At 45.3% G+C, this 61,008-nt stretch overlaps 2 protein-coding genes across 2 annotated transcripts; one reads left to right on the top strand and one right to left on the bottom strand.

Annotated features, from left to right (window-relative positions):
* The first annotated feature begins 394 nt into the window (after nt 1-394).
* On the top strand, nt 395-20,661 carry LOC110516024 (caspase recruitment domain-containing protein 11). Its single transcript, XM_036974402.1, has 10 exons — nt 395-473; nt 1,139-1,266; nt 4,187-4,302; nt 4,858-4,942; nt 12,342-12,437; nt 12,604-12,721; nt 17,794-17,976; nt 18,063-18,187; nt 19,975-20,090; nt 20,235-20,661. Exons 1-10 carry the CDS (start codon nt 422-424, stop codon nt 20,437-20,439), a joined length of 1,224 nt encoding a protein of 407 aa, XP_036830297.1. The 5' UTR covers nt 395-421; the 3' UTR covers nt 20,440-20,661.
* A 4,777-nt stretch (nt 20,662-25,438) lies between these two features.
* LOC110518050 (carbohydrate sulfotransferase 12) lies at nt 25,439-42,026 on the bottom strand. The gene is made up of 6 exons (XM_036974401.1): nt 41,924-42,026; nt 34,763-35,113; nt 32,594-32,749; nt 29,221-29,400; nt 26,838-27,146; nt 25,439-25,692 (listed from the first exon to the last, which is right to left on the bottom strand). The coding sequence occupies exons 2-6, from the start codon at nt 35,102-35,104 to the stop codon at nt 25,456-25,458; spliced, it is 1,224 nt and encodes a 407-aa protein (XP_036830296.1). The 5' UTR covers nt 35,105-35,113; nt 41,924-42,026; the 3' UTR covers nt 25,439-25,455.
* Between the last annotated feature and the right edge of the window lie 18,982 nt (nt 42,027-61,008).

Genomic DNA, 61,008 nt, shown 5'->3' with positions numbered 1-61,008 from the left:
CCCTAAGGTACCCTAACCCTAAGGTACCCTAACCCTAAGGTGCCCTAGGTACCCTAACCCAAGGTACCCTAACCCTAAGGTACCCTAACCCTGAGGAACCCTAACCTTGAGGTACCCTAAGGTACCCTAACCCTAAGGTACCCTAACCCTAAGGTACCTGAGGTGCCCTAACCCTAAGGTATTATAAAACTGAAATTGTAATTTTTAAAAAGTACAACCATTGAAAATTCCATAATATTGGCATGTTGAATAAAATGACTGGGCTCCGTATAAGGAATTAGTGGACCTACAGCTGTCTTCTTAATGGCTCTGTTCCCCTTCCCTCTCTGTCATTGGCTGGTCCAGCTGGAGGGCTGTATCCGCGGGGAGAACCAGAGCATCTCGTTGGGACACCTGCACCCAGGAGGAAGCCCATTGGACGATGCAACGTTGCTCTGGACCAATCCAACTGCACTACCGTGCCAACTATGATGGTACGTTCTTACACTGTAAACGTACACACCACACACAGGCAAACACACCATCCCCTAACACCATTGTAAATCCCCTAACAGCATTGTAAATCCCCTAACACCATTGTAAATCCCCTAACAGCATTGTAAATCCCTAACAGCATTGTAAATCCCCTAACAGCATTGTAAATCCCCTAACACCATTGTAAATCCCTAACAGTATTGTAAATCCCCTAACAGCATTGTAAATCCCCTAACACCATTGTAAATCCCCTAACACCATTGTAAATCCCCTAACAGCATTGTAAATCCCCTAACAGCATTGTAGTGGAGGTTTTATCTGCATCTGTTCTGGACACCTGGACTAACCCTAAACCTGGACACCTGGACTAACCCTAACCCTGGACACCTGGACTAACCCTAACCCTGGACACCTGGACTAACCTGGACACCTAGACTAATCCTAACCCACTAACCCTAACCCACCTGGACTAACCCGAACCCTAACCCTGGACACCTGGACTAACCCTAACCTGGACACCTGGACTAACCCTGGACACCTAGACTAACCCTAACCCCCCTGGACTAACCCTAAACCTAACCCTGGACACCTCACTTACGCTCAGGCTTCAAACACAGATAAAAAACATTGTGCAATCTATTGTGTGTCTGTGTGTGTCTGTCAGGGTACCGGAGGCTGCAGAGGGATCTATCGGAGGGAACGGTGACGTCAGGAGACTCATTCTACATCAGAATCAACCTCAACATCTCTGGCCAATCAGACACCTGCTCCCTGAGCGTGCTTTGTGATGAGGTACCTCCTGACCCTAACCCTGTCATTTAGTAGACACTCTTATCCAGATCGACCTACAGTTAGTACATTCATCTGAAGATAGCTAAGTGAGACAACCACATATCTCAGTCATAGTAAGTACACTTTTCCTCAATAAGGTAACTATCAGCAAAGTAAGTGCAAGTGTTAGTTATTACCTCATATCAGTCTCATTCTGAAAGTCATTGACTTCATAAATCCTAGTCTAAATGATGATTCAGCGATACACAAATTGGCTTAATTATTTATCTACTAACTAACTAAACAATCACACAGAAATACATAAACACACACAGCTTAGGTTGAATTGATTACTAACATAATGCAATGAAAAGTCCCTAGTGGACTAACCCGATATGACGGCTGGTAAACAATGAAAAGTCCCTAGTGGATATACCCGATATGACGGCTGGTTACACAATGAAATGTCCCTAGTGGACTAACCTGATATGACGGCTGGTTACACAATGAAATGTTTTTATGAAAAAGGGTTAGGGTTAGGGCTAACCCTAACCCTAACCCTCTTGACCCAAGCAAGTATCTTCTTATTATGGTGTCCTTTAGTAGGGGTTTATTTGCAGCAATTCAACCATGAAGGCCTGATTCACACAGTCTCCTCTGAACAGTTAATGTTGAGGTGTGTCTGTTACTTGAACTCTGTGAACCATTTATTTGGGCTGCAATTTCTGAGGCTGGTAACTCGAATGAACTTGGAGGTAACTCTGGGTCTTCCATTCCTGTGGTTGTCCACATGAGAGTCAGTTTCTTCATTGTTCTTGATGGTTTTTGCGACTGCACTTGAAGAAACTTTAAAGTTTCCATCTCAAATATAAAATATATTTTGATTTTTTGGTTACTACTTGATTCCATATGTCATAGTCCTGTAGTCAATTCACTATTATTCTACAATGTAGAAAATAGTAAAAATAAAGAGAAACCCTTGAATGAGTAGGTGTTCTAAAACTGTTGACCGGTAGTGTACAATATACAATATATACATGACATAATCTACAATATGTGCTTTGTGACGAGGTACATCAATCTACAATATGTAACGAGGTACCTGTTATTATCGTGTTGTTGTTGTTAGGGTTAGGGTTGATTGATTGCTTGGTTGTTTGGTTAATTTATTGTTTGAGTATTGGTTGGATGATGTTTGATTATTTTATTGAATTAATGATTGATTGATTGGTTGATCGATTGATCGGTTGATAGGTTGATTGAGTGATTTATTGGTTGATTGATTGATTAACATATTTACAGTGCCTTGCGAAAGTATTCGGCCCCCTTGAACTTTGCGACCTTTTGCCACATTTCAGGCTTCAAACATAAAGATATAAAACTGTATTTTTTGTGAAGAATCAACAACAAGTGGGACACAATCATGAAGTGGAACGACATTTATTGGATATTTCAAACATTTTAACAAATCAAAAACTGAAAACTTGGGCGTGCAAAATTATTCAGCCCCTTTACTTTCAGTGCAGCAAACTCTCTCCAGAAGTTCAGTGAGGATCTCTGAATGATCCAATGTTGACCTAAATGACAAATGATGATAAATACAATCCACCTGTGTGTAATCAAGTCTCCGTATAAATGCACCTGCACTGTGATAGTCTCAGAGGTCCGTTAAAAGCGCAGAGAGCATCATGAAGAACAAGGAACACACCAGGCAGGTCCGAGATACTGTTGTGAAGAAGTTTAAAGCGGATTTGGATACAAAAAGACTTCCCAAGCTTTTAACATCCAAGGAGCACTGTGCAAGCGATAATATTGAAATGGAAGGAGTATCAGACCACTGCAAATCTACCAAGACCTGGCCGTCCCTCTAAACTTTCAGCTCATACAAGGAGAAGACTGATCAGAGATGCAGCCAAGAGGCCCATGATCACTCTGGATGAACTGCAGAGATCTACAGCTGAGGTGGGAGACTCTGTCCATAGGACAACAATCAGTCATATATTGCACAAATCTGACCTTTATGGAAGAGTGGCAAGAAGAAAGCCATTCTTAAAGATATCCATAAAAAGTGTCGTTTAAAGTTTGCCACAAGCCACCTGGGAGACACACCAAACATGTGGAAGAAGGTGCTCTGGTCAGATGAAACCAAAATTGAACTTTTTGGCAACAATGCAAAACGTTATGTTTGGCGTAAAAGCAACACAGCTGAACACACCATCCCCACTGTCAAACATGGTGGTGGCAGCATCATGGCTTGGGCCTGCTTTTCTTCAGCAGGGACAGGGAAGATGGTTAAAATTGATGGGAAGATGGATGGAGCCAAATACAGGACCATTCTGGAAGAAAACCTGATGGAGTCTGCAAAAGACCTGAGACTGGGACGGAGATTTGTCTTCCAACAAGACAATGATCCAAAACATAAAGCAAAATCTACAATGGAATGGTTCAAAAATAAACATATCCAGGTGTTAGAATGGCCAAGTCAAAGTCCAGACTTGAATCCAATCGAGAATCTGTGGAAAGAACTGAAAACTGCTGTTCACAAATGCTCTCCATCCAACCTCACTGAGCTCGAGCTGTTTTGCAAGGAGGAATGGGAAAACATTCAGTCTCTCGATGTGCAAAACTGATAGAGACATACCCCAAGCGACTTACAGCTGTAATCGCAGCAAAAGGTGGCGCTACAAAGTATTAACTTAAGGGGGCTGAATAATTTTGCACGCCCAATTTTTCAGTTTTGATTTGTTAAAAAAGTTTGAAATATCCAATAAATGTCGTTCCACTTCATGATTGTGTCCCACTTGTTGTTGATTCTTCACAAAAAAATACAGTTTTATATCTTTATGTTTGAAGCGTGAAATGTGGCAAAAGGTCACAAAGTTCAAGGGGGCCGAATACTTCCGCAAGGCACTGTATTTGATTGGTTGATTGATTGATTAAGGTGGTCCATGTCCTGGACACGATGCACCAGGGGAAGTGGGAGTGGCTTTGCTCCCGGGTCGAAGCCTACTCTGGAACCGACCTATCGGAAAAAGGCACCATCCCCTCTTACTCACGGTAAATACAGACTGCTATGGACTACTACACACTACTACAAACTACAGAGTACTACAGACTACTACACACTACTACATACTACTACAGATCACTACATACTACTACAGACTACTACAGAGTACTACAGAGTACTACATACTACTACATATTACTACAGAGTACTACAGACTACTACAGACTACTATGGACTACTACAGAGTACTGCAGAGTACTACACACTACTACAGACTACTACAGACTACTACAGATTGCTACAGACTACTACAGAGTACTACAGACTACTACAGACTATTACATACTACTACACAGTACTACAGAATACCAGATGAATACTTTCAAATACTGATCCAGAAGCTTGATGTAACATCAGACTACTACATTTCACCACAGACCTGTATGTGTGTGATCTACAGGGCCCAGCAGTTGCTCCTGGAAAAGATGCAGAAGCTCGATACAACATCAGATTAGCAACCACTATAGATCACCACTGACCTGTGTGTGTGTGTGTGTGTGTCTGTGTGTGTGTTCGCACACGCACGCGTGTATGATCTACAGGGCCCAGCAGCTTCTCCTGGTAAAGATGCAGAAGCTGGTGTGTCGAGGAGGAAGAGAGGAGAATGACAGCCTGCGCAACTTCAAGGTATTAACTAGACCCTAATTAACTAGCCAGCTACCCCCTAACTGACTAGCAGCCTGCATAACCTCATGGTACTAACTAGCCCTAACTAACTAGCCAACTTACCCCTAACTAACTAGCAGCCTACATAACCTCATGGTACTAACTAGCCCTAACTAACTAGCCAACTTACCCCTAACTAATTAGCAGCTTGCATAACCTTGGGGCACTAACAAGCCCCTAACTAACTAGCCAGCTAACCCCTAACTGACTAGCAGCCTGCATAACCTCGTGGTACTAACTAGCCCCTAACTAACTAGCCAACTTACCCTTAACTAATTAGCAGCCTGCATAACCTTAGGGCACTAACAAGCCCCTAACTAACTAGCCAGCTAACCCCTAACTGACTAGCAGCCTGCATAACCTCATGGTACTAACTAGCCCCTAACTAACTAGCCAACTTACTCCCAACTAACTAGCAGCCTACATAACCTCAGGGTAATAACTAGCTCGTAACTAACTAGCAGCCTGCATAACCTCAGGGTACTAACCAGCTCGTAACTAACTAGCAACCTGCATAACCTCAGGTACTAACTAGCCCCTAACTATCTAGCCTCTAACTATCTAGCCTCTAACTATATAGCCCCTAACTAACTAGCCACTAAGTAACTAGCAGCCTGCATAACATCAGGGTACTAACTAGCCCGTAACTAACTAGCCTCCAACTAACTAGCCCATAACCAACTAGCCCATAACCAACTAGCCCATAACTAACTAGCCCCTAACTAACTAGCAGCCTGCATAACCTCAGGGTACTAACTACCCCTAACTAATTAGCCTCTAACTAACTTTCATCTAACTAACTAGCCCCTTACTAACTGGCCTCCAACTAACTAGCCCCTAACCATTATCCCTAACAAACAAACTAACCAACTAACTAGTCCCCAACTAACTAACTAACTAACCAACTTACTAACCAACTAACTAGTCCCCAACTAACTAACCAACTAACTAACCTAGCTTCTATCTAACAAACTGGCTGAACAACTGCTTGACTAACGTAACTGACTGACTAACTAAGGCCTAGATTCAATACGGACCATTACAGATCCACGTTATAGTGTGTTTGACATTTAACCTTAAACGCATCAACATATTTCAACTGCTAAAAGCCCCAACAGGGGTAATTTTTGAGCCCTAAATCACCAACTGGGGCCATTTTTTTACCCCTAAAGCCCTAACAAGGGTTATTTTCGAGTCCAAATTGGAAATGTCAAAATGACACTTTCTGTCACATAGTTACACTTTTTATTTTATTAACCTTTGGTAACTGTAAAATGGTTTAAATTCCTCCAAAATAATCATATATTTAAAACATTTCACAGATTTATACTCACATTTGATATACAAAAATATATGTTTTTGCATATTTTTCATGCTTTGAACAGTTATTTTCATCTATTTCATCCATAGCAACTTGTTTCTGTTATTCATTCAAGGTGTTCTGTTTCTGTGATTCTGTGAGGCTGAGAAATTGGCGATTGAGCTAATATGACGTACGGTACAACCTAAACTAGATTTGAGAGGAACCAACATCTTCTCCAAAGAGGACTTCTCTGAAACTGTGCGCCAGAGGAGGAAATAACTTATTGGCCGAGTCAGTGGCTTCAGATCAACATCATATATTACCATTCGGCCGTCAGATTGGCCCCCAACGCTCCTTATAGGACACATCACTCTACAGTCCTCTGTAAACTGGTAATCTCTGTATACCCGTCGCAAGACCCACTGGTTGATGCTTATTTATAAAACCCTCTTAGGCCTTACTCCCCCATATCTGGTAGCCTAGTGGTTAGAGCGTTGGACTAGTAACCGGAAGGTTGCAAGTTCAAAACCCCGAGCTGACAAGGTACAAATCTGTCGTTCTGACCCTGAACAGGCAGTTAACCCACTGTTCCTAGGTCGTCAATGAAAATAAGAATTTGTTCTTAACTGACTTGCCTAGTTAAATAAAGGTACAATAAAAATACATTTAAAATACCTACTGCAGCCCTCATCCTCCACATACAACAGCCGTTCTGCCAGTCACATTCTGTTAAAGGTCCCCAAAGCACACACATCCCTGGGTCCCTCGTCTTTTCAGTTCGTTGCAATTAGAGACGAGAATGAGCTGCAACAAACACTCAAACTGGACAGTTTTATCTCAATCTCTTCATTCAAAGACTCAATCATGGACAATCTTTCTGACAGTTGTGGCTGCTTTGTGTGATGTATTGTTGTCTCTACCTTCTTGCCCTCTGTGCTGTTGACTGTGCCCAATAATGTTTGTACCATGTTTTGTGTTGCTACCATGTTGTTAACATGTTGTGTTGCTACCATGATGTGTTGTCATGTGATGCTGCCTTGCTATGTTGTTGTCTTAGGATTCTCTTTATGTAGTGTTGTGTCCTATATTTATATTGTATTTATTTTTAATTTTTAATCCCAGACCCCCGTCCCCGTAGGAGGCCTTTTGGTAGGCCATCATTGTAAATAAAATGTGTTCTTAACTAATGGGGATCCATAATAAACCCCAGGAAGAGTAGCTGCTGTCTTGGCAGGAACTAGTGGAGATCCATAATAAACCCCAGGAAGAGTAGCTGCTGCCTTGACAGGAACTAAAGGGGATCCATAATAAACCCCAGGAAGAGTAGCTGCTGCCTTGGCAGGAACTAATGGGGATCCATAATAAACCCCAGGAAGAGTAGCTGCTACCTTGACAGGAACTAATGGGGATCCATAATAACCCCAGGAAGAGTAGCTGCTGCCTTGACAGGAACTAAAGGGGATCCATAATAAACCCCAGGAAGAGTAGCTGCTGCCTTGGCAGGAACTAATGGGGATCCATAATAAACCCCAGGAAGAGTAGCTGCTGCCTTGGCAGGAACTAATGGAGATCCATAATAAAACCCAGGAAGAGTAGCTGCTGCCTTGGCAGGAACTAATGGGGATCCATAATAAACCCCAGGAAGAGTAGCTGCTGCCTTGGCAGGAACTAATGGAGATCCATAATAAACCCCAGGAAGAGTAGCTGCTGCCTTGGCAGGAACTAATGGGGATTTATAATAAACCAATGAACAAAGCCATCAGACATGTAGCTATGGGCTATCAACTCAGTTCCAAATTCTTCTGAAAGATGACCCGTTCAACTTGGCATAGAGACATTGACTGGAATCTAAATACTGGATGTATTTAAATTGTTATTATTTTTGTAAAAATTGTGGCTGTGTCATGCCCTGACCTTAGAGATCCTTATTATTCTCTATGTTTGGTTAGGTCAGGGTGTGACTCGGGTGGGAAAGTCTGTTTTCTATTTCTTTGTTTTTGGCCGTGTGTGGTTCCCAATCAGAGGCAGCTGTCTATCGTTGTCTCTGATTGGGGATCACATATAAGTTGTCATTTTCCTTTTGGGTTTTGTGGGATCTTGTTTTTTGTTTAGTGTCTGTTACCTGACAGAACTGTTCGCTTTGTTATTTTGTTTGAGTGTTTTTTGATAATAAAAATCATAAATACTTTCCACGCTGCGCTTTGGTCCACTCCTTTCGACGAGAGCCATTACAGAAGACCCCACCACCAAAGAACCAAGCAGCGTGGCCAGGAGGAGCAGGGATCCTGGGCTCGGGGAAAAAGGGAGTGGACATCCTGGACCTGGGAAGCAGACCCTGCCATGGAAGCAGGCGGAGGCAGGGAGTGAGGAACGGTGACGATACGAGGAGTTAAGACAATGACGGAAGCCCGAGAGACAGCTCCAACCATTTTTGGGCGGAGGCAGACGGGGAGATTGGCAGAGTCAGGGTTTAGACCTGAGCCAACTCCCTGTGCTTACTGTGGGGAGCGTGTGATACACATCCCGGTGCGCTCTGTTCCAGCTCAGAACGGTTTTTGATAATAAAAATCATGAACACTTTGGTCCACTCCTGTCGACGAGAGCCGTTACAGGCTGCCACGCCCCCCGAGGTGCCATATTTGGTCCACTCCTGTCGATGAGAGCCGTTACAGGCTGCTACGCCCCCCGAGGTGCCATATTTGGTCCACTCCTGTTGATGAGAGCCGTTACAGGCTGCCACGCCCCCCGAGGTGCCATATTTGGTCCACTCCTGTCGACGAGAGCCGTTACAGGCTGCCACGCCCCCCGAGGTGCCATATTTGGGATGTTCAGGGTACATACATCTACAGTGCCTTCGGAAAAATTCCAACCCTTGATGTTACAGCCTTATTCTAAAATTGATAAAATAAATAAAAATCCTCATCATTCTACACACAAGACCCCATAATGACAAAGCGAAAACAGGATCTTAGAAATGTTTGCAAAAATATAAGAAACATAAATACCTTACTTATATGAGTATTCAGACCCTTTGCTCTGAGACTCGAAATTGAGCTGGTGCATCCTGATTCCATTTGTATTTATTATGGATCCCTCCTGCCTTGGCAGCAGCTACTCATCCTGGGACCCAGCAAAATTAAGGCAGTTTATACGATTTTAAAAACATTACAATACATTCTCCGATTTCACAACACACTGTTTGCCCTCAGGCCCCTACTCCACCACTACCACATATGTACAGTACTAAATCCATGTTTACGTGCGTGTATAGTATGTATGCATGTGTCTGTGCCTATGTTTGTGTTGCTTCACAGTCCCCACTGTTCCATAAGGTGTTTTTATTCTGTTTTTTAAATCTAATTTTACTGCTTGTATCAGTTTCTTGATGTGGAATAGAGTTCCATGTAGTCATGACTCTATGTAATACCGTGTGCCTCCCATAGTCTGTTCTGGACTTGAGGACTGTGAGGAGACCTCTTGTGGCATGTCTTGTGGGGTATGCATGGGTGTTGCAGTCCTTTCAGTCGCTGTAGTAGCTGACATGTATAGAGTGAGATTCACATACATAATAGACACTCTGGCTTTATTCAAAGCCAGTGGCATGTCATTAGTAAAGTTTTTTTTAAGTAAATGGGCCTAGACAGCTGCCCTGGGGAATTCCTGAATCTACATAGATTATAAAATAATTATAATATTTAACCTTTATTTAACCAGGTAGGCCAGTTGAGAACAAGTTCTAATTTACAACTATGACCTGGCCAAGATAAAGCAAAGCAAAGCAGTGCAACAAAAAACAACAACACTGAGTTACACATGGGATAAACAAATGTACAGTCAATAACACAATAGAAAAAGTCTATATACAGTGTGTACAAATGTAGTAGGATTAGTGAGGTAAGGCAATAAATAGGCCATAGTGGCAAAATATTTACAATTTAGCATTAACACTGGAGTGATAGATGTGCAGAAGATGTGCAAGTAAAGATACTGGGGTGCAAAAGAGCAAAAAAAAGAATAACAATGTGGGGACGAGGTAGTTGGATGGGCTATTTACAGATGGCTGTGTACAGGTGCAGTGAGGTAAGCTGCTCTGACAGCTGTTGATTAAAGTGAGGGAGATAGATATAAGTCTCCAGCTTCAGTGATTTTTGCAATTCGTTCCAGTCATTGGCAGCAAAGAACTGGAAGGAAAGGCAGCCAAACGAGGAGTTGGCTTTGGGGATGACCAGTGAAATATACCTGCTGGAGCACGTGCTATGGGTGGGTGTTGCTATGGTGACTAGTGAGCTGAGATAAGGCGGAGCTTTACCTAGCAAAGACTTATAGATGGCCTGGAGCCAGTGGGTTTAGCGACGAATATGTAGCGAGGGCCAGCCAACGAGAGCATACAGGTCGCAGTTGAGGGTAGTATATGGGGCTTTGGTGACAAAACGGATGGCACTGTGATAGACTACATCCAATTTTCTGAGTAGAGTGTTGGAGACTGTTTTGTAAATGACATCGCCAAAGTCAAGAATCGGTAGGATAGTCAGTTTTACGAGGCTATGTTGGCAGCATGAGTGAAGGAGGCTTTGTTGTGAAATATGAAGCCTAGATTTATTTTGGATTGGAGATGCTTAATGTGAGTCTGGAAGGAGAGTTTACACTCTAACCAGACACCTAGGTATTTGTAGTTGTCCACATATTCTAAGTCAGAACCTTCAAAGTAGTGATGCTAGTCAGGCGGGCGGGTGAGGGCAGCAATCGGTTGAAGAGCATGCATTTAGTTTTACTAGCAGGCCACGGAAGAAGTGTTGTATGGCATTGAAGCTCGTTTGGAGGTTTGTTAACACAGTGTCCAAATAATGGCCAGATGTATACAGAATGGTGTTGTCTGGGTAGAAGTGGATCAGAGAATCACCAGCAGCAAGAGCGACAATGATATATACAGAGACAAGAGTTGGCCAGAGAATTGAACCCTGTGGCACCCCCATAGAGACTGCCAGAGGTCCAGACAACAGGCCCTCCAATTTGACACACTGAACTCTATCTGAGAAGTAGTTATTGAAGTAGTAATTTGAGTAACCAAGGCTATTGAGTCTTGCAGATAAGAATGCGGTGATTGACAGAGTTGAAAGCCTTGCCAGGTCGATGAAGACGGCTGCACAGTATTGTCTTTTATCGATGGTGGTTGTGATGTCGTTTAGGACCTTGAGCGTGGCTGAGGTGCACCATGACCAGCTCGGAAACCAGATTGCATAGTGGAGAAGGTATGGTGGGATTCGAAATGGTCGGTGATCTGTTTATTAACTTGGCTTTCGAAGATTTTAGAAAGGCAGGGTAGGATGGATATAGGTCTGTAACAGTTTGGGTCTATGGTGTCTCCCCCTTTGAAGAGGGGGATGACCGCGGCAGCTTTCCAATCTTTGGGGATCTCAGACGATACGAATTTTGAGGATAATTTTAGAAAGAGAGGGTCCAGATTGTCTAGCCCAGCTGATTTATAGGGATCCAGAATTTGCAGCTCTTTCAGAACATAAGCTGTTTGGAATTGAGTGAAGGAGAAGCGGGGGGCGGGGGAGCATGGCCAGCCGTAGAAAAATGCTTATTGAAATTCTCGTTTATGGTGGATTTGTTGCTAGTGACAGTGTTTCCTATCCTCAGTGCAGTGGGCAGCTTGGAGGAGGTTCTCTTATTCTCCATGCACTCTACAGTGTCCATCAACCCTTTAATAATGGGGCTAGTGACAGTGTTTCCTATCCTCAGTGCAGTGGGCAGCTTGGAGGAGGTTCTCTTATTCTCCATGCACTCTACAGTGTCCATCAACCCTTTAATAATGGGGCTAGTGACAGTGTTTCCTTTCCTCAGTGCAGTGGGCAGCTTGGAGGAGGTGCTCTTATTCTCCATGCACTCTACAGTGTTTCCTATCCTCAGTGCAGTGGGCAGCTTGGAGGAGGTGCTCTTATTCTCCATGCACTCTACAGTGTCCATCAACCCTTTAATAACCGTGAGCTAACTACATGTAAACACCTTGAACTGTCTTGATGTGTTGTTGTTATTGTTGTTTATGTTGTGTAGAACAGCTTACAGCCTGAAGAGTCCAGCCTGTCCTCAGACCCCAAATCCAGCCCTCGCATGTCCAGAGCTAGCGTCTTCATCACACAGATACTACAGGTAACACACACACACCTTCACACACCTTCACACACACACCCATCTCCTCAGTAAAGTGCAATGTGTGTGTGTGTGTGTGTGTGTGTGTGTGTGTGTGTGTGTGTGTGTGTGTGTGTGTGTGTGTGTGTGTGTGTGTGTGTGTGTGTGTGTGTGTGTGTGTGTGTAGTTTGTCAGCAGGGTGGATAATAAGTATAAGCGTATGAACAGCAGTGAGCGTGTTCGCATTGTGAGCTCAGGAAACCCGACGCTGCCCAGACCAGGCTTCGAAACCCTGAGACAGGATGGTAAGCCTTGCACCCTACACACTATACAATACAGGAAACCCAATGCTGCCCAGACCAGGCTTCGAAACCCTGAGACAGGATGGTAAGCCTTGCACCCTACACACTATACAATACAGGAAACCCAACGCTGCCCAGACCAGGCTTCGAAACCCTGAGACAGGATGGTATGCCCTGCACCCTACACACTACTGGAAACCCAATGCTGCCCAGACCAGGCTTCAAAACCCTGAGACAGGATTAAAAAACGACATCCTACCATAAACCTACATCCTACCATAAACCATGTACACTACTACCTATACGCCCTGTTTCTCTCTCTCTCTATACACACACACACCTATACACTACACCCTGTTTCTCTCTCTCTATACACACACACCTAAACACTACACCTGTTTCTCTCTCTCTCTATTGTCACGAACCGGCTCAAAGCCCGTAACAAAGGGAGACAACGTGGAGATAAGGAGTAACAAAAATATATTTATTAACTAAACCAACTAAGGAAAATATACAATGACGTGTGTAATCAGTAATCAGTAGTGTAAGTGAGTGTTTTGCATGCATGAATGTGATAATGCAGGGTGTTGAAAGGTGCCAAAGCAAACAAACAAAAGGCCACCAAGAACCACAACACAATCTACAAAGGTGTCTGCATGGAGAGTCTCCTCCATGAATGTGGAAGAGGTCTATTTATCCTGGGAGACACCTGGCCCAGGTGTTTCCCATGAAGCTGACGACCCTCCCAACTCCGCCCACCGGCATCCTAATAAGGAAACAAGAACAAAGACAGAATACAGCAGACAGAGTGGGAGGGTTGTCACACTATATACACACACCTATACACTACACCTGTTTCTCTCTCTATATATACACACACACCTATACACTACACCTGTTTCTCTCTCATATATATATATATATATACAGTGCCTTGCGAAAGTATTCGGCCCCCTTGAACTTTGCGACCTTTTGCCACATTTCATGCTTCAAACATAAAGATATAAAACTGTATTTTTTTGTGAAGAATCAACAACAAGTGTGACACAATCATGAAGTGGAACGACATTTATTGGATATTTCAAACTTTTTTAACAAATCAAAAACTGAAAAATTGGGCGTGCAAAATTATTCAGCCCCTTTACTTTCAGTGCAGCAAACTCTCTCCAGAAGTTCAGTGAGGATCTCTGAATGATCCAATGTTGACCTAAATTACTAATGATGATAAATACAATCCACCTGTGTGTAATCAAGTCTCCGTATAAATGCACCTGCACTGTGATAGTCTCAGAGGTCCGTCAAAAGCGCTGAGAGCATCATGAAGAACAAGGAACACACCAGGCAGGTCCGAGATACTGTTGTGAAGAAGTTTAAAGCCGGATTTGGATACAAAAATATTTCCCAAGCTTTAAACATCCCAAGGAGCACTGTGCAAGCGATAATATTGAAATGGAAGGAGTATCAGACCACTGCAAATCTACCAAGACCTGGCCGTCCCTCTAAACTTTCAGCTCATACAAGGAGAAGGCTGATCAGAGATGCAGCCAAGAGGCCCATGATCACTCTGGATGAACTGCAGAGATCTACAGCTGAGGTGGGAGACTCTGTCCCATAGGACAACAATCAGTCGTATATTGCACAAATCTGGCCTTTATGGAAGAGTGGCAAGAAGAAAGCCATTTCTTAAAGATATCCATAAAAAGTGTTGTTTAAAGTTTGCCACAAGCCACCTGGGAGACACACCAAACATGTGGAAGAAGGTGCTCTGGTCAGATGAAACCAAAATTGAACTTTTTGGCAACAATGCAAAACGTTATGTTTGGCGTAAAAAGCAGCACAGCTCATCACACTGAACACACCATCCCCACTGTCAAACATGGTGGTGGCAGCATCATGGTTTGGGCCTGCTTTTCTTCAGCAGGGACAGGGAAGATGGTTAAAATTGATGGGAAGATGGATGGAGCCAAACACAGGACCATTCTGGAAGAAAACCTGATGGAGTCTGCAAAAGACCTGAGACTGGGACGGAGATTTGTCTTCCAACAAGACAATGATCCAAAACATAAAGCAAAATCTACAATAGAATGGTTCAAAAATAAACATATCCAGGTGTTAGAATGGCCAAGTCAAAGTTCCAGACCTGAATCCAATCGAGAATCTGTGGAAAGAACTGAAAACTGCTGTTCACAAATGCTCTCCATCCAACCTCATTGAGCTCGAGCTGTTTTGCAAGGAGGAATGGGAAAAAATGTCAGTCTCTCGATGTGCAAAACTGATAGAGACATACCCCAAGCGACTTACAGCTGTAATCGCAGCAAAAGGTGGCGCTACAAAGTATTAACTTAAGGGGGCTGAATAATTTTGCACGCCCAATTTTTCAGTTTTTGATTGTTAAAAAAGTTTGAAATATCCAATAAATGTCGTTCCACTTCATGATTGTGTCCCACTTGTTGTTGATTCTTCACAAAAAATACAGTTTTATATCTTTATGTTTGAAGCCTGAAATGTGGCAAAAGGTCGCAAAGTTCAAGGGGCCGAATACTTTCGCAAGGCACTGTGTATATATATATATATATATATATATATATATATATATATATGCTGTTTATTATTATACACCCTACACCCTGTTTCTCTCTCTCATATATATATATATGCTGTTTATTATTATACACCCTACACCCTGTTTCTCTCTCTCATATATATATATATATATGCTGTATATTATTATACACCCTGTTTCTCTCTCATATATATATATATATGCTGTATATTATTATACACCCTACACCCTGTTTCTCTCTCTCTCTATACACACACACCACCAGTGGAGAGAACAAGTATTTGATACACTGCCAATTTTTGCAGTTTTTCCTACTTACAAAGCATGTAGAGGTCATTTTTAACATAGGTACACTTCAACTGTGAGAGACGGTATCTAAAACAAAAATCCGGAAAATCACTATGATTTTTAAGTAATTAATTTGCATTTTATTGCATGACACAAGTATTTGATCACCTACCAACCAGTAAGAATTCCGGCTCTCACAGACCTGTTAGTTTTTCTTTAAGAAGCCCTCCTTGTTCTCCACTCATTACCTGTATTAACTGCACCTGTTTGAACTCGTTACCTGTATAAAAGACACCTGTCCACACACTCAAACAGACTCCAACCTCTCCACAATGGACAAGACCAGAGAGCTGTGGAAGGACATCAGGGATAAAATTGGAGACCTGCACAAGGCTGTGATGGGCTACAGGACAATAGGCACGCAGCTTGGTGAGAAGGCAACAACTGTTGGCGCAATTATTAGAAAATGGAAGAAGTTCAAGATGACGGTCAATCACCCTCGGTCTGGGGCTCCATGCAAGATCTCACCTCGTGGGGCATCAATGATCATGAAGAAGGTGAAGGATCAGCCTAGAACTACACGGCAGGACCTGGTCAATGACCTGAAGAGAGCTGGGACCACAGTCTCAAGAAAACCATTAGTAAACACACTAAAATAACACATCCTAGATCTGAATGAATGAAATTCTTATTAAATACTTTTTTCTTTACATAGTTGAATGTGCTGACATCAAAATCACACAAATTATCAATGGAAATCAAATATATCAACCCATGGAGGTCCTGGATTAAAGTGGAAAACCACACTACAGGCTGATCCAACTTTGATGTAATGTCCTTAAAACAAGTCAAATGAGGCTCAGTAGTGTGTGTGGCCTCCACGTGCCTGTATGACCTCCCTACAACGCCTGGGCATGCTCCTGATGAGGTGGCGGATGGTCTCCTGAAGGATCTCCTCCCAGACATGGACTAAAGCATCCGCCAACTCCTGGACAGTCTGTGGTGCAACGTGGTGTTGGTGGATGGAGCGAGACATGATGTCCCAGATGTGCTCAATTGGATTCAGGTCTGGGGAACGGGCGGGCCAGTCCATAGCATCAATGCCTTCCTCTTGCAAGAACTGCTGACACACTCCAGCCACATGAGGTCTAGCATTGTCTTGCATTAGGAGGAACCCAGGGCCAACCGCACCAGCATATGGTCTCACAAGGGGTCTGAGGATCTCATCTCGGTACCTAATGGCAGTCGGGCTACCTCTGGCGAGCACATGGAGGGCTGTGCGGCCCCCCCAAAGAAATGCCACCCCACACCATGACTGACCCACCGCCAAACCGGTCATGCTGGAGGATATTGCAGGCAGCAGAACGTTCTCCACGGTGTCTCCAGACTGTCACATGTGCTCAGTGTGAACCTGCTTTTCATCTGTGAAGAGCACAGGGCGCCAGTGGCGAATTTGACAATCTTGGTGTTCTCTGGCAAATGAAAAACGTCCTGCACGGTGTTGGGCTGTAAGCACAACCCCACCTGTGGACGTCGGGCCCTCATACCACCCTCATGGAGTCTGTTTCTGACCGTTTGAGCAGACACATGCACATTTGTGGCCTGCTGGAGGTCATTTTGCAGGGCTCTGGCAGTGCTCCTCCTGCTCTTCCTTGCACAAAGGCGGAGGTAGCGGTCCTGCTGCTGGGTTGTGGGCCCTCCTACGGCCTCCTCCACGTCTCCTGATGTACTGGCCTGTCTCCTGGTAGCGCCTCCATGCTCTGGACACTACGCTGACAGACACAGCAAACCTTCTTGCCACAGCTCACATTGATGTGCCATCCTGGATGAGCTGCACTACCTGAGCCACTTGTGTGGGTTGTAGACTCTGTCTCATGCTACCACTAGAGTGAAAGCACCGCCAGCATTCCAAAGTGACAAACATCAGCCAGGAAGCAGAGGAACTGAGAAGTGGTCTGGTCCCCACCTGCAGAACCTATGATTTCCACCTGTTGTCTATTCCATCTGCACAACAGCATGTGAAATGTATTGTCAATCAGTGTTGCTTCCTAAGTGGACAGTTTGATTTCACAGAAGTGTGATTGACTTGGAGTTACATTGTGTTGTTTAAGTGTTCCCTTTATTTTTTTGAGCAGTGTATATTAGCATTGTATATATTTATGCTGTATATTATTATACACTCTACAACCTGTACCCTTTACAATGTGTGTGTGTGTGTGTGAAGACTGTGCAGACCCATACAGTGATGTGAGTAGGAGTGTGAACCTGGTTCCGTACAGCCTGGTCTCCCCTCAGCGGGTCCAGAGGAAGAGGCCGGTTCTGATCAGTCCAAACAGTCTGGCCCGGACCATTATTCAGAAGATACTCAACATGGGTGGAGCCATGGACTTCAACATCTGCAAACCAGGTCGGGTTGTGTGTGTGTGTGTGTGTGTGTGTGTGTGTTTAATATTATTTAGTTATATCATATTAATAAAAGGTCATGTATTCCAGATGTCCTAACTAAAGAAGAGTTCTTAATGAGACAGAGGATTGAACCCATCATCTCCTCCAGAGAGAAGAACACCAACACCTACGAGGTTGTCTCTCCTGAGAACATAGAGGCTGTTGCTGCAAAGGTACATACTATTTTACATCTTGACTGATTTATTTTATAGAACCTTTATTTTAGCAGGGAGTCCCATTGAGACCAAGGCCTCTTTTCCAATACCACGTAATAAAACCACACAATATTACAAGCAATTTAAAAAGAAAACACATTCCTCAACAATGAGGTCCTTCATTTTAAAGAGCGACTGCATTTATCCCGGAAGTGTAAATAGGATCCTTTTGGTCATAAAGTCTAAAACGGAGTTTGGAACATCCGTGTGTCACAACAGGTAAATGAATGTTGGGTTTCTATCTAATAGCATAGACAGTGAGACAGACCTGCCCAGCAGCTCCAACTTGGTTACATAAGACGACACAACGCCCATTTCTTACTTGAGAAATACTGCACCAAACACCTTAGTTAGATGTAAACATTAGCAACTAAAACATCCTTGGCAAAAACAGATTTCTTAAATGGTCTTAGATTCATTCTGGGGGGTTTGAGTGAAATAGGCTTCTGCATCTACAGTGGCTCAAGGGGGACAAACATCATTAACCAAACGCAGAATTAGTCAGGAAGACTATTTTCTAATGAACAACAGAAAAACACACGTGCCAATCGGTTGTTCAGTAGTTTAACAACTTGAACTGCCCTGGAGGTCCAGGAGCATCAAGGTGCAGAGTGCTCTGTAGATCATTCCATTGGGTCCTCCATTAACAACTTGAACTGCCCTGGAGGTCCAGGAGCATCAAGGTGCAGAGTGCTCTGTAGATCATTCCATTGGGTCCTCCATTAACAACTTGAACTGCCCTGGAGGTCCAGGAGCATCAAGGTGCAGAGTGCTCTGTAGATCATTCCATTGGGTCCTCCATTAACAACTTGAACTGCCCTGGAGGGTCCAGGAGCATCAAGGTGCAGAGTGCTCTGTAGATCATTCCATTGGGTCCTCCATTAACAACTTGAACTGCCCTGGAGGTCCAGGAGCATCAAGGTGCAGAGTGCTCTGTAGATCATTCCATTGGGTCCTCCATTAACAACTTGAACTGCCCTGGAGGTCCAGGAGCATCAAGGTGCAGAGTGCTCTGTAGATCATTCCATTGGGTCCTCCATTAACAACTTGAACTGCCCTGGAGGCCCCGGAGCATCAAGGTGCAGAGAGCTCTGTATTACATCTGCTAAACATGTGTATGCGACCAACATGTTTAATTTGATAATTTTATACACGGGTGCAAAACAACAAAGCAGATTCCCCGAATTCTGTAGTTAACCATCCCTGTGACCAGGTCTGGTGACTCGTATGTCACTCATTTAACAATGAAGTAAGGTATGGAGGAAGTTTTCACGAGGGCTTTCTAAACAAAAAAATTGAATCAAGTCACATCTAATTTAATTTGTCACATGTACCGAATACAAGAAGTGTAGACTACCAGCCAATGTACAGAAAAATCTGCTATATTTATATTTACCATGTCCTTGATCAGCCACTATTGAAGTACATTTTGAAGCTAGAAAAGATCTAAGCTGAGTGTTGATTGAAGATTCTAAAATGTTCGCTAGACAGTTTAGAGATCAGGAGATCATTACTCAGGGGTCACCACCTTGGTAGAGAGGGAGCACATGGGCAGCCTTCCAGAAACATGATTGGATTTAAATCAGTGTATTTTAGTATTTTCAAATACATGCCAGTACTTTCCAAGTGTATTTCCAAGTACATTCCAATATTCAACTACTTGTTCAATTTGTTCATTTGGAAATGTATATGAAAGGAATTGAGATATTTGAAATAGTATTTGAACCCAGGTCTGTTGTGTGCAGGGTAAACACTGTTTGATGGAGGCTGACGTGAGCTGTGTTAAAGACCTTTTGAGGAGAGAGATCTACCCAATCATCATCCACATCAAGATCTGTGACAAGAACATCAGGAAGCTAAGGTACTCTGACCTCTAACCCCTTGCATCTGTCTCCTACAGGAAGCTGTCCCTGCGTGTGGACAGTGAGGAAGAGTTTGTCAGAGTGTCGGAGCAGAGAGAGAGAGCTGGAGAGTATTCCTAACCCCTTGCATCTGTCTCCTACAGGAAGCTGCCCCTTCGTGTGGACAGTGAGGAGGAGTTTGTCAGAGTGTGTCGGAGCAGAGAGAGAGAGCTGGAGAGTGTTCCGTGTCTCTATGCGTGTCTGGAGCCTGAGGAATGGGCTGGGCCTGATGACCTCATCAGAGTGGTGAAAGACAGAATCCAGGAGGAACAGAGGAAGACTGTCTGGGTGGAGCAAGACCTGCTGTAACACACACAGATTAATGCATGCACACACCTCACACACAAGGTGCGCAAGATGGCGACGCTGGGTTAGATGCCACAAAATAGTTGGGAGTCCCCAGTAGGGGCTGCACACAATTGGTCTTGGTTTGGCTGGGGTACGCCGTCATTGTAAATAGCAATTTGTTCTTAACTGTCTTGCCTAATTAAGTAAAGGTTAAATAAAATACAAAATTGTTGAGAGGTTTTACCTGTAGTCAGCATTTCATTATTATGTCACATTGGGTGAACCTGTGGTCAGCGCTCAGGTCTGTTCAACGCTGGTCCGACCAATCTGATTCCACGCTTCAAGATCGCTTCGATCACGTGGACTGGGATATGTTCCGGCTAGCCTCAGATAATAACATTGATGTATACGCTGACTCGGTGAGCGAGTTTATTAGCAAGTGCATCGGTGATGTGGTACCCACGGTGAATATTAAAACCTTCCCCAACCAGAAACTGGATTGATGGCAGCATTTGAGCAAAACTGAAAGCATGCGAACACCTGCTTTTAATCATGGCAAGGCGACCGGAAACATGACCGAATACAAACAGTGTAGCTATTCCCTCTGTAAGGCATTTAAACAAGCTAAGCTTCAGTATAGAGACAAAGTAGAGTCGCAATTCAACGGCTCAGACACGAGACGTATGTGGCAGGGTCTACAAAAAGAAAACCAGCCCCGTCGCGGACACCGATTTCTTGCTCCCAGACCAACTAAACAACTTCTTTGCTCGCTTTGAGGACAATACATTGCCACTGACATGGCCCGCTACCAAAACCAGCCAACGTGAGTAAAACATTTAAACGTGTTAACCCTTGCAAGGCTGCCGGCCCAGATGGCATCCCTAGCCGCGTCCTCAGAGCATGCGCAGAACAGCTGGCTGGTGTGTTTACGGACATATTCAATCAATCCCTATCCAGTCTGCTGTTCCCACATGCTTCAAGAGGGCCACCATTGTTCCTGTTCCCAAGAAAGCTAAGGTAACTGAGCTAAACAACTACCGCCCTGTAGCACTCACTTCCGTCATCATGAAGTGCTTTGAGGGACTAGTCAAGGACCATATCACCTCCACCCTACCTGACACCCTAGACCCACTCCAATTTGCTTACCGCCCAAATAGGTCCACAGACGATGCAATCTCAACCACACTGCCCTAACCCATCTAGACAAGAGGAATACCTATGTGAGAATGCTGTTCATCGACTACAGCTCAGCATTTAACACCATAGTACCCTCCAAACTCGTCATCAAGCTCGCGACCCTGGGTCTCGACCCCGCCCTGTGCAACTGGGTACTGGACTTCCTGACGGGCCGCCCCCAGGTGGTGAGGGTAGGTAACAACATCTCCACGACCGCTGATCCTCAACACTGGGGCCCCACAAGGGTGCGTTCTGAGCCCTCGCCTGTACTCCCTGTTCACCCACGATTGCGTGGCCACGCACGCCTCCAACTCAATCATCAAGTTTGCGGACGACACAACAGTGGTAGGCTTGATTACCAACAACGACGAGACGGCCTACAGGTAGGAGGTGATGGCCCTCGGACTGTGGTGTCAGGAAAATAACCTCACACTCAACGTCAACAAAACTAAGGAGATGATTGTGGACTTCAGGAAACAGCAGAGGGAACACCCCCCTATCCACATCGATGGAACAGTAGTGGAGAGGGTAGTAAGTTTTAAGTTCCTCGGTGTACACATCACAGACAAACTGAATTGGTCCACCCACACAGACAGCATCGTGAAGAAGGCGCAGCAGCGCCTCTTCAACCTCAGGAGGCTGAAGAAATTCGGCTTGTCACCAAAAACACTCACAAACTTCTACAGATCCACAATCAAGAGAATCCTGTCGGGCTGTATCACCGCCTGGTACGGCAACTGCTCCGCCCACAACCGTAAGGCTCTCCAGAGGGTAGTGAGGTCTGCACAACGCATCACCGGGGGAAAACTACCTGCCCTCCAGGACACCTACACCATCCGATGTCACAGGAAGGCCATAAAGATCATCAAGGACAACAACCACCCGAGCCACTGCCTGTTCACCCCGCTATCATCCAGAAGGCGAGGTCAGTACAGGTGCATCAAAGCTGGGACCGAGAGACTGAAAAACAGCTTCTATCTCAAGGCCATCAGACTGTTAAACAGCCACCACTAACATTGAGTGGCTGCTGCCAACACACTGACTCAACTCCAGCCACTTTAATAATGGGAATTGATGGAAAATATATCACTAGCCACTTTAAACAATGCTACTTAATATAATGTTTACACCCCTACATTACTCATCTCATATGTATATACTGTACTCTATCATCTACTGCATCTTTAGGTAATACATGTATCACTAGCCACATTAAACTATGCCACTTTGTTTACATACTCATCTCATATGTATATACTGTACTCGATACCATCTACTGCATCTTGCCTATGCCGCTCTGTACCATCACTCATTCATATATCTTTATGTACATATTCTTTATCCCTTTACACTTGTGTGTATAAGGTAGTAGTTTTGGAATTGTTAGCTAGAGTACCCGTTGGTTATTACTGCATTGTCGGAACTAGAAGCACAAGCATTTCGCTACACTCGCATTAACATCTGGGCCCCACAAGGGTGCGTTCTGAGCCCTCTCCTGTACTCCCTGTTCACCCACGATTGCGTGGCCACGCACGCCTCCAACTCAATCATCAAGTTTGCGGACGACACAACAGTGGTAGGCACATGGTTAATGTGTATGTGACAAATAAAATTTGATTTGATCTAACTTTTATAGATGCCTTGGTGGGTGGATGGTTTGGAGGGAGGGAGTGGAGGGTTGGAGAGAGGGGATGGATGGGAGAATGAGTGGCTGGTGTTGTACTGTTTTTGTTGTTATATCTGAAAATCTATATATAAAGTTAATTTAAAAATAATAATAAATAAGAACAGAGTAACAGCAGCATATGATGAGGGTAAAAGTGTGTGTATGTTTGTGTGTGTTGGATTAAGGGATGGACCCAATCATCACCAGTCTAACACCAAAGGATCCATATGTGGCAACTGGCCTTAACAAGTCAGGGTTAGGGGTCAGGGTGATAACACAGCAGCAGACTTGGTTCATGCCTTAGTTTATATTTCTGATGAAATATACATCATTCTGAAATCCAATAAAACTAGAATACTGAAATCAAGACATAGACCCACATCAGAATAATGTTAGTCATTCTGTATAGAAGAGAAGATTCTGCTCTGAGGGATTCTAGAACAACATGCTGATTCTGCTCTGAGGGGTTCTAGAACAACATGATGATTTTGCTCTGAGGGATTCTAGAACAACATGATGATTCTGCTCTGAGGGATTCTAGAACAACATGATTATTCTGCTCTAAGGGATTCTAGAACAATCCTGTTGATGTACTGTCAGATGGAAACACTCTAACCCAACATGTAGATTCTACTCTGTGAATGACGAGGTTTGTGGCACAGATCATTATCATGAAATAACAGACAACAGTTCACAGTAAACACAGACTATCATTGTGCACACCCCTATACAACCCTATTACATAGCATCAGCAAGGTACATAAAACACTGACACCATCCCTTTAAGCCCGATAGATAGGTCATCCCTTTAAGACCTCAAATATACAGATGTTCTGTATATTTAAAAAATGAGTTTAAAAAAATTATTATTTACAAAAATACTTTGCTGTGTAAACTTTTTATTTTCATTCCAACCAAAGGCCCTAACCCTCTAACCCCGTCTAACTCTCTGTCTAACTCTAACCCTCTAACGCCCTGTCTAACTCGAACCCTCTAACCCAGTCTAACTCTAACCCTAACCTCCTGTTTAACCCTGCCCCCTATCTAACCTTAACCTCCTGTCTAACCCTAACCTCCTGTCTAACCCTAACCCCGTCTAACCCTAACCCCGTCTAACCCTAACCCCGTCTAACCCCAGCCCCGTCTAACCCCAACCTCCTGTCTAACCCCAACCTCCTGTCTAACCCCAACCTCCTGTCTAACCCCAACCTCCTGTCTAACCCCAACCTCCTGTCTAACCCCAACCTCCTGTCTAACCCCAGCCCCCTGTCTAACCCTAACCTCCTGTCTAACCCTAACCTCCTGTCTAACCCTAACCTCCTGTCTAACCCTAACCTCCTGTCTAACCCTGTCTTCCTCTTTTTATCCGGTAGCATGTTGTAACATGTTTCCCCATGCTTCCAGTAGTAGCACACCCATTGGGTTTGTTTCAGAAAATCATTCCCTTCAACATAACCCTACAACTCCTCAGGTCCTGATGGCTTCCTTATAGAAGGGTGATAATGTTGGCATCGGTCACTGTGAAACAAGGCATTTCCTTTCCACATTAAAACATAAAACACAAAAAAATCCCTTTCATGCTTAACTTTAACGCTGGAAAATAAGTGAACATTAAAAACAACTAGAAAACAACGAATTCCCAAACAGTCCAACTCCTCATAGGATGATCAGTAGTGACCAGGGTTCCATCAGGGTTCCATGATGACATGACAGACACCAGGGTTCCATGATGACATGACAGACACCAAGGTTCCATGATGACATGACAGACACCAGGGTTCCATGATGACATCAAAGCCACCAGGGTTCCAGCAGTCAGGAGTCCAAGTCTTCTCCAAAGGAAGTTGAACCTAACTCTAACTTTCCTCTGTTCTCCTGCTGAGTCCAGAACAGGAGCAGAAGATGCAGCACTCTGGTCTGGCTGGTCTTAGAAAATAATGTACAACCTGGAACCATAAAGGATTCTTCGATTTTCCCCATAGGAGAACCCACTGACAATAGCTATTTTTGGTTCCAAGTAGAACGGTTTAATTAATTCAAGGTTCTACGTGGAACAGTTTCATCACTAAAAGGTTCTAAGTAGAACCTGTTTCACCACCAAAAAGTTATACCTGGGACCAAAAAGGGTTCTCCTATGGGGACAAGAAAAGAGCCCTTTTAGAAAAGCCATTTTTTCTGAGTGTAGTTGTAGTCAGTCAGTCTAGCAGGGAGTCTGGTCTGGAGTAGCCAAACAGTCTGAAGTCTGGTTCATACAGCCTGTAGAGACTCCTCCTGGCCACTAGGGGCACCCTGCTGAACCAGTCCTCCTGCCAGCTGCTGGCCGTGTGGTTCCTGTGAGAGGGGGGGAAGTCAACCACGTTGTCCACCTTCAAAACCCTCAGCAGCTGTTCAGCATCCTCCTCAACCGTCTCCAGCTGACCCACAAAGTCATACTGGGAGGGGGCAGGGGAGAGAGGGGGAGAGAGAGAGAAAGTTAACCCAAACAAATTGACTAGCACGCACCAGCATCAGTCTGTGTTGTCTGTTTTCTTCTTTGTTAACAGTATCCCTTTCCGTCTCATAGTGAGAGAATGAACAGCAAACCTGGTTTCAAGAAACAGATAATGCAACGGCTCTCCCCTATTGGACCTAGATAGTGTGTGTGTGTGTGTATGTATTGATATGTAGGCTGTGTGTGCCATTTTTAAATGTATGTAGTTCTGTCCTTGAGCTGTTCTTGTCTATCAATGTTCTGTATCATGTTCTGTGTTCTGTGCTCTGTGTTCTGTGCTGTGCTGTGTGTTCTGTGCTCTGTGTTCTGTGCTCTGTGCTCTGTGCTGTGTGCTGTGTGCTCTGTGCTCTGTGTGGACCCCAGGAAGAGTAGCTGCTGCTTTTGCAACATCATTTGCCTCATCAATCTACACACAATAACCCATAATGACAAAGGGGATACTGGTTTTTACAAATAAAATACCAATATTTACCCTCAGTAGACAGGGGTCATTTTCATAGAAATACAATTTGTTTTGTTGACATGTCCAAAATTGATATCTTTGAACATGTCTGTAACATTTGATTTGCCCCAAGACACAGTTTTGGAAATCCCTACAATTGCAGAGTTGCCTGAGTACCAACCCAATTGAAAGGTTGCTGCTTAAACAAAACAATAGAAAAGGCTCGACTTCCCTTATATTCTTGTCTACTAGATGAAATGGCTGACCCATTGGCAAAGGTGAAAAAACAATGGGAAGCAGATTTACACAGTGACATGTCCTCTGATGAATGGTCCTTATGACTGAACATGTTCAATACAACCTAGAAAGAAATGGGTAACACATTTATACAAGCTTGTTGAATGGCTGTTGGAGATGCAGCTGAGCCACAGGATCAATCAGTCCTATCTTAAGGACCCGTCCCTCTACTGCACTGGTAGAATAGTAGAATCCATGTTATTTGTAAAGTAGTGGGAACTGATGTTTGCTGGTCTGATAAATGCAGAACTCTTCTTTCACAAGAAGGTGGATCTTGTTGGCCCTTACTTCTGCCAAAATACTTATTCTTAGACATTGGATAATAATCTAGTATTTTCATATATTACCTGTATTTGACAGGGGTGGCATAGCCGGTAGACCTGTCTCCAGTGCTCGTTGAAGGGGGCGTCGCTCTCCGTCTTGGGGTCCAGTAGGTATTGGACGAACTCTGAGAAGGAGGGGCGGATTCCCGCAGGAAACGCGTCGCCCACTGCCGCGGGAGGTTCAGAGTGGTTACCATAGCGACGGAGCATGAGCAGAGCGAATCGGCGGTAGAATTCCTCGTTGGGCTGCTCAAACTTGTTCCGATACGCTGAGATGAGGCGGACGAACGGATCTCTGACGAACAGGAACTTAGTGTACTTCTGGAGCTTCACCTTGACAATAAACAAAACCACCTTTATTAAAACCACCTTCAAAACAAATACACAGTGCATTTGGAAAGAATTCACATTTTGTTACGTTGCAGCCTTATTTTAAAAATGGATTCAATATGTTTTCCCCCCTCAATCTACACACAATACCCCATAATGACATCACAATACCCCATAATGACATCACAATACCCCATAATGACACCACAATACCCCATAATGACACCACAATACCCCATAATGACATCACAATACCCCATAATGACATCACAATACCCCATAATGACATCACAATACTCCATAATGACATCACAATACCCCATAATGACAAAGGTACAAGTTGATACAGGTTTTTAGAAATGTTTTAAAATGTATTACAAATAAAAACAGATATACCTTATTTATAATAAGTATTCAGACCCTTCGCTATGAGACTTGAAATTGAGCTCAGGTGAATCCTGTTTCCATTGGTCATCCTTGAGATGTTTCTACAACTTTATTGGAGTCCACCTGTGATAAATTCAATTGATTGGACAGGATTTGGAAAGGCCTGTTTATATAAGGTCCCACAGTGTATGTCAGAGCAGAAACCAAGCCATGAGGTTGAAGGAATTGTCCGTAGAGCTCCGAGACAGGATAGTCTTGAGGCACAGATCTGGGGAAGGGAACCAAAACATTTCTGCTGTATTGATGGTCCCCAAGAACACAGTGTCCTCCATCATTCTGAAATGGAAGAAGTTTGGAACCACCAAGACTCTTCCTGGAACTGGCCGCCCGGCCAAACTGAGCAATCGGGGAAGAAGGGCCTTGGTCAAAGAGGTGACCAAGAACCCGATGGTCACTCTGAAAGAACTCCAGAGTTCGTCTGTGGAGATGGGAGAACCTTCCAGAAGGACAACCATCTCTGCAGCACTCCACCAATCAGGCCTTTATGATAGAGTGGCCAGACGGAAGCCACTTCTCATTAAAAGGCACATGACAGCCCACTTGGAGTTTGCCAAAAGGCACCTAAAGACTCTCCGACCATGAGAAACAAGATTCTCTGATGAATCCAAGATTGAACTTTTTGGCCTGAATGCCAAGCGTCACATCTGGAGGCACCATCCCTACAGTGAAGCACGGTGGTGGCAGCATCATGCTGTGGGGATGTTTGTCAGCGGCAGGGACTGGGAGACTAGTCAGGATCGAGGGAAAGATGAACGGTGCAAAGTACAGAGAAATCCTTGATGAAAACCTGCTCCAGAGCGCTCAGGACTTCGGACTGGGGTGAAGGTTCACCTTCCATCTCTGGAGAGACCTGAAAACAGCTGTGCAGCAACGCTCCCCATCCAACCTGACAGAGCTTGAGAGGATCTGTAGAGAAGAATGTGAGAAACTCTCCAAATACAGGTGTGCCAAGGTTGTAGCATCATACCCAGGAAGACTCTACGATGTAATCGCTGCCAAAGGTGCTTCAACAAACTACTAAGTAAAGGGTCTGGAAACTTATTTAAATGACATTGAAGTTTTATTTTTAATATATTTGCACACATTTCTAAAACTGTTTTTTGCTTTGTCATTATGGGGTATTGTGATGTCATTATGGGGTATTGTGATGTCATTATGGGATATTGTGATGTCATTATGGGATATTGTGTATAGATTGATGAGGGGGAAAAAACAATTTAATCAATTTTAGAATAAGGCTGTAACGTAACAAAATGTGGAAAAAGGGGTCTGAATACTTTCCAAATGCACTGAATACATCACTTTCAGCTTTATATAATAAATTAAACCAAATGTGCCAGCTGTGAACTGACCACCAGCAGGGTGCATGTCAGCTGTTAACTGACCACCATCAGGGTTCATGTCAGCTGTTAACTGACCACCATCAGGGTTCATGTCAGCTGTTAACTGACCACCATCAGGGTTCATGTCAGCTGTTAACTGACCTTCATCAGGGTTCGTGTCAGCTGTTAACTGACCACCATCAGGGTTCATGTCAGCTGTTAACTAACCACCATCAGGGTTCATGTCAGCTGTTAACTGACCACCATCAGGGTTCATGTTAGAGGTAAGAGATTAGAAGTGAACTGACCTTCATCAGGTGTCGTGAGAACTTCCCGTAGCGTTTCCAGAACTTGTTGAAGGTGAAGTGGAGGCTGCTGTTGTGGACCATCTCCTGAGGAACCGCCAGAGGGTCCCTGTACGGAACTCCCTCCTGGAGCAGACTCTCACTGAGCACGATCATGATCCTCTTCCAGTTACTACACGCCACCTACAGTCAATATAAATATACATACAATATACAGTGGGGCAAAAAGGTATTTAGTCAGCCACCAATTGTGCAAGTTCTCCCACTTAAAAAGATGAGAGGCCTGTAATTTTCATCATAGGTACACTATGACAGACAAAATGAGAAAAAAAATCCAGAAAATCACATTGTAATATTTTTTATGAATTTATTTGAAAATTATGGTGGAAAATAAGTTTTTGGTCAATAACAAAAGTTTCTCAATACTTTGTTATATACCCTTTGTTGGCAATGACAGAGGTCAAACGTTTTCTGTAAGTCTTCACAAGGTTTTCACACACTGTTGCTGGTATTTTGGCCCATTCCTCCATGCAGATCTCCTCTAGAGCAGTGATGTTTTGGGGCTGTTGCTGGGCAACACAGACTTTCAACTCCCTCCAAAGATTTTCTATGGGGTTGAGATCTGGAGACTGGCTAGGCCACTCCAGGACCTTGAAATGCTTCTTACGAAGCCACTCCTTCATTGCCCGGGCGGTGTGTTTGGGATCATTGTCATGCTGAAAGACCCAGCCACGTTTCATCTTCAATGCCCTTGCTGATGGAAGGAGGTTTTCACTCAAAATCTCACGATACATGGCCCCATTCATTCTTTCCTTTACACGGATCAGTCGTCCTGGTCCCTTTGCAGAAAAACAGCCCCAAAGCATGATGTTTCCACCCCCATGCTTCACAGTAGGTATGGTGTTCTTTGGATGCAACTCAGCATTCTTTGTCCTCCAAACACGACGAGTTTAGTTTTTACCAAAAAGTTATATTTTGGTTTCATCTGACCATATGACATTCTCCCAATCTTCTTCTGGATCATCCAAATGCTCTCTAGCAAACTTCCGACGGGCCTGGACATGTACTGGTTTAAGCAGGGGGACACGTCTGGCACTGCAGGATTTGAGTCCCTGGCGGCGTAGTGTGTTACTGATGGTAGGCTTTGTTACTTTGGTCCCAGCTCTCTGCAAGTCATTCACTAGGTCCCCCTGTGTGGTTCTGGGATTTTTGCTCACTGTTCTTGTGATCATTTTGACCCCACGGGGTGAGATCTTGCGTGGAGCCCCAGATCGAGGAAGATTATCAGTGGTCTTGTATGTCTTCCATTTCCTAATAATTGCTCCCACAGTTGATTTCTTCAAACCAAGCTGCTTACCTATTGCAGATTCAGTCTTGTGGACAGGTGTCTTTTATACTGATAAGTTCAAACAGGTGCCATTAATACAGGTAACGAGTGGTGGACAGAGGAGCCTCTTAAAGAAGAAGTTACAGGTCTGTGAGAGCCAGAAATCTTGCTAGTTTGTAGGTGACCAAATACTTATTTTCTACCATAATTTGCAAATAAATTCATTAAAACTCCTACAATGTGATTTTCTGGAATTTTTTTTTTCTCATTTTGTCTGTCATAGTTGAAGTGTACCTATGATGAAAATTACAGGCCTCTCTCATATTTTTAAGTGGGAGAACTTGCACAATTGGTGGCTGACTAAATACTTTTTTGCCCCACTGTATACAGTACCAGTCAAAAGTTAGGACACACCTATTCATTCAAGGGTTTTCTTTATTTTGACTATTTTCTATATTGTAAAATAATAGTGAAAACATCAAAACTATAAAATAACACATATGGAATCACGTAGTAACCAAACAAGTGTTAAACAAATCAAAATATATTTTCTATTGTAGCCACCCTTTGCATAGCTTTGCACACTCTTGGCATTCTCTCAACCAGCTTCATGAGGATTGCTTTTCCAACCGTATTGAAGGAGTTCCCACATATGCTGAGCACTTGTTGGCTGATTTTCCTTCACTCTGCATTCCAACTCATCCCAAACCATCTCAATCTCAAGAGGTGGGGTGATTGTGGAGGCCAGGTCATCTAATGCATTACTCCATCACTCTCCTTCTTCTAATCCCTACACAGCCAAGTAAGACCCAGCACCACATTGGACAGTAGGTATGGGCTTCTTTTCTGCATCTTTCTTTTAACTCCACTGGTGTGCATGGCCAAAGACCTGGCCAAAGACCTCTACTTTTATGTCATCCTAAAAATGTAAACGCCTGGAGATTGCTAAACGGCATTGGAACTTGGATTGGAACCTGTGCAATGGTCAGATTACATAAAAATAGAGCTCTTTGGCCAAGCACACCAGTGGTGGGTTTGACTCCGAGTGGCACAGCGGTCTGAGGCACTGCATCTCAGTGCTGAGACCCTGACCTGTTCACCTGACGTGCTACCTTGTCCGGACTTTATTTATTTGTTTAACTCTCTCTCTCTACCGCACCTGCTGTCTCTAACTCTGAATGCTCGGCTATGAAAAGCCAACTGACATTTACTCCTGAGGTGCTGACCTGTTAAACCCTCTATCAATCAATCAAATGTATTCATAAAGCCCTTCATACATCAGCCGATATCACAAGGTGCTATACAGAAACCCAGCCTAAAACCCCAAACAGCAAGCAATGCAGATGTAGAAGCACGGTGGCTAGGAAAAACTCCCTAGAAAGGCCAGAACCTAGGAAGAAACCTAGAGAGGAACCAGGCTGTGAGGGGTGTTCAGTCCTCTTCTGGCTGTGACGGGTGAAGATTATGGCCAAGGTGTCCAAGATGTTCAAACGTTCATAGATGACCAGCAGGGTCAATTAATAATAATCAGGGGGTGCAACAGGTCAGCACCTCAGGAGCTAACCACTGTGATGATTATTATTATTTGACCCTGCTGGTCATTATGAACATTTGAACAACTTGGCCATGTACTGTTATAATCTCCACGCAGCACAGCCAGAAGAGGACTGGCCACCCCTCACAGCCTGGTTCCTCTCTAGGTTTCTTCCTAGGTTCTGGCCTTTCTTGGGAGTTTTTCCTAGCCACCGTGCTTCTACATCTGCATTGCTTGCTGTTTGGGGTTTTAGGCTGGTGTAAAAATGGCTTCATGAACATATTTGATTTGATTAGAGGCATCACTACAGGTTCGAATCCAGGCTGTATCACAACCGGCCGTGATTGGGAGTCCCATAGGGCGGCGCACAATTGGCACAGCGTCGTCCGGGTTTGGCCATCATTGTAAATAGGTCAGTTAATAATTTGTTCTGAACTGACTTGCCTGGTTAAATAAAGGTTAAATAAAACAATATGAGCCCGTGGCCGTTTGTGTGTGTGTGTGTGTGTGTGTACCTTGGGGACATAGCAGTATATGATACCGTGGCGGTCGTCGACGATCAGGTGATCCAGCTCCCTGTTGGGGATGTCGTCAAACGAACGGTTCTTTCCCGGAAAAGCCAGGTCATCACCATGGTGACAGAGGTCATGGAGACGCTGCCGCCTTCTCTCCTGAAAAGAGAGAGAGTGGGGAGAGAGCGGAGGGGGGAGAGAGCGAGAGGCATGAAAACAAGAGTGAGAGGTGAGAGAGAGAAACAAATTTGACCCCAATAACTACTGTGGGATATTTGTCAACAGCAACCTTGGGAAAATCCTCTGCATTGAGCAAATGTCAAATTGTATTTTTTTACCAAATTACTGTATGATAGACCACGTACTCACCCTGCATACCCTAATTAACAAACAAACTAACTAAAAGAAAGGCAAAGTCTTCTCATGCTTTGTTGATTTCAAAAAATATTTGACTCAATTTGGTATGAGGGCCTGCTATACAAATTGATGGACAGTGGTGTTGGGGGTAAAACATACGACATTATAAAATCTATGTACACAAAAAACAAGTGTGCAGTTAAGATTGGCAAAAAAAAAAACATTTCTTTCCACAGGGTTGTGGAGTGAGACAGGGATGCAGCTTGAGCCCCACCCTCTTCAACATATATATCAAGGAATCGGTGAGGGCACTAGAACAGTCTGCAACCGGCCTCACCCTACTAGAATCTGAAGTCAAATGTCTACTGTTTGCTGATGATCTGGTGCTCCTGTCCCCAAACAAGGAGGGCCTACAGCAGCACCAAGATCTTCTGCACAGATTCTGTCAGACCTGGGCCCTGACAGTAAATCTCAGTAAGACAAAAATAATGGTGTTCCAAAAAAGGTCCAGTTACCAGGACCACAAATAAAAATTCCATCTAGACACCGTTGCCCTAGAGCACACAAAAAACTATACACAACTCGGCCAAACATCAGTGCCACAGAGCTGTGATCGATCTGAGAGACAAGGCAAGAAGAGCCTTCTATACCATAAAAAGGAACATACCATTTAAAATCCCAATTAGGATCTGGCTAAAAATACTCGAATCATGTTATAGAACCCATTGCCCTTTATGGTTTTGAGGTATGGGGTCCGCTCACCAACCAAGAATAAACTAAATGAGACAAACACCAAATTGAGACATGCATGCAGAATTCTGCAAAAACATCCTCTGTGTACAAAGTAAAACATGCAGAGTAATGTATGCAGAGCAGAATTAGGCCGATACCTGCTAATTATCAAAATCCAGAAAAGAGCTGTTAAATTCTACAACCACCTAAAAGGAAGCAATTCCCAAACCTTCCATAACAAAGCCATCACCTACAGAGAGATGAATCTGGAGAAGAGTCCCCTAAGCAAGCTGGTTCTGCGACTCTGTTCATAAACACAAACACAAACAGACCCCACTGAGTCCCAGGACAGCAACACAATTAGACCCAATCATGAGAAAACAAAAAGATAATTACTTGAGACATTGGAAAGAATTAACAAAAAAACTGAGCAAACTGGAATGCTATTTGGTCCTAAACAGAGAGCACCGTGGCAGAATACCTGACCACTGTGACTGACACAAACTTAAGGAAAGCTTTGACTATGTACAGACTTAGAGAGCATAGCCTTGCTATTGAGAAAGGACGCCATAGGCAGACCTGGCTAGCAAGAGAAGACAGGCTATGTGCACACTGCCCACAAAATGAGGTGGAAACTAAGCTGCACTTCCTAACCTCCTGCCCAATGTATGACCATATTAGAGACACATATTTCCCTCAGATTAAACACAGACCTACAAAGAATTAAAAAACAAACCCAATTTTGATAAACTCCCATATTTACTCGGTGAAATACCAGTGCGCCATCACAGCAGCAAGATGTGTGACCTGTTGCCACAAGAAAAGGGAAACCAGTGAAGAACAAACACATTTAAGTTTGATTTATTTTCCCTTTTGTACTTTAACTATTTGCAAGTGATAAGACATTTGAAATGTCTTTATTCTTTTTAACTTTTGTGAGTGTAATGTTTTCTGTAAATTTGTATTGTTTATTTCACTTTTGTTTATTATCTACTTCACTTGCTTTGGCAATGTAAACAGATGTTTTCCCATGCCAACAGAGCCCTTACATTGAATTGCATTGAGAGGGAGGGTTAGGATTACCTGTCCTAGTCGTTTCTCGGGGTCGATGGGCGTCAGATGGACTTTCCACTCCCTCCGGGGAACGTACCGCTCCTCAGCGTGCTCTGATTGGTTGGCAGAGTCTGGGGGGGCGGAATCTGTAGGATCATTGGTTCCCTCCAGGAACTGGTTTACGAAGGCATTGATGTCAGAGAGGAAGGAGGGGGTTGGGTGTGTGGGGGAGTGGTGAGGGGCGGGCCGGGGGGAGAGGGGGGGCAGGTAGAGGTGAGAGGCTCCAACGTCGTCCCAGTAGAGAATAATCAACAGGATCATAAAGACTGAACCCAGAACCAGAGAGACACGGAACCACCTCCACTTCCCCATGTTGACACCCTTAACACAAGTAGCAGAGAACATAGACTGTTACACAAACACTGTTACACAAACACACTAGAGGTCGACCCATTAATCGAAATGGCCGATTAATTAGGGCCAAATTTCAAGTTTTCATAACAATCGGGAATCTGCATTTTTGGACGCCGATTATGGCCGATTACATTGCACTCCACGAGGAGACTGCGTGGCAGGCTGACTACCTGTTACACGAGTGCAGCTAGGAGCCAAGGTAAGTTGCTAGCTAGCATTAAACTTATCTTATAAAAAACGATCAATCTTCACAACTACACATGGTTGATGATATTACTAGTTTATCTAGCTTGTCCTGCGTTGTATATAATCGATGCGGTGCCTGTTAATTTAGCATCAAATCACAGCCTACTTTGCCAAACGGGGGATGATTTAACAAGCGAATTCACGAAAAAAGCACTGTCGTTGCACCAATGTGTGCCTAACCATAAACATCAATGCCTTTCGTAAAATCAATACACAAGTATATATTTTTAAACCTGCATATTTTGTTCATATTGCCTGCTAACATGAATTTATATTAACTAGGGAAATAGTGTCACTTCTCTTGCATTCTGTGCAAGCAGAGTCAGGGTAAATGCAGCAATTTGGGCTGCCTGGCTTGTTGCGAACTGTGTGAAGACCATTTCTTCCTAACAAAGACCGTAATTAATTTGACAGAACATAATTATGACATAACATTAAAGGTTGTGCAATGTAACAGCAATATTCAGACTTAGATAAAATACGGAACGGTTCCGTCTTTCACTGAAATCATTTATGTTTTGTTTTCAAAATGATAGTTTCCGGATTTGACCATATTAATGACCTAAGGCTCGTATTTCTGTGTGTTGTTATAATTAAATCTATGATAGAGCAGTCTGACTAAGTGGTGGTAGGCAGCAGCAGGCTCGTAAGCATTCATTCAAACAGCACTTTCCTGCGTTTGCCAGCAGCTCTTCGCTGTGCTTCAAGCATTGAGCTGTTTATGACTTCAAGCCTGTCAACTCCCGAGATTAGGCTGGCAATACTATAGTGCCTATAAGAACATCCAATAGTCAAAGGTATATGAAATACAAATGGTATAGAGAGAAATAGTCCTATAATAACTACAACCTTGTCGTATTGATGAGACCAAGGCGCAGCGTGATATGAATACATACTTATTTTAATAAAGAAAGAACACTAAACAAAATAACCGTGACGCTATATAAACCGAGTGCTGACAGGCAACTACACATAGACAATAACTCACAAAACCAAAATGGAAAATGGCAACCTAAATAGGATCCCCAATCAGAGACAACGATAAACAGCTGCCTCTGATTGGGAACGAATTCAGGCCACCATAGACCTACATTTACCTAGACATACCAAAACCCCATAGATGTACAAAAACCCTAGACAAGACAAAAACACACATAGCACCCTCGTCACATTCTGACCTAACCAAAATAATAAAGAAAACAAAGATAACTAAGGTCAGGGTGTAACAAAACCTAAAACTTTTTCCCTGGGAATATTGAAGACTCATGTTAAAAGGAACCACCAGCCTTCATATGTTCTCATGTTCTGAGCAAGGAAGTGAAACGTTAGCTTTCTTACATGGCACATATTGCACTTTTACTTTCTTCTCCAACACTTTGTTTTTGCATTATTTAAACCAAATTGAACATGTTTCATTATTTATTTGAGACTAAATTGATTTTATTGATGTATTATATTAAGTTAGAATAAAAGTGTTCATTCAGATTTGTTGTAATTGTCATTAATACAAATATATATATAAAAATCGTCCGATTAACCGATATCGGCTTTTTTTCGTCCTCCAATAAATCGGTATCGGCGTTGAAAAATCAGAATCGGTCGACCTCTAAAACACACACACTGAATTCAGGACTTGTGAAATTAATAATTTAATTAATTTATCCAAATAATTTAACCTTCTTTTTGCTGGTCTGGCTTTCAAGTTTGTCTATGAAAATGCCCTTTTTTTATTATCACAATTAAAACCAGAATCATGCTTAATGCACATTCACTAATAATGACTCACTTCACGTAGCAGACATTATAGAAAATTACCAAAGATCTCATAAACAATCTCTCAAGCACAAGCCTAGGTGCTAGTGCAGGGGTGGGCAATTCCAGTCCTCAGGGCCTGATTGGTATCAGTTTTGTCCCAGCTAACACACCTAACTCCAATAATGACCTAATCATGAGAAAAAGTCGCTAACTATAGTGACAAAGTTGCTAAATATAGGGACAAAGTCATTGGAAGGGTCTGAAAAGTTGCTAAATATAGGGACAAAGTAACTAAATATAGCGACAAAGTAACAAAATATAGCGACAAAGTAACAAAATATAGGGACAACGTATCAAAATATAGGGACAAAGTAACTAAATATAGGGACAAGTCATTACAAATAGCGCCAAAGTAACTAAATGTAGGGACAAGTCATTACATATAGCGGCAAAGTAACTAAATATAGCGACAAAGTAACTAAATATAGGGACAAAGTAACTAAATATAGGGACAAAGTCACTGGAAGGGTCTGAGAAGTCACTAAATATAGGAACAAAGTAACTAAATATAGGGACAAAGTAACAAAATATAGGGACAAAGTAACAAAATATAGGGACAAAGTCATTGGAAGGGTCTGAAATGTTGCTAAATATAGGAACAAAGTAACTAAATATAGGGACAAAGTAACTAAATATAGGGACAAAGTCATTGGAAGGGTGTGAAATGTTGCTAAATATAGGAACAAAGTAACTAAATATAGGGACAAAGTAACTAAATATAGGGACAAGTCATTACATTAGCAGCACTGGTAAGAATTGTTAGTGCCAGTTGCTATCAAACGGAGCACAGCCATTGGTTCCCCAACATTCTGGGCAGTGCTTAGCGAAAGGTCAGCTGAATGTAAAATAGGCCTACAGTATCAGTTCAAATGAACTGTCTGGGAAAGGAGATGGTGTGATCACTTTGGCCGCTCATGATAACATTGTTGCACTGATGCATTGCAAATAGTTGCACAGGACAGACAGAGAGATGAGCACAGTGTAAAAGAAGACCCAAAAGAATTGACAGCATTAGAATAATGGAAATCACTTGCAAACCACTGCAGCAACAAGGCAAGCAATGACATGCTGTAAAAGATGCGCAGGATAAACAGCATGTTTCATTAAATCTACTCGAGCAGTCTTTATCAAACCCAGGTATGTGGACCGGCGCCGGTCCATGGAGGAATGCTTGTCGGTCTGCAGAATATTTGTCTTGAATATGTTTGGGGGGTTATTTGGTCCACGGCATATATTTGACTCTTGCCCTAGGACCACTTGCGAAGTATAGCAACACCAAATACACACACACACAAGCTAGCCCTGCTCCACAGTCTGCATGCTCTCTGGCCGTGTCTAGACTTGACAGTTCATGCAGCTTTTGTATTCTGATCATTGAATTCCGACACGTCATGGATCTGCACCTACATTTAAATGTGTCTACTTTGTCCACATTGTGTCCAGATTCCCTTGACTGAAATGCCAGTATGCATTCTGCAAACAGTGGAACAGGCTAAATCTGATAATAACACGACAACCTGATAGCAGTTGCCCACTATCCAGCTAACTTATGTAGCTAGACAGCCAGCTAGCAAAGCTAAAGAGACACGCTAGGAATGGATTTCCTCCAACGTTTAATGGAAAAAGGTGCCTCGCTCCCAAAACACGTTTTCTGGAGATTTGTGGGTGAAGTACTGATAACGTCTCCCACTGTATGTGCTTTCGGCAGCCTGATAGTCCAGACTGAGGAGAAATCCGCACATAATGCATCCCTGACCACCTCCCGGAGTGGTCACCCAGATATGAACACAATCAGACTTTTGTGCATCTAGACTTGTCTTTTCAATGCGATCTTCGTATTCTGTTAGCAGAAGTCGCATGTAAGTGTCAAGCGTAGACACCCAGCCTCTTTCTCCCTGGATTTGTTTCAAAGGAAAGCTGCCTACCAAAACCGGTCTGTGTGATATGTCAGACCTGCCTCAGCAACAATGCTATGAAGCCATAAAACATTTGCTGACATTTAGAAACAAAGCATCAACATCTCAAGGATAACATAGAGCTACAGAGCTACTATTTTTATTTCTTAACTGGTTATTGAAGCGCTCTTCCCATTCTCCATTCAAGTGCTTAGGTAATGGTAAGTAGGCTTCAGCGTGTCACACACCACTGCAATGAGCTGGAGGCAGAATGCATTTTAAAAACATACTTAATTGTGTGAAACCTTAACGTTTTACTTCAAATTATGAGGCACTTTGCTTCAAAGTAGCCGAGCCAAAATCCATTTCTATAAATGTGGAGGCATTTATTTTAGGGCGGCAGGTGAGTGGAGCTGAGTCCAGCTGAGTGGATAAGAGCATTGGGCCAGTAACCGAAAGGTTGCTGGTTTGAATCCCCGAGCCAACTAGGTGAAAAACCTATGGATGTGCCCTTGAGCAAGGAACTTAACACTAATTGCTCTGGAAAAGAGCATCTGCTAAATGACTAAAATGTAAAAAAAATAAAAATAAAGATTTCCATATGACATTGAAACCAGTAACCTATTTCTCTCGTGTTTTATTAGTTTTCAAATACATTTGCTTTAATTTTACAGTAGCCAAAGGCACAATCCTAGTCATATTAGCATCCCATGCTAGTTGATGATAATCCTGGTCATATTAGCATCCCATGCTAGTTGATGATAATCCTGGTCATATTAGCATCCCATGCTAGTTGATGATAATCCTGGTCATATTAGCATCCCATGCTAGTTGATGATAATCCTGGTCATATTAGCATCCCATGCTAGTTGATGATAATCCTGGTCATATTAGCATCCCATGCTAGTTGATGATAATCCTGGTCATATTAGCATCCCATGCTAGTTGATGATAATCCTAGTCATATTAGCAATCTTCAAAGTGCATCGGAATTTGGTAAGAAGGACTTCATTGCATCCTGTAGTTGCATGTTCTGCCAAAATGAATTACCATAATGTAAATGTAATTCTGTCATTCTGAGCACTGTGGGTGAATTACCATAATGTAAACATTCTGAGCACTGTGGGTGAATTACCATAATGTAAATGTAATTCTGTCATTCTGAGCACTGTGGGTGAATTACCATAATGTAAACATTCTGAGCACTGTGGGTGAATTACCATAATGTAAATGTAATTCTGTCATTCTGAGCACTGTGGGTAAATTACCATAATGTAAATGTAATTCTGTCATTCTGAGCACTGTGGGTGAATTACCATAATGTAAATGTGATTCTGTCATTCTGAGAGCACTGTGGGTGAATTACCATAATGTAAATGTGATTCTGTGGGTGGATGCCATAATCAGATTACCAACCAATGCATATGGGTCCAGAGACACATTTTCCTAACGGAAACCCTGGTACGTACGCACACGCACACTAAGGACCTATAACCTATTACTACTAATAATAAAGGTTATGTGGCTGTCATTCCAATTATTATTATTTTTATTGATGTTTTACTAGTGATATTCTTCCTACTGTTCTTGCTATTGCAGTTGTTGTTGTTGCATCTGCCCCTCTCAGATAAAAATATAGTAATTACTATTCCATCTCTTCTGAAGTGTTCTCTGTGTTAAAACACAGAGCTTCACAGTTATTTTCCAACCATTCTAAATATGGAACTCTGCAGCTATAGTGTGTCACTTCCTCTTCCTGTAGAGATGTACACACACAATTCTGTAGTTAGAAGCAGAGGAGAGAAGAGGGAGGGGAGGAGAGGAGAGGAAGACAGGAGAGAGGAGAAGAGGAAGAGAGTGGAGAGATGAGAGGAGGGAGAGGAGGACAGGAGAGAGGGGAGGAGAGATGAGAGGAGGAGAGACAAAAGGAGGAGTGGAGAGGAAAGGAGGAGAGGAGGTTAAAGGGAGGAGAGGAGGGAGAGGAGGGCAGGAGAGAGGAGGGGAGGAGAGATGAGAGGAGGAGAGATGAGAGGAGGGAGAGGAGGACAAGGGAGAGGAAGGCAGGAGAGATGAGGAGAGATGAGGACAAGGGAGAGGAGGGCAGGAGAGAGGAGGGGAGGAGAGATGAGAGGAGGAGAGATGAGGAGAGGTGAGAGGAGGACAGGAGAGGAAAGGACTGGAGAGAGGAGGATAAAAGGGAGGAAAGGAGAGTGGGGGAGAGGAGAGAGGGGAGGAGTCTGTATGCTCCAGGAAGAAATAAGACTATTAGTCCGATTCCTTCACTCACTGTTCCACACAACTCGCATAGGAAACATGGGACTGACACACACACACGTCTCACCTTCAGCTAGATGATATAAGAGCAGATGGGTTAGAGATTATGGTTAGGTTATGGGTTCAGATACACCGTTATTACAGCGGGGTTTAGTCACGTGCAGCAGCAGCAGCCCGGTTGGGTCTCGCGAATACAATGTCGCCTTTCACAGCGCAAGGCGAGGAGCGAACAGAACGGGCTTTACATCAGGAGCTGTTTAGAAACGGATTGAGCTGCGACTGATGAATATACATACTTCTAAGGGTGTGGGTTAGATGCATACACATGTTAGGGAAAGGAGATTCGGGCTGGGATGGAGAGAGGAAGGACAATTATCTGTGACTAGTTGCAGACCAGCGGTCTCTTCTCCTTACTCAGCCCTGTCAGACACCCTGTTTCCCAGCGGAGCGCAGCTCAGTGACACGGAGCTGTATCTCTCTGTACCATGTACTCTAACACTATCTATCATGACGTTAGAGACTCTTTATTACCGGAAACACAACTCACCTCCGCCAGGGTCTCGAGCTCTCCCCGTTCCCGCCGCGTCAGCTGAGATGCGCAAGCAGCTTATTTGTGTCCAGATCGAGAGGCTGTTCACAAAGCACGGAAACATCGCGAGAGTTTGTGCTCTGTTTCTACAGCGCGAGATGAATCAAAAGTATGGGGCCAATTGCATGTATTGAATTTAAAATAAATCATAAACATGGAAAATAAAGTTGAAAATGTAAACATGATATTTGCAAGGAAAGGTGAAATAATGGATGTTGAAATCATTTTTTTTTGTATACTGTGGAGAAAGATGCTGGTATATGTATGTTTACTCAGCCAGCGGCGATTCATTTGCAGTCTGGACGCGGAGGGGTGAACATCTCCTGCTCTGACTGCTGCTCGAGGACTGGGCCACATGTGAGTGCTTTGGGACGTGGGTGGGGCCCATGGCAGCACCTGCTGCTCATTGAGAAGAGTAAGACGTCAGAGTCTCCAAAAGTCTCTAATAACACCAGAAAAGGTCGCTAGATTTGTCGCTATTTTGAAAATGTGTCCTTAGAGGGGTCTGAATACTCGCTAAATATAGCGACAAAGTCGCTGAGTTGGCAACAGTGCCTTGAAGTAATTGTTTCCCTTGCTCTGCAAAGGCCACACCTTTGTGGAGTGATAGGTAACGATGCTTCGAGGATGTTGATGTGTGCAGAGGGTCACAGGTATGGGTGAGGAGAGGGACGGAAACAAAACTGTTACACAGCATGAGAAGAGCTAGGGAATTGATGGGGGAACATGTGTCTGAGTTGAGAACTAGCACTGGACTGTAACTATGGGAATACATTATCGGAAATGCTACTCGATCGGCTGGTGTGTGGGATTAATGATGACAGGATACAAATACGCTTGTTATCAGAGCCTAATCTCACGTTTAAGAATGCAATCCTACTGTCCCTGGCCATGGAGTGCACATAGAAATGCTCTGGATTTGCAGGCAAGGGGCACGACTCTGTGTCATACAGTAAAACAGCTCTGAGCGCGCTGTGTTTCGAAGAAGGGAAAGCTGCGGGCAGCAGCCAATAGAGCCGGTTATCGTTGCAAAGGCAAACATGCCTCGTTTGACTGTAAATTCAAACATGAAAAGTGTTATGCATGTGGAATAATAGGACACCCCCATTAAACTCAACATGTACACAGGGGAGAAGATGACTATGATTGGAGTTGCTGATATTAAAGTGGAATATCAAGGACAAAATAAAAGTCTGTATCTCTTAGTATTGGAAGGAAATGGCCCCAGTTTACTAGGGAGAGGTTGGCTGGAGGAAATACAATTGAACTGGGATGAAATCAAACATGTCACCACAGAGACATTGACACTACAGCAGGTGGTTTCAAAGCATGAGTGTGTTTTCAAAGAAGAGCTAGAGACATTAAAATAGGTTCAAGCTACCATTCATGTTGCTGCAGATGCTACTCAAATCAAATGTATCTTCTTACATCAGCTGATATCTCAAAGTGCTGTACAGAAACCCAGCCTAAAACCCCAAACAGCAAGCAAAGCAGGTGTAAAGGGTTAGGGTTAGAGGGTTAGGGTTAGAGGGTTAGGGGGGGGGGGTTAGGGTTAGGTTTCTAGTTTTGAGTCGGTTGATCCACTTCCATCTCTGACACGTGGAAACCGGAGGGGGGAAGGGAGGGGGTGCACTCCACATCATATGCGCGTAGGCCGGAGGGGTCCGGGCGCGGCCGGCCAAAGTAGTAGGCCCCATGGTTGCCCACTTGTAGATTAACCCGTTGGTTGGGTTTAAAGACTGTCTGTCTGTAGGGTTAGGTATGGTTTTTAGAATGGTTAAGGTTAGGGTTAAGGTTAGGGTAAGGTATAGTTTTTTAGAATGGTTAAGCTTAGGGTAGGTCTGTCAACTCGACGTAGGATCAGGCAAAACCCTTGAGTTGCGTACCTTATGCAGGTCCGGTCCTCGGTTGGTTGCCATGTATCCATGTCGAGTGGTATGGTCATGATGTCTAGGTCCGCTATGTCAACGGAAGTGGAAAGCATAGTGCAACCTAGGAGTTTACTCTCTGTCGGATCCTTTTTTAGCTCCACGTTGTCTATGTATTTACTTCCGTGTTCGTCAGTCTTTTGGTCCTGGATGTTTTCAATCATGTGTGTAATTTGGAGTTATTCCCTTCCAGGATCCTAACTCTGAATTAACCCATGTCTAGTCGAATCCAGCTGGTCTGTATGGGTATACTCGGTGTGGGATCAGGCAAAACCATCGAGTTGCGTACCTTGTGCAGGTCCGGACCTCAGTTGGTTGCCATGTGTCCCTGTCAAGTGGTTTAGTCTTTAAACTACCAGTGGTTTGAGCAGACAAAAACCCAGACGGCGGGCCCTCTCTACGGTTGTCATGCATCCGCCCCTGGAGTCACGTCCTGTGTTTCGGTAGGTGTATGGAGGGTTTAGGATCAGGCAAATCTTCTCTGGCTTTCGTTGCCATGTGTCCATCCCCACCATCTCAGTCGTAGGTGATTCAGTGGTTTTGGGTGATAATGACCAGTGGAGTTACTCCCTTCCAGGATCGTAACGTTTCCAGAGGTATATCCTCCCTAGACAGTGAATTTGTTCGTAGTACAAGTAAAAAGGTGGTTCGGTTGTCCAGGCTTAGTGCCGCGGGGTAAAGAGTCCCCCAGTAAAAAATTGTTTTATTATTTATTATTATTATTTATTTATTTAATTATCCAATTCTCCGCCAGACGTAATCTGGGCACCCCAGGGATTACACGGCGGAAGCGAAACCTCCAGCCGCAGCGCCTGACCCAAAAGCCCCACTTTTCGAGGACTTAACTGCCCCAACCCGCTAGGATGAAACACGCGCTACTGAACATACTGCCAATCCAATTCTAAACTGGGGTAGATGGTCGTTCAGCGCGGTACGTGAGTGTCCTGTTTTTGTGGGGCTGGGAGGGTTGAGCCGATTGGTCTGCCAACAGGACCCCGAGAGGTCCCGAAGGAGTCCGGTCTATCCATTTCCTCCTGTCTTCTTGCTTGGTGTATGGAAGAGCCTAATTGCTGAGGGTTTAAATCGCTGCGGCGGAGTCGCCAGGTCGGGGTCCCCCGAGTAAGTAGTTGGAGAAAAAAGTTCTTGTCCGTTGGGGGTGTTGGTGGGTGTCTACAAAAACGTTTTTTTTAGAAGGTTGGTGAAGTTTTTTTTTTTTTTTTTGGTTGAATTTGGTCTATTTTATTGTTTCTTTTCGTCAAGGGTCCATGGTCATGGTAACCCCGAGTTCAAGAAACTAAACCCCCCCCCCCCCCCCCCCAAAAAAAAAAAAAAAATATATATATATATATATATATACATACACATACATACAGTGCCTTGCGAAATTATTCGGCCCCCTTGAACTTTGCGACCTTTTGCCACATTTCAGGCTTCAAACATAAAGATATAAAACTGTATTTTTTTTGTGAAGAATCAACAACAAGTGGGACACAATCATGAAGTGGAACAACATTTATTGGATATTTCAAACTTTTTTAACAAATCAAAAACTGAAAAATTGGGCGTGCAAAATTATTCAGCCCCTTTAAGTTAATACTTTGTAGCGCCACCTTTTGCTGCGATACCCCAAGCGACTTACAGCTGTTATGTCTCTATCAGTTTTGCACATCGAGAGACTGAAATTTTTTCCCATTCCTCCTTGCAAAACAGCTCGAGCTCAGTGAGGTTGGATGGAGAGCATTTGTGAACAGCAGTTTTCAGTTCTTTCCACAGATTCTCGATTGGATTCAGGTCTGGACTTTGACTTGGCCATTCTAACACCTGGATATGTTTATTATTGAACCATTCCATTGTAGATTTTGCTTTATGTTTTGGATCATTGTCTTGTTGGAAGACAAATCTCCGTCCCAGTCTCAGGTCTTTTGCAGACTCCATCAGGTTTTCTTCCAGAATGGTCCTGTATTTGGCTCCATCCATCTTCCCATCAATTTTAACCATCTTCCCTGTCCCTGCTGAAGAAAAGCAGGCTCAAACCATGATGCTGCCACCACCATGTTTGACAGTGGGGATGGTGTGTTCAGCTGTGTTGCTTTTACGCCAAACATAACATTTTGCATTGTTGCCAAAAAGTTCAATTTTGGTTTCATCTGACCAGAGCACCTTTTTCCACATGTTTGGTGTGTCTCCCAGGTGGCTTTTGGCAAACTTTAAACAACACTTTTTATGGATATCTTTAAGAAATGGCTTTCTTCTTGCCACTCTTCCATAAAGGCCAGATTTGTGCAATATACGACTGATTGTTGTCCTATGGACAGAGTCTCCCACCTCAGCTGTAGATCTCTGCAGTTCATCCAGAGTGATCATGGGCCTCTTGGCTGCATCTCTGATCAGTCTTCTCCTTGTATGAGCTGAAAGTTTAGAGGGACGGCCAGGTCTTGGTAGATTTGCAGTGGTCTGATACTCCTTCCATTTCAATATTATCGCTTGCACAGTGCTCCTTGGGATGTTTAAAGCTTGGGAAATCTTTTTGTATCCAAATCCGGCTTTAAACTTCTTCACAACAGTATCTCGGACCTGCCTGGTGTGTTCCTTGTTCTTCATGATGCTCTTTGCGTTTTTAACGGACCTCTGAGACTATCACAGTGCAGGTGCATTTATACGGAGACTTGATTACACACAGGTGGATTGTATTTATCATCATTAGTCATTTAGGTCAACATTGGATCATTCAGAGATCCTCACTGAACTTCTGCAGAGAGTTTGCTGCACTGAAAGTAAAGGGGCTGAATAATTTTGCACGCCCAATTTTTCAGTTTTTGATTTGTTAAAAAAGTTTGAAATATCCAATAAATGTCGTTCCACTTCATGATTGTGTCCCACTTGTTGTTGATTCTTCAAAAAAAATACAGTTTTATATCTTTATGTTTGAAGCCTGAAATGTGGCAAAAGGTCGCAAAGTTCAAGGGGGCCGAATACTTTCGCAAGGCACTGCGTACATTCCCCCCTCTTTTTTAAAAATTTTTTTTGTTGAGTAACGTGACAAAAGGTAAGTCTTTGAGAGTCCGTGGTCACGGTAACTCTATAGTGCTATTAGAGGCCTATTTTTGTGGTCTAAATGACCCCCTATTTTTTTTTTTTATATATATGGTATGTGGGGTGTGTAAGGTGCGGGTGTAGTGTATGTCCAGATGTTCCTCCGCTGTACGGGAAGCCTCAGTGGTGGTCCAGCCCGTGGTAGTGGTGTTGGTCCTGGAGGGGTTTAGGGAGGTCCGTCCTTGGTCCGTGAGTCTCGGTGGGATTCTTTGATGTCTACGTTGTGGTTATATTTTAGAGGTGGCTGCTGACCAAGGAATCCTTGAGGTTTTTGTTCCTTTTGAAGGCCAGGATGGGTATGTGATGAGGGAGTAGTTGTTTGGATTTGAATCTTTTTTTGGATGCGAGTAGCCACTCGGTAGCTGGGTGAGTTGTAGGTTGTGATGATGGGTATGATATGGTGGTTTCCTTTAGTTAGTCCCGTTCGTGTGTGTCCCTTGGTGTGTTGTTTGTTTTTTTGCAGCTCCGAGCGGGTGTATCCTCTGTTTTTGGTGAGGGCTTTGGAGAGGGTGCATGTGGCATTTGAGGTCTTGGGGTTGGGTGCATATCCTGCAGTACCTCAGAAACTGTGATTTTAGTATTCCTCTGCTGGTGTGCGGAGGATGGAAGCTGGTAGCATGCATAAGGGCGTGCGTGTCTGTTTACTTGAAGTACATTTTTGTGTCTAGTCTACCTTTCCCGATGAGGTTAGGTCCTTTGTAGGTGATGGTGTCCAAGAAGTATACTTCAGAGAGGTGGAGTACGTGTGTCAACTGGATGGAGGGGTGGTGGCTGTTGAGAATGGCGGTGAATTGTAGGAATTCTGCTGGGCCATGTTGCCATATGTCGTCAAGGTATCGGTAGAAGCGGAATGGTTTGAGTGGGCATAGTGGGTAAACAGTGTTTTCCCATTCCGCTAGGTAGATGTCTGCATATGCCGGTGAAAATCTTTTTCCCATGGCTACACCTTTTGTTTGTAGGTAGGTGTTGCCGTTGAATTCAAAGTCGTTGCGAGTAAGTGCCATTTCCAGGAGACGTAGGAGGTGGTCATCTGGTCTATCCGGTGAGGGGTATTTTTTTAGGTGGGCTCTGACCGCTGTAAATCCTGCTCCTAATTCAATGTTGGTGTAGAGGCTCTCGATGTCCATGGTGAATAAGAAGTCATCAGCGGTGACTGGTGTGTTGGCGATTTTGTTGAGGAAGTCGGGGGTATCTTTGAGGTAGCTGTTGTGTTTGGAAGCAAGAGGACGTAGGTGTACGTCTATCCATTGTGAGATGCTGTATGTTTCGCTTCCACAGCGAAGCAGATTATGGGTCTCCCCAGAGGTACTTCAAAAGGGAGAGGCCAAGAGGAGGGGTCTTTGTGAATTTTGGGGAGTAGATAGAAGCACCTACTCCTAGTGGGTGTATCCCCTATGAGGTAGTCTCGTTGCCTTTTGGGGATGTGGTTCTTCCGTTCCATTTGTATGAGTTCTCTTTTGATGAGTGCTGCAGATCGGAGGTAGATGGGTCCCTTTATTTTCTGGTAGAATTCCGTGTTTTGGAGTTGTCTTTCTACTTCGAGGATATATTGTTGGGTATCCCAGATGACAATTTTCCCGCTGGTTTTATGATAATAGTTGGGTTGTTTTTTAGTTGTTTTAGCGCTGTGGTTTCCTCCTTCGTGAGGTTATTGGTGGGTTCCGGGGAGAAGGCAGAGGTGTTGAAGGTATCCCAGTCTTTATCCATAATTTATTTTATCAGTGGGGTAGGTCTTCATTTTGGGGGACCCATCTTGAGGGTGTGCGTAGCTGTGCTAGTTTATCTCTGTGGTCTGTGGTTTTGTGTGGTAGGGGTTCCCGCTGGTGAAAGAACATGGCTACTTTGAGTTTGTTGTGGTAGTTGTTGATTTCAGTTTGCAGTGTGTTGCGGGTGCAGTACCCGTTTTTGGTGGTAGGGATGTAGGTGAGGCCTTTGTGTAGGAGTTTGAGTTCCGTGGAGGTAGGGATGAATAAGCGTGATAGGTTGATCACCTGGGAGCCTTTAAGGACCGGAACTATGTCGGTAGATATTAAGGTAGGTGTAAGTGGAGCTCCCTTGGTTTCAGGGGTAGGTGTGTGCTTGTTGTCTCTCCAACTGGATGATCTGCTTATTTGGTTGTCCTGTGGTGGAGGGTAGGTTTTTGTTCGCATTTTATGTTTGGTAGGAAAGGATGGTGTTGTCTTCAGCGTGGGTATGTGTGTACTCCCCCTGGTCGGGGTAGGAGAGGTGATGTGCTATGTGGTGTGGTGTGTCCACCATTTCCATATGGCTGTGGCAGTTGTGGGGGTCCAGTGGAGGCAGTCCTGGAGGGTGTGGAATTTGGTGATGGGTAGAAGGGGGATGTGTGGGTGGTTTTTGATATATCTGTTAAGGCTGTCCAGATTGATTCTCTCCTCCAGTGGCATTTTTGGGGAGTGGTTGATCAGTGGGATGAATATATATGCTTTGGGGAAGGCTAGGGTGGACGTGTAGTAGAGGTTGGAGATGTTGGCGTGGTGTTGGGTGGCGTTCCCTTCCCTGTTATTGATCCTCTCCTTCGGCCTCAACTTGGTGACCAGGGGTTCTCCCTTGGGTAGGAGGAGTTTGATCATCCCTGTTGCGTGTTCGATTAGGGCTCCTGGGTAAGCTTCGATTTGGGTCTGGTCTGAGTGGATGAGGGGTAGTTTGCAGATGTTTGAATCGCCCATCATAAGGATGGTGCGGAGTGGTTTGATTCTCCAACTGCTTTTGTTTCCTTTGTGTGGGGTTCTCCTGAAGTGGCTGTTGTTGGCCATGTAGGGAGGTGTCAGTGCCGGTGGTGTCCTGGGGAGGTCTGAGGATGGGGTAGATGTCGTCGTGGGTACCGGGAGACCGGTCATGCTGGTAGAGGGTTGGGGGGTGGTAGTTGCCCTATCCGTGGGTTTGTGGTGTTTTAGTAGTTGCCTCCGTGATGGTGGGGGGGGGGGGGGGGGGGTCGCAGGATTGGTGAGGTCTCTTCCCCGGGTTTTGTAGAGTATTCCTGTGGTTTGGTGTTTTGTGGAGAGGAGGGATCTCTGCTCGTAGGGGTGTTTTTTTTTGTATGGAGGTGGCCTGAGTGTTGTCCTGGTGTAGGGTTGTGGATCGTGGGGTGGTGGCGAGGGTGTTAAGTTTTTCCACCTGTGAAGCTGCGTTCATGAGTGCCTCATCTTCGATGACGTTCAACTCCAACAGGTGCTGTGGGGATGGTGGTTGGTAGGGGTGTAGTGGTGAGAGTGGTGGTCCTGAGAGTGCGGGTGGATTGGTGGTTAACATCTGGAAGGTGGGGAGGTATGGGTCCGTGGCTGCCCATTTGTTGATGGTTTCTTCCCTGGGATTGGGGAGGATGGCCTGGGATTGGAGAGGATGGCGCTTCTTTTTCTGTGGTACGGGGCTGGTCAAGGATTTCCGTGGTTTGGGTAAGCCTTTGGGGATGTGCTGTGGCTGGGTTGTAACCTGTTCCAGCTGATTTTTATGGCATTCCACCCTGGTTTGGTTATGGGATGGCATAGAATGATCAGAGGCCACCTTAGCACTCTGCCTCGGCTCCTTTCCCTCAATCACCCTGGTCAGGGTATGATCTTGGGTTAGGTTAGGAGGGTTTGTGTTCCCTGAAGGGAGCCCTCCCTGTGCCACCCTGGTCAGGGTATGGCTGAGTCTCTGGGTCCCCAGGTATGGTGGGGGTAAGCCGCTTTCTGTGAGAGGGTGCCTTGGTCTGTAGTGTTGGGTTGGGGAATTTTTTTTCCCTGGGGTGGTGTTTGGACGTAGGATCCCGAAGGGAGGGGGTAGATGCCTTTTGGGATGGGTTCCGTTCTGATGTGAGGCGTCTGTTGGTTCGTGGAGGAGGTGGGGTGCTCCTGGTGTGTTTTGTTTGTGTGGCTCCCTCGTGCTCATCCTGGTTGTTGGGTTGGCTGAAGGTAAGCGGGGGCTTAAATTGGCTCAGGTCTCTGGTTGGCCGATACCCGTAGAAGTTGGGGAGTGAGTCTCTAATATCCTGTAGGAGGCGATCCAGGAGTGGTCCGCTGAGGAGCTTCTGGGCCCAAAGAATACCTAGGTACCAGGTTTCCTGCCAGTCGGAGCATGATGGTGTGTTACAGAGTAAGGCGTAGGTTTTGGCTACCTCCTCCCTGTAGTGCTGTTGTAGGATCTGGTGGTTGGATTCTATCCAGAGTGAGGAGGCCAAGGAGAGTGCCGTCAGTGTGGTGTCAGATGCTCCTGACGGGGTGAAAGCTGCCGTGAGTATTCTGGCTTTGTGGATACATCCGGGAGGTAGGTTGCTACCTGAGAGGTAGTAGCTAATGGCCTCTAAATGGTGTCTGGCTCTGATGAGCTTGGAGAGTGTCCGTGCTGTGGCGTTAAGGCTGGTAGAGGTCTGTGGTGCCCTGATGGTGTAATGTAGTGTTGATGGGTCAGTGGTTGGTGAGACCAGGTTGTCCCGGGGGCTCGGAGTGGTGGTAGTGGGGACCTGCTGCTCCGCTGGTTTGGCAGTACTTCTGGGGGTGGAGCAAAGTGTCGAGGTATCGGTCCTGTGGTGCTGGGTAGGTGGGGGTTTCGGGCTTAGCTGGGTGTGCTGTATAGCCGGGTCCGTAGGTTGGGTCCGGACAGTAGGGTGTCTGTAGATTGGTTTGAGGCGAGTGTGGGTACTCCAGGTGTGTGGCTTCAGTGTATGATGTCCATCGCTGTGGTCGTGGGGTTTTGGGGTATCTGGGGTGGAGAGGAGTCTGTGGTGGGTGTGGCTCCTAGGTATCCCTCCGGTGTGTCCGGGCCTGTAGAAGGTGGACCGGTGCTTGGTTGGACTGTCCCTGTGTAAGGGATTGTGTTTCGGGTGGTCCGTGTGCCTCCTAGGTCGCCTTTGGAGTGGTTTGTGGTGGTGTTGTTCTGTGGGGAGGGGGGGATCTGTGTCCTGTAGGTCTCCTGGAGGTCCTGGAGTTGGATGGTGTGAGGTAGGCTGTAGGGTTTCTCCACGCATCGCGCAGACAGAAACAAACATCTTTCTGGTAAGAAGAGGGGCGGCGGCGTATGCCTTATGGCTAACGTGACATGGTGTGATGAAAGAAACATACAGGAACTCAAATCCTTCTGTTCACCTGATTTAGAATTCCTCACAATCAAATGTAGACCGCATTATCTACCAAGAGAATTCTCTTCGATTATAATCACAGCCGTATATATCCCCCCCCAAGCAGACACATCGATGGCTCTGAATGAACTTTATTTGACTCTTTGCAAACTGGAAACCATTTATCCGGAGGCTGCATTCATTGTAGCTGGGGATTTTAACAAAGCTAATCTGAAAACAAGACTCCCTAAATTTTATCAGCATATCGATTGCGCAACCAGGGGTGGAAAGACCTTGGATCATTGTTACTCTAACTTCCGCGACGCATATAAGGCCCTGCCCCGCCCCCCTTTCGGAAAAGCTGACCACGACTCCATTTTGTTGATCCCTGCCTACAGACAGAAACTAAAACAAGAGGCTCCCACGCTGAGGTCTGTCCAACGCTGGTCCGACCAAGCTGACTCCACACTCCAAGACTGCTTCCATCACGTGGACTGGGACATGTTTCGTATTGCGTCAGACAACAACATTGACGAATACGCTGATTCGGTGTGCGAGTTCATTAGAACGTGCGTTGAAGATGTCGTTCCCATAGCAACGATTAAAACATTCCCTAACCAGAAACCGTGGATTGATGGCAGCATTCGCGTGAAACTGAAAGCGCGAACCACTGCTTTTAATCAGGGCAAGGTGTCTGGTAACATGACCGAATACAAACAGTGCAGCTATTCCCTCCGCAAGGCTATCAAACAAGCTAAGCGTCAGTACAGAGACAAAGTAGAATCTCAATTCAACGACTCAGACACAAGAGGCATGTGGCAGGGTCTACAGTCAATCACGGACTACAGGAAGAAATCCAGCCCAGTCACGGACCAGGATGTCCTGCTCCCAGGCAGACTAAATAACTTTTTTGCCCGCTTTGAGGACAATACAGTGCCACTGACACGGCCTGCAACGAAAACATGCGGTCTCTCCTTCACTGCAGCCGAGGTGAGTAAGACATTTAAACGTGTTAACCCTCGCAAGGCTGCAGGCCCAGACGGCATCCCCAGCCGCGCCCTCAGAGCATGCGCAGACCAGCTGGCCGGTGTGTTTACGGACATATTCAATCAATCCCTATACCAGTCTGCTGTTCCCACATGCTTCAAGAGGGCCACCATTGTTCCTGTTCCCAAGAAAGCTAAGGTAACTGAGCTAAACAACTACCGCCCTGTAGCACTCACTTCCGTCATCATGAAGTGCTTTGAGAGACTAGTCAAGGACCATATCACCTCCACCCTACCTGACACCCTAGACCCACTCCAATTTGCTTACCGCCCAAATAGGTCCACAGACGATGCAATCTCAACCACACTGCACACTGCCCTAACCCATCTGGACAAGAGGAATACCTATGTGAGAATGCTGTTCATTGACTACAGCTCGGCATTCAACACCATAGTACCCTCCAAGCTCGTCATCAAGCTCGAGACCCTGGGTCTCGACCCCGCCCTGTGCAACTGGGTACTGGACTTCCTGACGGGCCGCCCCCAGGTGGTGAGGGTAGGCAACAACATCTCCTCCCCGCTGATCCTCAACACTGGGGCCCCACAAGGGTGCGTTCTGAGCCCTCTCCTGTACTCCCTGTTCTCCCACGACTGCGTGGCCACGCACGCCTCCAACTCAATCATCAAGTTTGCGGACGACACAACAGTGGTAGGCTTGATTACCAACAACGACGAGACGGCCTACAGGGAGGAGGTGAGGGCCCTCGGAGTGTGGTGTCAGGAAAATAACCTCACACTCAACGTCAACAAAACTAAGGAGATGATTGTGGACTTGAGGAAACAGCAGAGGGAACACCCCCCTATCCACATCGATGGAACAGTAGTGGAGAGGGTAGCAAGTTTTAAGTTCCTCGGCATACACATCACAGACAAACTGAATTGGTCCACTCACACAGACAGCATTGTGAAGAAGGCGCAGCAGCGCCTCTTCAACCTCAGGAGGCTGAAGAAATTCGGCTTGTCACCAAAAGCACTCACAAACTTCTACAGATGCACAATCGAGAGCATCCTGGCGGGCTGTATCACCGCCTGATACGGCAACTGCTCCGCCCTCAACCGTAAGGCTCTCCAGAGGGTAGTGAGGTCTGCACAACGCATCACCGGGGGCAAACTACCTGCCCTCCAGGACACCTACACCACCCGATGTCACAGGAAGGCCATAAAGATCATCAAGGACATCAACCACCCGAGCCACTGCCTGTTCACCCCGCTATCATCCAGAAGGCGAGGTCAGTACAGGTGCATCAAAGCTGGGACCGAGAGACTGAAAAACAGCTTCTATCTCAAGGCCATCAGACTGTTAAACAGCCACCACTAACATTGAGTGGCTGCTGCCAACACACTGACACTGACTCAACTCCAGCCACTTTAATAATGGAAATTGATGGGAAATGATGTAAATATATCACTAGCCACTTTAAACAATGCTACCTTGAATAATGTAGGGTAAGTAACATTATATATCTCATATGCATACGTATATACTGTACTCTATATCATCGACTGTATCCTTATGTAATACATGTATCACTAGCCACTTTAACTATGCCACTTTGTTTACATACTCATCTCATATGTATATACTGTACTCGATACCATCTACTGTATCTTGCCTATGCTGCTCTGTACCATCACTCATTCATATATCCTTATGTACATATTCTTTATCCCCTTACACTGTGTACAAGACAGTTTGGAATTGTTAGTTAGATTACTTGTTGGTTATTACTGCATTGTCGGAACTAGAAGCACAAGCATTTCGCTACACTCGCATTAACATCTGCTAACCATGTGTATGTGACAAATAAAATTTGATTTGATTTGAGTGTGTTGGCCGGCTGGGGATGTCATCGAGAACTGTCTCCTTGCGTCACAGTTTGGGTGGGGTGGGAGTGTAGTAATCCGGTGGCTGGGTCTGGTCATCCCTTTTGGAACCGTGAAGAGGTTCTACCTGGTGGGAGAAAAGAGACCAATTGGTGTGGGGTATTTCTCCCGTTGTGTGGGAGCCTGAAAAAGAGGTTTGAGGTTAGGCAAAGTCGACGTTCCTGCAATGAGACTAGGTTGCCAGTCAACTTTCTTTGGCCGGCCCCTCTGAGCGTCTCTTCTTAAAAGGTGTAGAGGGTCTAAGTGAGTATCTATGCCCCGTCTAAATTTTTGAGCCCGTTTTGTGGTGGAGTAGGGGGTCTGAGTTGCCATCAGAGTGCCCGGGGTCCTCGTTGTCTCGTAGATCTTCCTTTGTAGTGTGTCCCTGTGTAAAGGGTTAGGGGTTAGGGTTAGGTTCAATAAGGAGCAGACGAATCTGATGTGCACTGGCACAGGCAACCCCTTTAGAATAAATGGTTAGACGTAGGTATAATATACTTCAAATGACTAAGAAAAGCTATAAAAGGAAGACCAACCATAAGGTTCCGAGTTAAAATACGGGTCAAAGTTAAATTAAGATCAGATATGAGGGTCTAAAAGTTTAAGGTTAGGCATGAGGGTCTCAGGGTTAAGTTCAGGCATGGGGGTCCCAGGGTTAGGGTGAGGGATTAGGGTAACTAGGGGGTTAAGGTTAGAATTCAGGTTCGGTTGTGGGTTCTAATCAGTATAAAAATACAGGTCGAGGTTAGACTAAAATTAGGTATGGGGGGTCTAGAGGGTTAGGGTTAATCATCTCGTTAGTGTCTATCACTATGTATCCATAGTACATCACTGTCAGTCCTATCTCCATTCTATCACTATGTATCCATACTACATCACTGTCAGTCCTGTCTCCATTCTATCACTATGTATCCATACTACATCACTGTCAGTCCTGTTTCACCGCTGGTGAAAGAACATGGCTACTTTGAGTTTGTTGTGGTAGTTGTTGATTTCAGTTTGCAGTGTGTTGCGGGTGCAGTACCCGTTTTTGGTGGTAGGGATGTAGGTGAGGCCTTTGTGTAGGAGTTTGAGTTCCGTGGAGGTAGGGATGAATAAGCGTGATAGGTTGATCACCTGGGAGCCTTTAAGGACCGGAACTATGTCGGTAGATATTAAGGTAGGTGTAAGTGGAGCTCCCTTGGTTTCAGGGGTAGGTGTGTGCTTGTTGTCTCTCCAACTGGATGATCTGCTTATTTGGTTGTCCTGTGGTGGAGGGTAGGTTTTTGTTCGCATTTTATGTTTGGTAGGAAAGGATGGTGTTGTCTTCAGCGTGGGTATGTGTGTACTCCCCCTGGTCGGGGTAGGAGAGGTGATGTGCTATGTGGTGTGGTGTGTCCACCATTTCCATATGGCTGTGGCAGTTGTGGGGGTCCAGTGGAGGCAGTCCTGGAGGGTGTGGAATTTGGTGATGGGTAGAAGGGGGATGTGTGGGTGGTTTTTGATATATCTGTTAAGGCTGTCCAGATTGATTCTCTCCTCCAGTGGCATTTTTGGGGAGTGGTTGATCAGTGGGATGAATATATATGCTTTGGGGAAGGCTAGGGTGGACGTGTAGTAGAGGTTGGAGATGTTGGCGTGGTGTTGGGTGGCGTTCCCTTCCCTGTTATTGATCCTCTCCTTCGGCCTCAACTTGGTGACCAGGGGTTCTCCCTTGGGTAGGAGGAGTTTGATCATCCCTGTTGCGTGTTCGATTAGGGCTCCTGGGTAAGCTTCGATTTGGGTCTGGTCTGAGTGGATGAGGGGTAGTTTGCAGATGTTTGAATCGCCCATCATAAGGATGGTGCGGAGTGGTTTGATTCTCCAACTGCTTTTGTTTCCTTTGTGTGGGGTTCTCCTGAAGTGGCTGTTGTTGGCCATGTAGGGAGGTGTCAGTGCCGGTGGTGTCCTGGGGAGGTCTGAGGATGGGGTAGATGTCGTCGTGGGTACCGGGAGACCGGTCATGCTGGTAGAGGGTTGGGGGGTGGTAGTTGCCCTATCCGTGGGTTTGTGGTGTTTTAGTAGTTGCCTCCGTGATGGTGGGGGGGGGGGGGGGGGGGGGTCGCAGGATTGGTGAGGTCTCTTCCCCGGGTTTTGTAGAGTATTCCTGTGGTTTGGTGTTTTGTGGAGAGGAGGGATCTCTGCTCGTAGGGGTGTTTTTTTTTGTATGGAGGTGGCCTGAGTGTTGTCCTGGTGTAGGGTTGTGGATCGTGGGGTGGTGGCGAGGGTGTTAAGTTTTTCCACCTGTGAAGCTGCGTTCATGAGTGCCTCATCTTCGATGACGTTCAACTCCAACAGGTGCTGTGGGGATGGTGGTTGGTAGGGGTGTAGTGGTGAGAGTGGTGGTCCTGAGAGTGCGGGTGGATTGGTGGTTAACATCTGGAAGGTGGGGAGGTATGGGTCCGTGGCTGCCCATTTGTTGATGGTTTCTTCCCTGGGATTGGGGAGGATGGCCTGGGATTGGAGAGGATGGCGCTTCTTTTTCTGTGGTACGGGGCTGGTCAAGGATTTCCGTGGTTTGGGTAAGCCTTTGGGGATGTGCTGTGGCTGGGTTGTAACCTGTTCCAGCTGATTTTTATGGCATTCCACCCTGGTTTGGTTATGGGATGGCATAGAATGATCAGAGGCCACCTTAGCACTCTGCCTCGGCTCCTTTCCCTCAATCACCCTGGTCAGGGTATGATCTTGGGTTAGGTTAGGAGGGTTTGTGTTCCCTGAAGGGAGCCCTCCCTGTGCCACCCTGGTCAGGGTATGGCTGAGTCTCTGGGTCCCCAGGTATGGTGGGGGTAAGCCGCTTTCTGTGAGAGGGTGCCTTGGTCTGTAGTGTTGGGTTGGGGAATTTTTTTTCCCTGGGGTGGTGTTTGGACGTAGGATCCCGAAGGGAGGGGGTAGATGCCTTTTGGGATGGGTTCCGTTCTGATGTGAGGCGTCTGTTGGTTCGTGGAGGAGGTGGGGTGCTCCTGGTGTGTTTTGTTTGTGTGGCTCCCTCGTGCTCATCCTGGTTGTTGGGTTGGCTGAAGGTAAGCGGGGGCTTAAATTGGCTCAGGTCTCTGGTTGGCCGATACCCGTAGAAGTTGGGGAGTGAGTCTCTAATATCCTGTAGGAGGCGATCCAGGAGTGGTCCGCTGAGGAGCTTCTGGGCCCAAAGAATACCTAGGTACCAGGTTTCCTGCCAGTCGGAGCATGATGGTGTGTTACAGAGTAAGGCGTAGGTTTTGGCTACCTCCTCCCTGTAGTGCTGTTGTAGGATCTGGTGGTTGGATTCTATCCAGAGTGAGGAGGCCAAGGAGAGTGCCGTCAGTGTGGTGTCAGATGCTCCTGACGGGGTGAAAGCTGCCGTGAGTATTCTGGCTTTGTGGATACATCCGGGAGGTAGGTTGCTACCTGAGAGGTAGTAGCTAATGGCCTCTAAATGGTGTCTGGCTCTGATGAGCTTGGAGAGTGTCCGTGCTGTGGCGTTAAGGCTGGTAGAGGTCTGTGGTGCCCTGATGGTGTAATGTAGTGTTGATGGGTCAGTGGTTGGTGAGACCAGGTTGTCCCGGGGGCTCGGAGTGGTGGTAGTGGGGACCTGCTGCTCCGCTGGTTTGGCAGTACTTCTGGGGGTGGAGCAAAGTGTCGAGGTATCGGTCCTGTGGTGCTGGGTAGGTGGGGGTTTCGGGCTTAGCTGGGTGTGCTGTATAGCCGGGTCCGTAGGTTGGGTCCGGACAGTAGGGTGTCTGTAGATTGGTTTGAGGCGAGTGTGGGTACTCCAGGTGTGTGGCTTCAGTGTATGATGTCCATCGCTGTGGTCGTGGGGTTTTGGGGTATCTGGGGTGGAGAGGAGTCTGTGGTGGGTGTGGCTCCTAGGTATCCCTCCGGTGTGTCCGGGCCTGTAGAAGGTGGACCGGTGCTTGGTTGGACTGTCCCTGTGTAAGGGATTGTGTTTCGGGTGGTCCGTGTGCCTCCTAGGTCGCCTTTGGAGTGGTTTGTGGTGGTGTTGTTCTGTGGGGAGGGGGGGATCTGTGTCCTGTAGGTCTCCTGGAGGTCCTGGAGTTGGATGGTGTGAGGTAGGCTGTAGGGTTTCTCCACGCATCGCGCAGACAGAAACAAACATCTTTCTGGTAAGAAGAGGGGCGGCGGCGTATGCCTTATGGCTAACGTGACATGGTGTGATGAAAGAAACATACAGGAACTCAAATCCTTCTGTTCACCTGATTTAGAATTCCTCACAATCAAATGTAGACCGCATTATCTACCAAGAGAATTCTCTTCGATTATAATCACAGCCGTATATATCCCCCCCCAAGCAGACACATCGATGGCTCTGAATGAACTTTATTTGACTCTTTGCAAACTGGAAACCATTTATCCGGAGGCTGCATTCATTGTAGCTGGGGATTTTAACAAAGCTAATCTGAAAACAAGACTCCCTAAATTTTATCAGCATATCGATTGCGCAACCAGGGGTGGAAAGACCTTGGATCATTGTTACTCTAACTTCCGCGACGCATATAAGGCCCTGCCCCGCCCCCCTTTCGGAAAAGCTGACCACGACTCCATTTTGTTGATCCCTGCCTACAGACAGAAACTAAAACAAGAGGCTCCCACGCTGAGGTCTGTCCAACGCTGGTCCGACCAAGCTGACTCCACACTCCAAGACTGCTTCCATCACGTGGACTGGGACATGTTTCGTATTGCGTCAGACAACAACATTGACGAATACGCTGATTCGGTGTGCGAGTTCATTAGAACGTGCGTTGAAGATGTCGTTCCCATAGCAACGATTAAAACATTCCCTAACCAGAAACCGTGGATTGATGGCAGCATTCGCGTGAAACTGAAAGCGCGAACCACTGCTTTTAATCAGGGCAAGGTGTCTGGTAACATGACCGAATACAAACAGTGCAGCTATTCCCTCCGCAAGGCTATCAAACAAGCTAAGCGTCAGTACAGAGACAAAGTAGAATCTCAATTCAACGACTCAGACACAAGAGGCATGTGGCAGGGTCTACAGTCAATCACGGACTACAGGAAGAAATCCAGCCCAGTCACGGACCAGGATGTCCTGCTCCCAGGCAGACTAAATAACTTTTTTGCCCGCTTTGAGGACAATACAGTGCCACTGACACGGCCTGCAACGAAAACATGCGGTCTCTCCTTCACTGCAGCCGAGGTGAGTAAGACATTTAAACGTGTTAACCCTCGCAAGGCTGCAGGCCCAGACGGCATCCCCAGCCGCGCCCTCAGAGCATGCGCAGACCAGCTGGCCGGTGTGTTTACGGACATATTCAATCAATCCCTATACCAGTCTGCTGTTCCCACATGCTTCAAGAGGGCCACCATTGTTCCTGTTCCCAAGAAAGCTAAGGTAACTGAGCTAAACAACTACCGCCCTGTAGCACTCACTTCCGTCATCATGAAGTGCTTTGAGAGACTAGTCAAGGACCATATCACCTCCACCCTACCTGACACCCTAGACCCACTCCAATTTGCTTACCGCCCAAATAGGTCCACAGACGATGCAATCTCAACCACACTGCACACTGCCCTAACCCATCTGGACAAGAGGAATACCTATGTGAGAATGCTGTTCATTGACTACAGCTCGGCATTCAACACCATAGTACCCTCCAAGCTCGTCATCAAGCTCGAGACCCTGGGTCTCGACCCCGCCCTGTGCAACTGGGTACTGGACTTCCTGACGGGCCGCCCCCAGGTGGTGAGGGTAGGCAACAACATCTCCTCCCCGCTGATCCTCAACACTGGGGCCCCACAAGGGTGCGTTCTGAGCCCTCTCCTGTACTCCCTGTTCTCCCACGACTGCGTGGCCACGCACGCCTCCAACTCAATCATCAAGTTTGCGGACGACACAACAGTGGTAGGCTTGATTACCAACAACGACGAGACGGCCTACAGGGAGGAGGTGAGGGCCCTCGGAGTGTGGTGTCAGGAAAATAACCTCACACTCAACGTCAACAAAACTAAGGAGATGATTGTGGACTTGAGGAAACAGCAGAGGGAACACCCCCCTATCCACATCGATGGAACAGTAGTGGAGAGGGT

This window comes from Oncorhynchus mykiss, unplaced genomic scaffold, assembly GCF_013265735.2.
Source record: "Oncorhynchus mykiss isolate Arlee unplaced genomic scaffold, USDA_OmykA_1.1 un_scaffold_527, whole genome shotgun sequence".
Lineage (NCBI taxonomy): Eukaryota > Metazoa > Chordata > Actinopteri > Salmoniformes > Salmonidae > Oncorhynchus > Oncorhynchus mykiss.
Note: the sequence above shows the minus strand (reverse complement) of the source record. Positions and strands in the feature narration are given on the sequence as shown.

What these genes read in the sequence shown, in the direction of transcription:
- LOC110516024 (XM_036974402.1), top strand. Translation starts at nt 422, where the DNA reads ATGCAACGTTGCTCTGGACCAATCCAACTGCACTACCGTGCCAACTAT. An exon ending in CTACCGTGCCAACTATGATG is followed by an intron (nt 474 to 1,138) that starts GTACGTTCTTAC and finishes TGTGTCTGTCAG; the next exon opens with GGTACCGGAGGCTGCAGAGG. An exon ending in AAGAACATCAGGAAGCTAAG is followed by an intron (nt 20,091 to 20,234) that starts GTACTCTGACCT and finishes TGTCTCCTACAG; the next exon opens with GAAGCTGCCCCTTCGTGTGG.
- LOC110518050 (XM_036974401.1), bottom strand. Translation starts at nt 35,104, where the DNA reads ATGGGGAAGTGGAGGTGGTTCCGTGTCTCTCTGGTTCTGGGTTCAGTC. An exon ending in CCGAGAAACGACTAGGACAG is followed by an intron (nt 32,750 to 34,762) that starts GTAATCCTAACC and finishes CTCTCTTTTCAG; the next exon opens with GAGAGAAGGCGGCAGCGTCT. An exon ending in GCCACCCCTGTCAAATACAG is followed by an intron (nt 25,693 to 26,837) that starts GTAATATATGAA and finishes GCCCCCTCCCAG; the next exon opens with TATGACTTTGTGGGTCAGCT.